The sequence below is a fragment of the Oryza brachyantha genome, chromosome 6 (assembly GCF_000231095.2).
Source record: "Oryza brachyantha chromosome 6, ObraRS2, whole genome shotgun sequence".
NCBI classification, from domain to species: domain Eukaryota; kingdom Viridiplantae; phylum Streptophyta; class Magnoliopsida; order Poales; family Poaceae; genus Oryza; species Oryza brachyantha.
In genome coordinates this window covers 13,177,958-13,249,458 of record NC_023168.2, presented here as the reverse complement: position 1 = coordinate 13,249,458, position 71,501 = coordinate 13,177,958, and the positions used below count along the sequence as shown (strand labels likewise).

The window sequence follows — 71,501 nt, the reverse complement described above, 5'->3', positions numbered from 1 at the left end:
AATATTACTGGTGCTCTCCATGGGGATGTACTCTCTCTGATATATCCCATAGTCTCCAACTCATCTAGTTGTTTTCTTAATTCCACCAATTCTTCTGGTCCCATCCGATAGGGTCTTAAGGCAATAGGTGATGTTCCGGGAATCAAGTCAATAGTGAACTCAATATCTCGGTCTGGTGGCATACCAGGTAATTCATCTGGAAAAACATCTAGGAATTCTTGTACTATTGGGATCTGATCTAAACTCTTAGCCTTCATAGAATTTAGCTTAAGTCCAACAGTTATTCCTTGTGACCTATCTCCCTTAAACAATATTCTTTCACCTTCATTGTTCCATTTCCATGACACTGTCTTATCCTCACAGTTTATATTGGCACCATATGTAGCTAACCAATCCATACCCAAGATGACATCTATTCCTTCTAATGGAATAATTAGGACATAAGCATAGAAGATTTTATCATCTATGAACAAAGGCACCATTGGTATATACTTATCTACTACAATTGACCCCCAAGAGTTTGGACGTGAAATGGAGGTGCTATTCGTGATTGATGAAATGGTGCTTTAGTTCTTATAAATTCTTGTGATATGAATGAATGAGTAGATCCAGAATCAAATAGAACTAAACCACTCTCAGCAGTGATAAGAATCATACCGGCCACAACATCTGTAGTAGCTCCAACTTGATCAGCACTAGCATAGTTGAGCCTTGCAGTCTGAAATCCCCGACCACGTCCCTGACTTCCACTTGCACCTCTTGCTTGTGGTTTCTGTTGTCGTGATCCGCCAGGAACATTTGATCCTTGTGGTTCATTTAAATTCTTCTTTGACTTTGGACACTGATTGCTATAATGTCCAACTTGCCCATAATTATAACAGTTCACTTGTGCTTTTAGACAATTCTTCTGAAAATGAGGTCCCCAACAATTGTAGCATTTCAGTTGCTGTTCTGAAGATGATTGTGGAGTTTTTGCAAGAAGCCTCTAAGTTTGCACAACTCTAGCTAGTACAGGAGCTCGCACAAAATTCTTTGGCTGAGGAAAACGCCGAGTTTCAATTTTTGCCCTTTTTCTCCTGTCTTCCTGAACTTCTCGATAATCACTTTCTAAAGCAATTGCCCCATCTACCATATCTTGAAACTGTTGATGTTTTACCACTCTCAACTGCATCTTCAGTAATGGATGTAGCCCTTCCAGGAACTTTTCCCTTTTCTTAACTTCAGTATTCACATCATCAGGTGCATACCGAGAAAGTCTATTAAACTCATGCACATAGCGAAGTACAGGCATATTCTCCTGAGTAAGAGCCCTAAACTCTTTTCTTTTCAATTCCACAATACTAACAGGCACATGTGTTTCGCGAAATTTCTTCTGAAACAACTCCCAAGTAATTGGTTCCTCAACAGGTTGCATTCTTTTAAAATTTAACCACCATGTGGCTACTGGTCCTTGCAGTTGGTGAGCTGCATATCTCACCTTCTCATCATCTGTACATCCCACAGTATCAAGCTTCCTTTCTGTATCCAACAACCAATCTTCAGCTTCCATTGGATCAACTGAAGTAGAGAAATTAAGAGGTTTGGTCTGCTGGAATTCTCCCAAATTTACTCCCCTAGCTGGTGCTGTTCCCTCTCGAGCTTGTGGATCCATACGATTTAGCATCTCCTGGAAAAATTTGTTCTGACTTTCTTGTGATTCTTTCCAAGACGCTTCCATCAACTGGAATATGTTGAGCAAGCTCCCCCAAACTGATTAATTTGCTCTTGAGATGCTTGTTGCCTAGTTCCACTACCATTTTCACCTTCTGTCATTTTGAACAATTTCTGTAATATGTGTGACAATCTCAGTGATATATTGTGCCTTTTTATACCTCAAGAAATGAACGATTTGGCTTACAGAAATAAAAGAGTAGTTACATTTGCACAGAGTATATATATATATAATTTCCGAAACGACCCAGGCAAATAAAATTCAGCACCCTCACATAAAAACCATGAAGAGGCAACACACAACAACTATATAAATATGCATAAAGATACATACTGGGTTTGTATAGTAACCCATAATTTACATTGAACAGAAGAACATAACCAACAGGGTACACAAACCCAATACACACTACCGTCTTTCTACCCTACGACCTAGTACCTATCTCTGGTACAGGCATCCAAAAGTACTACTATTTCCAACAGTCAGTCTACCTAACCCATTCACTATTTCACTACTTAGACATCCTGGCCTACAGTCGATCGCTACAACGAACTATCTCTAGTGCAGTATTCAAACCCCGCTCTCGACAAGAAGGAAGATAGTCCTCGTCAGAGGTGTCTCCTGAACTCCCCTCATCCATATCGTTGTCCACCATGGAGTCAACTATACTGCTCTCTAGAGATCCTTCAGATGTAGTATCGATCTCCATGTTGATCTCACTATCAGAACTTACTAGAATGGGATCAGTTGATCCACCAGCAGGCTCAACGGGTACTCCTCGAAACTAATGGTCGGCTCTGGAGAAGGAGGTCAAAAGTGCCCTGCATTATAGTGTGCCAACCTCTTCTCTCGGTCAAACCGAACAAATTCCAAGTTTTGATATGTCATCCTATAATCCACCAAATCAGACTGAAGACGACGAATGACCCCAAAAAGAGCCTCCGCCATCCCAACTGCACGTCGAACAAACTGAACTGTATGCTCACCACAACCCTCTAGCTGAGCTTGTTGCTCCACATTAATTTTATCCTTTTGCCTAGGAGGAAAGGCCAACAAGGTCGGGTCAGTGAATTGATGCCTACAGTCAATTCGCAGTGTAAACACTGCCTCCATGGCTGCCTCATCAACAGCCATCCATTCCTCTTCACGACTATTGCCATGGAACACCGTCTGTGAAAGCCCATGTGTAGGAGCTAAAGTGAGATGTGCCCTGTAGTACAACAAGTCAGGTCCCTCATAAGACTTGTTTATCTCCAACTGAGCTAGTTCAGACTGTCCAATTGAGCTCTGGATGTCTGCAAGATACTCCACCCAGGTACTATGGTAGTCACTAAGCTGACGACTATGGGTTTGCCATGTTCTTGGCAACTCAACATCCTCAACCTTCATCTTCCTATCCAGAATAATCAGTCAATACTTATAGTTAAGCAAGATTTTTTTTAAAAAAAAATACACGAACAAGGATAAGAGCATAAGAAGTTTTTTTTTCAACATAATTTCAGCAATCTGTTTTTGTTTTCTACAAAACAATCCCAACCAACCCTAGAGTTCTCAAATCAATAACTAACTAATGCCCTAAGGTCGATTAATGCTCTGATACCACCTGAAGCGACCCACGTATTCCACTTCCGAGGTAGAATACCAGTCTATGACACATTTCTCGATAAACTCCATTTATCAAGAAATATGTCCATCAGAGTAGCATAGCAGAAACATTATAATGGCTCTGATTATTACAATACTATAAATATAGCTCAAGACAAGCCTCGAGCGATAACAACAGGAATAAAAACACAACCACCAAAAGCTCGACCAAAACAACAGAACACAAACCAAACACAAGTACTGCTACAGATATAAACTACTACCCGATTTTTAACGCTACTGCTACTACTACAAATACTACACCTACCTTGCTACTACTATAACCACTATTGACACTAAAATAACCATGCATATTATACTCTAATTATCGTAGTCAACCTTAGCATCATCGTAGAGTCCTTCCTGGTTGTCATTCATGACTTGGGTTCCTTCACTTTCAACCATATAATCTTGTTTAATAGATTCTATCGATTCAACATCTATATACAAGAAATTACTAAGCCAGCTCGTCCTGTTCCAGGTCATGTGGTCGACACGATCGCTACGGCGCTTGCATACCTTATAGCAGTTGTTAGTTAACCTTATGATGTTAAACATATACAGCTGAACCACACAACCACAAAGTTCGGCTGCCAATTACTAAGATCACCAAAGAACTGATCCACCAATTCACGTACATAATATTAACATTCAAAAATAAATTTCTGGTTTTCTATGCAATGGTGAGCTATATAGGTTGCAAATATTTGAAATAACTAAACAATATGATCAAGAGATGAACTTGCATGGATAGAAAACACCACGAATACCCTCAAATTCAGTCAAAACAAATGATTCCTCAGGAACTCGAATTTCTGGAAAAAAAAGGAAGTCCGAATAAAGATGTATTCCGAACGCATAATTTACCGCATGCAATGCATATAAATGATGCATTTTAAATAGTGAATATAATGATCAGATACTAGTATGTAAATTTATTTTGCTCTATCCAGATTTTATTTTAACACTCAAATCCAGGATTTAGAAACAACAATTTATAAGATACATGTATTTGCTCACGTTCTAATCTAGCTAAAAACTGATTTTCTGGAACAGGTACGATCAGTACAGCCCAAGAATTAAGTGCAGCCCAAACAACCCAGTTCCTTTCTTCTCTTCTTCTTCTATCGTTCTCTCCTCCTCTCCCTCACGTTCTCTCCTGTGCCGCCATCCCCAGCCAACGCCGCCTACGCCGACCAGTGCCGCCTACGCCGACGCTCTCCCTCATCCCGGCTGCCGTGCCCCACTCCAGTGACCTCCCTAGCAGCTGCCCCCACAGTGATTGGATTCCCCCAGATCACCTGAGAAAATCTGCCATCGCTCGGCGATCTCCTGTTTCACCTCCATGCTCTAATACTACCTCTTCTCTCCCAGGAACCAGTGCATCACCTCCTCCATGGCTATTGGTAATCAACTTCTGGGTGCTCGCCGTGGAGATGGCCAATACTTGGCAACTCCGACGGCCACAACCCTCACCAGTAACTCAAGGTTTTATTTTTCCCCCTTCTACTTGTCTGCTCTATTCCTCATACTGTCACACAATAAAATATTGGTTGGATGTGTGCTACTGTAACATGCAGTGCAAATACTATGGTCTCTAGATTCTTGATCTGAAACTAATCTGATTTCTAGTTATGATTATATGCCATGGATGATGCTTGCATGAAAAAAAATCTGAAATTACTACTACATGTGACCAGGAAATATAATGCATACATTATTTACTCTCTCCTAAACTCTGATCTAATTTACCTTTTTGTTGATTGTTCACTGGTTCTGAAAATATATGCCTAAACTCTTATTTTGCTTCTACTGCAACTTCTATTGGTTGGTCTGAATCAGTTTCTCCTCCTTCTTGAGCCGGGGTACCTTGTCCTAGTGGAGCTAGAGCCCCTGCTCCACATGATGCTGGTTGATTTTGCCCACTTGTATTTTTTCTCTCCTCCCTATCTCTCTAGTTGCAGTGGTTCTTCTTGATAGCTGGTTTGGTTCTACAGAGAAAATGAGGCTCAGTTTCACTCTGAAATGGTTTTTATCCTAGGGATAGTGATAACTAGTGGTGACTCACCTGCTTATGTTTTGCTGGTGGTTTACCAGCTTGACACCTAAGCATGGTTTACTCGGTGGAGAGACAACAGAATTTTCTAGATTTGCAATTTAATTCAAATTTGATGAAAAATATAGATATTTGTAACTTTTGCACTATAGCACCACAAACTTTGGAAATAAGGAGATTACTTTGAGTTTAGGGACTGATTTCCAATTGCCCAAAAACTCAGAGTTTACTTGCAAAATAAATAGTTTTGTAAACTGTCAAGAGATGGCTAATGTCACCAGTTTTGTGCACCATAATGGTTTAGTTGTAAATATGTGACATTCAGCAACTCTAAATTTTCTCTTTTGCCTAAAACTTATCTAAAATCTCCTAAAGCAATTAGTTGCGGTTACAGATCACACCAACATTTTTATTTAATTTTTACCATTCTTATTTTTAGATGAATAATGTATGAGATGTAATTGATGTATGCATCAACATTCTGTGATGTATATGTGAATAAATAAAGAATTCACTGATGTGTTTCAATTGTGTTTTCTATTGTGATACATGCATATGAATCGATCCTCTAGCGTGAAAACCAAACCCACGCATGACACAACTAGTCGTTCAGCACAACACGGTGCTTAACTAGGTTGTCAACCGCGCGGCAAATCAAATTAAAATATTAGGGTCGTTACAGGATGACTCCATGAGCCTCGCATGTAGGATCATAAATTAAAGTTTTTAGTTTCTATAAGTATTGCTCGGTTCCATCATTAATTGTAATATCCGAGCATTTTTTTACTAAGAAAATAGTCACAGAAAATTGCCCCAAACTTTCTCTCGAGCGAATCTCAGTTTCTTCATGCTCTGTTTCGGTTTTCCCCTATTTTACCAGACAAGCTACTATACATAGCAAAGGTATTCGATTAGGGTTTTTTCTTTTCAAACAAGTAGTATTAGAGCAGCTACCATATCCGTCGTTCTGGTGACGGCGGCAAGGCGGGGAAGTATAGGGAGGTCATGTACCCTTATCTTACCTCAACCAAGTGAACCCAAAGGACAAGTGCTCCTCAGTCAAGCTGAGTATGAGGCATGCTTCAAGAAGGCGGGCAGCGAATCATCATCAGCTAGAAGACTTGAACCCCGACAAATGGTGGAGGCCACGACCAGGAAGGCCATGGTCACTGGAGAGGGCGTTCCAATGGAGGCCACGGCGGATCGCCGTACTAGCCTGGAGCAAGTGGCTCCAGTGGCGGTGGCTATGACAAAAGCCACATAAAATGGTTCAATTGTGAAGATTATGAGCATTACTCCACTCAGTGCCTACACCCAAAGAAGTAGAAGGGTGAAGCCCATCTCATGCAAACTAACCTCGCCGGACCTGCTCTGTTGTTCGTGGTGACTAATGGGAAGTTGAAGATAAAAGAAGACATGAGTGATCGCACATTCTAGCCTAGTCGTTCATGAAGATCAGGTCTGTCCAAAAATCCTTTTAGGCAACAATAGCTCTATAGCCGGTGACACTAAATACCTGGACAACGTTGCCAGTTTTCATTCGATAGACAATTGTTGGAAATTCCGTGGTCTTGATGAAACAATTACATGTAGTGTTAAATTTGGTGGTGCATGTAAACGGTCATGTAGTGTTACATGTAAAGGGTCAATTCTCTTGGCCTTGAAGAATGGCGATCAATGGCTACTACAGGGTGTATATTAAATCCAAAGCCTATGCTTGTCGGAGAGTGAATCTCCATTAGCGGGATGCCACGAGGCCTCCTTTGTTAGTTCGGCCGGGGGAGCGAGCAAGAGCGAGAATGCCATCTAGACGGGAGGGGTTGAGCCCCTCGAGGTGTGTGCTGACATGGCAATGTATGCAGGTTTAGGCCGTTGGCCAAGAACTTCTTTGGACACCATGTCAAGGCACTCTAGTTGGACCATAGTGGAGGTTTTTTGTCTGAAGAATTCATGCAATTTCACGAAGAAGCAAGGATCCAACGGTCACTTGATGACATCGTACACACCACAACAGAATGGTGTGGTGGTATGGTGTAATCGTTCAGTAATGGTGATGGCAAGATCATGTAGGATCGAAATACAAGAAGCAAGCCTACTAGTGTTAGTTGATTGGTAAAAAAACCAATCAACTAAATCTTTTCTGTGGGAATAAAAAGAAGCCTCTAACTTGACAAAGTCACCGTCATCGCCTCACCACCAAATACACAACCTAAATATACGGTAGATGTAGATCAACTTTATTGCATCATGTTGTGTTTTCAAAGTGCATACAAAGCACTCCTCTAAAACCCTAGTTTTCTCTCAAACAAAAGTTACACAGACGTGTTACCTAGGGCCTCAACCCCTCATCTATTTATACGTAAAAAGTCCATCACCAATTAGGCACATCCTCACCATATTAGTAGGAGATTTTACATCTCTGTTGTCCATGACTTCAGCGACAATGATGTCTCCAACAACACCATTGGTGCAAATGACACCCCATGTTAACGACAGCTTCAACACTAATGTTGGATCTATTTGATACAAGGACGTCAACAATATCATGCGCGAGATCCTGCGTGTGGACCTAGTGGATGAAGAAGATGGCGTGGCTCTGCTTTTTGAAATGGAGGAGCCATCCAACTACCTGGAAGCTACTTGTTAACTAACATGGGAGGAAACAATGGCTAAGAAACTAGAGGCTATCGAGCAGAATGAAACACATTTACTAACTACTCTGCCTCCCAATCATACAGCAATTGGTATCAAATTAGTGTATAAGCTCAAAAATAACACAATCCGGAGGTAATCAAATAGAAAGCTAGGCTTATGGCGGAAGCATATGCTCATGAACACAACATGGATTTTGATGAGGTGTTTTGCCTATGGCGAGAGTGGATTGCGTGAGCGTTTTGCTAGGCATTGCTATTGATCGTCGATGGCAGGTGCACCACCTCAACATCAAGTTAGTATTCCTCAATGGTGACCATGAGGAGGACGAATACGCGGTTTAGCTAGAGGCATACATCCACAATGGCAAAGAGAACTTGGTGCTTAAGTTGAGGAAAGCACTTTATGGGCACCATTGGACGCAGCGTGCTTGGAACACTCGCTTAGAGAAAAGTTTGAAATAAATCGGTTTCTCCCGTATGCAGGATCAAGTAGTTTATACCAGAGGAAAAGGGTAAGGTCACATGATCTCCCAGTGTTGATGATCCGATCATCACTCGAGAAGACCCCAAAATGATTGCAATGTTCAAACAACTTTCTCGAATGCGCAAAAGATTTGCACGTCAATATATTAGAAGGAAAGAGATTTGGTACATGACGCCTAGAAGCCTGACAGGCTTAAGGCACAGACCCGAGAGGTGAAAACAGGACGACCAAAAACTAGACAAGTGAAAAGGAAACAAAGCACAACACCAGGAGATGGGAGGGGGACAAGACCGCTCTACACTCCTAACAGATCTCCGAAGGTGGCGACACCGGCGACCGACCACAGCTGGCCTTCCGAGACTACTAGCTCCTTCACCGCAAGGACAGGGGACAGCGCCGAGTCGAAGATCCTGCGGTTTCTCTTTCCACAACTGCCAGGAGACGAGGAGGACTAAGGAGTCGAAACAGGTCCTCAGGTGGTGGGGAAGGTCGGCTCTAGATGAAGGCCACCAATCCTGGAGGCAAGAACCACTGTGGGAGGAGAGGGGCGTTCGACCCGATGGCAGCAGTACCTAGAGCTAGACCTGCCTGGCGAACACACAATCACGGAGAATGTGGTTCGCTGTCTCAGGATCCTGTCCGCACTGGGGGCAAACTAAGTGGCTAGCGATTCCACGCTTCTAGAGCAAGTCTGCCGTCCAGCAACGCCGCTGGAGAACGAACCAGAGGAAGAGCCTACACTTGGCGGGGCCCTTCGCACGCCAGAGCAGGTTGGCACACAGCAAGGACAGCTGGCCGACGAAGAAGGCTTTGTAGGCCGAGCGTGCTGAGTAACATTGGTCGCTTGTCCAGCGCCAACAAAGACGGTCTTGCACTCCAGGCGAGAGTTGGACCTGCCGCATCGCCTCCCAGATGAGAAGAAACTAACTGATGACCGGGACCGTAAGCGCCCCTTGGATATCAGAGATCCAGGCATCGTTGGCAAGGCCAGCAGCTACGGTGCGTCTGTTGCAGAGACGGTGAGGGACTACGAGGAACAGGAGTGGGGCTAGGGAGGCTGTCGACCGCCTGTCAATCCAACGGTCGGTCTAGAAAAGAGCAGACATCCCGTCGCCGGCAATGAAGAAGGAAGAGGCGGCGAACATGTCAGAGACAACGCGCTCGGGTTGGTCCTTGAGGCCTGCCTAGTAGGGGTGACCTGAGTGTTAAAGCCAAAGCCAGCGCAGTCGCAGTGTGAAACCAGCAGTCCTCAGGTTTGGGGTCCCCAGGCCCCCTAGAGCTTTTGGCCGGCAGACATTTGCCTAGGCCACTCTGCATTGACCTCCGTGGGCGGAGTCCGATCCCGTCCAAAGGAAAGCCTGATGCCTCTTGTCGATAGCTTTCACAATCCAACTCAGCAGCCCGACCGAGATGACCACATGGATCGAGATGGAGGAGAGTACCGACTGGACCAGCACCATGCGGCTGGCAAGTGAGAGGAGCTGACCCTTCTAGGGGGGCAGACGGCGGGATACCTTATCAACCAACAGTTGCAAGGCCGACCTTGGTAGCTTACGAACCGAGAGGGGGATCCCAAGGTAGGAGCAAGGAAAATCCGAGATAATGCAGGGAAAGATGGAATGGATCAGCTCAAGATCCTCCGCTAAGCAACGGATCGGAGTGATCGAGCATTTAGAGAAGTTTGTGCGGAGGCCAGAGGCCAGGCTAAAGACCGAGAGGATTCCTTGAACGAATTCAAGGTCCTGACGGATGGGGGAGAGAAAGAGGACTAGGTCGTCTGCATAGAGGGAGGCCCGATGACGAATAACCGGATCGCCTAATAGGAGAAACCCGCCCGAAGCTGCGGCTTTGTGAAGCAACGCATTGAGCACGTCCATGACTAGGATGAAAAGCATGGGGGAAAGGGGGTCTCCTTGGCGAAGGCCCCTCTAGTGCGAGAAGCGGGGTCCCGGCACTCAGTTGATTAGGACCCTGGTAGAGGAGGTACCCAAGATGATGGAGATCCAGTCGCGCCACCGTGGACTGAAGCCAAGGTGGGCAAGCACCTCCAACAGGAAAGGCCAGCTAACTGTGTCGAAGGCCTTAGCAATATCCACCTTGAGAAGGAGGCGAGGAGAGCGCTTGGCGTGCAGCACCTTTGCTACCAGCTAGACGAAGCGAAAGTTGTCGTGGATGGAGCGGCCTTTGATGAAGGCACTCTGGTTCACCTCAACCAAGGCATCCAAATGGGGGGACAGCCTGGAGGCGAGGATCTTGGAGAACAGCTTCCCAAAGCTGTGGATAAGGTTGATCAGCCGAAAGTCCCAACTGCGATAGCCTCCTCTTTCTTAGGTAGAAGAGCAATTAAGGCGTCGTTGAGGCCATCGAAGCCTTGGCCATTAGTCAAGAAGAGGCAATTGAGCGCCGCCAGAATCTCCCCCTTAACCACAGGCCAGCAAGCCTTGTAGAAGTGGGTCGTGAACCCATCTAGGCCAGGAGCCTTATCTGAGGGCATGGACTTGACCACCTCCCAGACCTCATCCTCCATGAAGGGATGGTCCAGTCCCTCGAGGGGGGTGGTCGGAAGGCCAAGGAAGTGGAGATCTAGGGCCAGCTCGCGATCAACGCGAGTCCCCATGATACTGCGGAGGCGGGAGATGAAGTTCTTCCTCCTTCGTGTTCTGGCATGCTGATGGAAGAGCTTGGTGTTGGCGTCACCCTCTTTAAGCCAGATCAGGCGTGAGCGCTGGCGCGCTATGGTGCGCTCCAGCGAGGCGACACATAGGCATTTAAGCTTTAAGTCTCTCCTCAGTCAGGCTTCGAGCGGGGAGAGGGGGCGGCTCTCCTGCGCCACCTCAAGGCGAAACACGATCTCCTTTGCCAACATGAACTGGGTGTGGACACTGCCAACGTGGTGGTCGCTCCAGCTTTGCAAGCGTTGTGCCGTGCGAGAGAGGCACCAGGCTAGCGCCGCGAGAGGGGTGAGGTTGGTAGGAGGGTGCCACGCATCCTCAACCACCTGGAGGAAAGCATCAAGGGAGGGCCAGAAAGCCTCGAAGCGAAACCGATGGGCTTTCGGCGAGCCAACACAGGTGTGGAGCAGCATACCACAGTGGTCTGAGGCAACTGAAGAGGCCGCTTGAAGAAGGCAAGAGGGGAAGAGCTCCTCCCACTCAGAGGAGAAGAAGACCCGGTCTAGCTTGACGAGGGTGGGAGAGGCACGCTCATTACTCCAGGTATAGCGGCGACCTCGTAGAGGGAGCTCATGAAGATCCAGCTAGCTCGTCGATCAGAGGACGGAAGCAGCCCATCATACGGCGGTTGATGTTCGAGTTGCTCTTGTCGCGGGCCTCAAGGATGAGATTAAAATCACCCGCCACGGCCCAGGGACCGCAACTCGTCGAGAAAGCACAGCTTATCAGGCTCCTCTTGGGGGCCATAGACGACCGTGAGCCACCAGGGGGCGGCCTCCACGGTGGCGCACCCTAGCGGAAAGAGAGAACTCCGCAAGCTGGGGGTCAGAAACAGACCAGGTAGAAGAGCGCCAAGCGAGAAGGATACCACCACTCCGGCAAGAAAGAAAAGTCGAAATCAGGGCCTAACATTTCCAGAATAGCACATGGGGGGATTACATCCATCTTAGTCTCAACGAGACAAAGGAGAGACACGCCCCTCACGAACCACATCGCGCACAGAGTAGCGATGGGCCCGGGAGTTCAACCCACGCACATTCCACACCAAAATGTTCTCGTTGCAAGATCCAATGGAGATGGATCTCCACCAGTGAAGCACGAGGGGAGGTCACTCGCAGACAGCAAGCTGCTCGGCCGCCTGGAGGAAAGGCGGGGAACTGGAGAAGAGCTTGGGGAGCGCGATGGTGCGGTCCGAAGGGGCTTCGTGAAAAGGGCGTCGAGGTCCGACAAGGCGCTTGGCGGGATCGGCCCTGCCTCCGGCGCCAGGCCAAGCTTACGCACAAGAACGCGCTGCGCTCGAGTGATCGCATCCCCGGGACCGGCGAGCGCAAGCTTGGCCGCAATCCGCTTGCTCCGCTTCGGAACCACCTTCGCAGCCTCGGCCGGCAGCGTCAAAGGCGGCGGCGGCGGGGCAGGAAGTAAAGCCGGGGGTAGGGGTCTGCAGCAGCTGGCGAGGAACACCCGGAGCGCGGCGCACTGCGCAACGGAGGGGAGAGAGCACGAAGACAGCCGCCCGTCGAGGACGACGGCAAGGACCGGCACGTCGATAAGGGCACCTCCGGCCAAGGTTGGCGAGGGCTCTGCTGTCGGGCCATCCTCCTGGGCCCCGGCCGCCTCCCCGTCCCCGGTCGCCAGGGCGTCGAGCTCGTCGAAGAACAACCCTGCGGAGGTGTCGGGGAGCCGTACCGTACTTGATGCGCCAGCTGACACCGCGAGCATTGGGCAGTGGCGTCTCAAGGGCGAAGCTGACACTGGGAGAAGCCAAGCCGCCGGCGAGCTCGACAGAGGCGAAGGAGCCCTCACCGACCCGCCGGAGCGTAACGCGCAGGACTTGCCGAGGGGGTCGAGGACCCGCCCCCCGGAGCTGGAGCACGGCGACACTAGAGCGCCCTGAACGTCGTCGGCCGGAGCGACCGCCGCCGAAGCGACTTGGCCGGCGGCCGGCGGAGGGGAGAAGCCAGCGCCACCCGAAGAAGTGGCTTGGCCAGCAGCTGGCTGGCCTACCGCAGCCGACCAGCCAACCGAGGGCAGCGAGGCGATAGCCGGTGGGGCAGAGGGGGCGCCGTCGGCCGGAGCGACAGACGGGGGAGCGTGGAAGGGGGCTTGCGGAGCTTCGCATGGCGGCGAAGGGGCCGGTGATTCTGGCGGCGCCGGCGAGACCGGTGGAGTCCCTACGGCGGGCGGCGAGGATGGGGCGCCGAGGACCGGCACGCCGAAAGCAGCAGCCACGGAAGCAACGGCCGGCGGAGAGGGACCGACGGCATCGGCCCGCGCCGGCAAGGGTGGGGAGGCGGCCGTCGGCGAGGCGTGAGGGCGCTGCTGAGCAGCGAGGCTTTCGGCGAGCCAGAGGGCCGAGAAGAGGCGGCCAACGGACCGTTCGCCGCCGAGGCGGTTTGGCCGGCGGCCGGGGGAGGGGGGAGGCTCGCGCCACCCGAAGAAGCGGCTTGGCCAGTAGCAGGCTGGCCTACCGCAGTCGACCGGTCCACCGAGGGCGGCGAGGCGACAGCCGGCGGGGCAGGGGGCGCGAAGACAGTCGACGGGGCAGAGGGCAGAGGGCGGCGCGAAGACGGGCACCGTTCGAGCCGTCCGGGGCGGCTCGCCGAGCTGCGAGGGCTGCTCACTGCATGGTGAAGGCGTGGGCCCACTGCATGGCACTGTGCAAGGCCCCCCGCCCGCACAAGAGCGCGCTGGCTCACTTGGCGGCGGCCCAACCGGCTCGCCGGCCTCGGAGGTCGGAGTTGGCCCAGTACAAGGCCCACTGCGTGGGCCGTCGCCGGCCCACTGCATGGTGCTGTGCATGGCGACAGCCCACTGTACGGCGCTGTGCACGGACTGGAGGGCGCGGGCGAGACCGAGGCCGACTCAGGGTCGAGCGGGGGCGAAGCAGGAGACGAAGTCGAAGCCGCAATCCTCCTGGGATCGCACACCGCCACTTCCACAGACGAGACAAAAGGTAAGTCTGAAAAAGCTGAAAAGGAGGGGGGCCTATCAGACCTGGCGGCGGCAGAGTGGCAGGGGGCAAAGCCGACAAGGCTGCCACCTGCGGGGGAGCAGCGTGTGACCCGGGGGTGGGCCCCGCAGGAGGGAGCAACGCCGATATGGCGGGTACGGACCGTACGGTCGGGCACGCCGTCGTGGCTGGCGCGCTACCAGGACGCGACGGAGAGCAGCGCCGTCGAGAGGAGCGGCGGTGAGCCACACGCTGGAAACGGCCGCCACTGGCACGGCCGGTGGCCGGGGCGCCGGTGGACGCGGACGAAGCGGGTCGCGACGACGGGGGAGAGTGCCACCCCTGCCCGGGGCAGCGCCAGCACCGAGGTCGGAGGAGCCACCGCGAGGGGGTGGCTCGCTGCCCGGAGGAAGAAGGGCTGCCGAGGCCGACACCCCGGACATCGCACGCACATGGATGGTGACCTGGTACTGCAGCAGCGAGGGGACGCCCGACGGCAGCGCCGGCTCCGGGATAAGGAGAAACTTCTCCCTCGGAATGAGTGTTAACTACTCGAGATCGTAGATAGGAAATGATAGTAGTAGCTAGATAGTATTTCAATCATGAACTGAATTGCTGATACAACTCGCCGATCCATCGAATCGTCGCTGCCGCCACCAACGCCACCAGCCAATTCCAAGCCACCTTCTATGGAATAGTTCATGTGTTCTTATACATCACACCCCGATAGCTACACGGCTAGCCAGCTGTTACATGATCATGCACGCACCCACTCCGGCCCGTGATAGCGCTTGTTGGGCCAACGTTCTTGACCAGCATGGCCCAGCTCTTGCGTAGTCTCCTGTAGCTTGTTCGGCACGCCGCTCTCGCTGGCTTCTTCTGCCGCCGCTTCGTACTCAGTATTAGCAGGCACCACACCTTCGTCAGTAGCATTAGTAGTAGTTGGTACCCTGACAATTCCCATCTCTTGAAAAACGGCTTGCCCCCAAGCCGGTGCATCTGGAAACCTTGTTTGGAGATCGGCCAAGTTCTCCTAGGTAGCATCTTCCACAGAACACCCAGACCAGTGAGTCAAAACTTGAACCTGAGTGGTATTACCTTGCATAGCAACCCGACAATCCAGAATTGCTATAGAAATCTACAAGTCACCCAATAGAGAAGGTAAACTTGCTTGAACTAGTCCCGAAAAACCATGAGACGATTTCAGTTGCGAAACATGAAACATCGGATGTACCTTGCTAGTAGCTGGTAGCTGTAATCGGTAGGCAACAACTCCAATACGTGTCAGTACTGGAAACGGTCCGAAGTACTTGAAACACAATTTGTGATTGGTTCTAGTTGCGACTGAAGTCTGTACATAGGGCTGAAGCTTCACATAAACCTAATCGCCGACTTGAAACTCCCTGAAACTTATCTTTTTATCAACATAAGCTTTGATTTGTTGTTGAGCACGGTGCATGTGTTGCCGGAGTAGTTGTTGGATCAGGTTACTTTCAGTTAACCATGATTGCACATCTAAATTCACACTGTCTTGTGTAGAAATGCCAAAGTAATTGGGGGTGTGACCATAAAGGACCTCAAAGGGCGTCTTGCCAAGTATTGTATGATAAGAGTTGTTATACCAGAACTCTGCTAGATATAGCCAAGCAGCCCATTTAGTTGGAGTAGCATGAACATAGCACCGCAAACAAATTTCTAAGCATTGGTTGGCTCGTTCGGTTTGGCCGTTAGTTTGAGGATGAAATGTTGTGCTCATGTGTAACTGAGATCCTGATTTGGTGAAGAGCTGATTCCAAAACTGACTAGTTAATATCTTGTCACGATCAGAAAGGATAACCTTAGGGAGGCCATGCAGTTTATAGATGTTTTTCATGAAGACATTAGCCACCATTGTAGCAGTAAACGGATGGTGCGAGGGTAAAAAATAGCCATACTTGGAAAATTTATCCACCACCATGAAAATGCAATTGTAATGTTTAGATTGGGGTAACCCTTCAATAAGGTTAAGAGATATCACCCGCCATGCTTCTTCTGGAATGGGTAAGGGCTGCAACAATCCTGGATACCGATCTCTGTCAGGTTTGGCTTGAATACAAGTTTGACAATCCTGTAATTGATGTTTGATCATGGTCTTCATGCTAGGCCAAGAGAACAATTGTTTAATACGTTGGTAAGTGATTGGAAATCCCGAATGACCTCCCACAGGATTAACATGCAGCTCAGTAATCAATTTGGTTTGCAAAGGCGCATTAGAACCCAGCCACACTCTATTCTTGTATTTGATAACACCATTATGCAAGGGAAAGGAAGGATGAGCATTGTGGTTCAGACTAAGTTCTGTAAGTAGCCGAGTAGCTTGAGTATCATCATTATATCCTTGCAATACCTCTTGCATCCACAAAGGAGTGGCTGACGAGATAGCCATTACCATGGTGCCTTCAGTGTCAGTTTGCTTTCTCGACAATGCAGCAGCAGCAGCATTAGCTATCCCCTTTCTGTATTGAATCTTGTACTGCAACCCAAGCAACTTGGTGACAAAAGAAACATCATCAAGTGTGTTATAGTAAGCAAGCATTTGATGCACAAGATTATCAAATTGTTCCACATATGACAACACATTAGTTGTCTACTGAATATGGATCCATTGCCTGATAGGAGCCTGATGCTTATCCTTAGCAAATTTTCCACAAACTTTGCTGCAAAATTCAGTCCAATTCAGCCTCTCTACAGCATGACGTGACTGTAACCTCCAAGTGTTCGACCTTTTGACTCAATGCATCAAACGCCACACTCAGATCCTCCACTTTCTTCTCCACCTCAGGTACCCTGACTTCCATAGCAAGCTTGAGGGCCACCAAGTCAGATCGGTTGCTTTCATCTGCCTCAACTCGCTTCTTGTCGTTCTCCTCAATGGTCTTCAGCAGAAGATCTAGCTTACTATCTTGAGCCATGGTCTGAGCAACCTGCTTGGTGATGTACCTTGTTTCCCCCAGGATCGCGCCCGATCAAACTCCGTAATTCTGATTCGCGAACCAACGGAAGGCAAGTTGTCTTTTCGCGGATAAAACTTCGAAAAGTGAATCCAATCCTTCCATCGGAAGTTTACCGCAAAATCACAGACGGAATTCAACCGAGACCTTGCTCTGATACCAAATTGTTAACTACTCGAGATCGTAGAGAGGAAATGATAGTAGTAGCTAGATAGTATTTCGATCATGAACTGGATTGCTGATACAACTCGCCGATCCACCGGATCGTCGCCGCCGCTGCCAACGCCACCAGCCAGTTCCAAGCCACCTTCTATGGAATAGTTCATGTGTTTTTATACACCACACCCCGACAGCTGCATGGCTAGCCAGCTGTTACATGATCATGCACGCACCCACTCCGGCCCATGATAGCGCTTGTTGGGCCAACGTTCTCGACCAGCATGGCCCAGCTCTTGCGTAGTCTCCTGTAGCTTGTTCGGCACGCCGCTCTCGTTGGCTTCTCCTTCTGTCGTCGCTTCGTCCTCAGTATTAGCAGGCGGCACACCTTCGTCAGTAGCATTAGTAGTAGTTGGTACCCTGACAGAGAGCTGGGTCAGGGGCGAGCGCCGAGACACCGAGACGTCAGTAGTCCTCTGGCCGGCCGGCCCCTGAGTCGAGGGAGATCAGCCGGCAGGGCGCGATGAGGGCCGCCGCTGTGGAGGGGTTCCAGGCGTGCACCGGGATGCCCTCAAGGTCGAGAGAAACCCTAAACGGCAAGGGGAAGGCGGTCGCCAAGGCCAGCCGCGTCCACGGACGCAGGATGAGCTGACGAGAGGCTGCCGGAATCGGGGAGCGCGCGAGTGCAAGATCTCGGTCGCCGGAGCTGGACAAGAAGAAGACAAAGTGGTCCGGCGGAGAGGGGTGCACCGTGAAACTACTGGCCGGGACGTGGAGCGCGGCCGACATGGCGGAAGCGGCGGCTGCCGGGGACACCGCCATGTCCGCGCCCGAGACGCGCGCGAAGAGGGCACGACGGAGCTGGCCCTCATCATCGTCGATCTGCTCCGAGCGCTCGATCACGCAGTAAGGTACCAGCGGAGGAGGAGAGGTTGCCGGCGTAGACGGCTGCGGGGCTGGAAGCCGCCACGGCAAAGCCCGCAGCACCGACGGCAGGGGGGAGGGGAGGGCGCAACCGCGGCCGCCGGCGAACCGTCAGGAGTAGAGGCGTCCAACGCCGAGGGAGTGACGTCCGAAGGCGCAAGACGCGGCGCAACCCGACGACGAGCGCCCAGCGTACCGGACGAGCCCGGGCTCCGCGGGCGCTTGCAGTCGCGGGCGACGTGGTGAAGCCCTCTGCAGCGACGGCAGCGGACGGGAAGGCGGCAGGAGGCAGCTCGGTGCGTCGAGGAGAGGCAGTTGAGGCAGCGGTCTTGGAGGTCTGGGTGGATCGGCGGCGGACTGCCCGCCGGCGCCCGCCAGGGTCGCAGACGACGACGTCGACGGCGACGCGCCGGAAGCCAGCCGTCGTCAGCTGCCACCAGCGGAGACGCAACGGCCACCACCGGTGCCGCCGGAGTCGCCGGGGACGCCCTCGAAGATGGCAGCCTGCGGACAGCGGGAGGAGGGGCGACGTCGGGGGGCCCGGCGACGGCGGCGCGGCGGCAGAAGCCACGGCGGCGGCAGGCGCCACGGCCGGCGCGCGGGGCGGGGAGGGAGGCCGCCGTGCAACCTCCAGGTAGGAGGGAGGCGGAGAGGAGGAGGAGGGAGAGAGGGAGAGAGAGACAGCTCGGAACATCGACGGTGACGACGAGAGGCTGTCATCGCCGAGCTCGCCGGGGGGCGCCGGAGGAACAACGACCACTGAGCGGATGGACATGGCGGCAGGAGGCTGGAGGGGCGGCGGAGGTGTGGCCGCCGGGGCCGGAGCGGCGCCCGGCGCGGAAGCGGCAGCCGCCGGAGCCAGCGCGGCACGAAGGGCCGTGCAGCGCTGCGCTGAATTAACCCTCTCGCCCTCACATTGCATTTGCATCGTTCAAACAACTGATGATGTGGGAGTTAGAGATGAGCGGTCTTGGGCTACTCGATCTCATACTATATATCTTGGGATCAAGGTATCACAAGTAGGGGCGTAAGTGGGTCGGCGCACGAGCCTACTTGGGTTACCTACTTAATTAACCAATAAACGGATTGGTGGGACTCTTAGTCATAAGAACAAGCTGGGATTACAGTTAAGCAAGCTGCTTATGGGAACAAACTTATGTGCCAATCTGGAATGATGGATTGCAATTCAACCTCAGCCCCAATCGAGTCAAAATGGCAGCATCACAGGGATGCAGATGGACAAGGCATCGATGCAATGGAATTTCGATGGATTATCGGGTGTCTTCGTTATCTTCTGCAGACAAAGCCGGACCTTTCCTATGCCACCGGGATTGTGAGTAGATACATGGAATGTCCCATCAGAATTCACCTCAAAGCAGTGAAGCGGATTCTCATGTACGTGAATGGGATAATCAATCATAGGCTCATGCACAACGGTGGGAATGGTGCAATTGAGATCACCGGCTACACTGATAGTGATTTGGCCGGTGACACTGATGACCGCCGAACCACCAGCGGGATGGTGCTCTGCCTCAACAATAGTTTAGTCACATAGGGCTCACAGAAAATGGTGGTATTATTATCATCATGGTGCGAAGCTGATCAGTTCATGGCGGCTACTACAGCAGCATGTCACGCACTTTGGCTGAAGGCGCTTGTCAGCGAGGTAATTGGTACTGGAGAAAAGGTAGTACAATTGTTTATCGACACTAAATCATCTATTGCATTAATGAAGAACCTAGCGTTCCATGGGAGAAGCAAGCAAATTGACAGTTTGACACACGCTATCATTTTGTTTGCGTGAAAGCTCGGCAAATCGACATTATTAACTTCATTCCCACTGATGAACAGAGAGCAAATGGTCTCACGAAGGGTTTGCCGGTGGCAAAGCTAGCAACGTCATGATATATTTAACAACAAATAAAATGATATAAAAATTATTAATAATTATGTAAACTTTTTGAATAAAATGAATAGTTAAACTTATATAAAAAAGTCAACGACGTTAAATATGTGTCCCAGACGTTGCGGGATGTAACAACCTGTAACCTGTGTAAACATCTTGTCTTGCAGCCTTGAGCCTTCGATGATTCGCCAGCCTGACAGAGGAGCACTTGCCCTTTGGCAATGAGACTGCCCTTTTTCTCGTGCGTTCACTTGGTTGAGGTAAGTTAAGGGTACAGGAATATGACCTCCCAGTACTTCCCTGCCCTGCCTCCGTCACTGGAACGATGAACATGGTAGCTACTCTGATACTACTGATTAGGAAAAAAAAACTTAATTGAACACCTTTGCTATGTATAGTAGCTCACCTGGTAAAATAGGGGAAAATCGAAACAGAGCATGAAGAAAGTGACATTCGCTCGAGAGAATGTTTAGGGTAATTTTTTGTGACTGTGATTACTTCCTTAGTAAAAAAAATGCTCGGATATTCAATTAACGATGGAACCGAGCAATACTTATAGAAACTAAAAACTTTTAAGATCCTACGCCCGAGGCCATAGAGTCATCCTGACCCAGTTTACTCGCTCCCTTGATCCGGTCAATACGCTAGAACGTTACGAAGGTCATTACATCCCGCAATGTTCAGCCGACACAACGAATATCCCTATTACTGACTCTTATCTCATTCACGCCAACAACAAACATCCATTTTATATAAGCAAGTTTACCATCTTTTAAGAAGGTATTAGGAGGTACTATTATTTTTTATGTAAAATTTGGTAACTCTTGATACGTTAGATATTAGAAGAGGCCAGCCTAATTTTCAATAGAAAACAGTAGTAGCTCATTTTACCTCCTCAAGGATAAAAAAATACTTATTTTATTATGATACTTAAAAAATACAGTCAGGTATGGTTTCTTCGTTAGTGTAATAAAACATTTTCAAGTTCTGATGAGTAAACTGTTGGTGAGAAGAGATGAGCCGCGCGTGCAGGAGACGCTGACCATTGAAAAACGTATCAATTTACTGGTGATATTTAATTAAAAACAACATTGTTAGAAATTAATGTACAGATTGGATGTAAAATACATAAAAACATCGAAAGAACAAATGAATACATTTACAACTTGCTGCGCAGAATTTTATCTTCAAAGGCAATTACACACGTTTCGAACATGTTTGTGTAGTACTCATCAACTCAAACAAAACGAGAGAGCACCTGAGCCTCAAAAATGGCCATTGGCCACCGAGCACTTGAACCTCACCTCCGCCGGAGTCCACTGCTCCGGGCGTATGTTCCCCATCTTCACCATCGCCGTCACGAAGTCGGCGAAGAACGCCTCCTGGTTGCGGGAGTAGGTGAGCACCAGCTCGCCGGCAAAACTTCCTTGGGCATACAGGGCCTGGTCGGTGGCGAGGAGCCCCCGCTTGGCGAGCAGGTCCTGGTAGTAGAGCGTGTCGAACTTCATCGGCGTCCGCTGGTCGAACGGCACGCCCGCCGCCTCGTCGCAGTTGGGCTCGCACGACCGCCGGAGCTGCGCCCCGTAGGAGGGGTCGATGTCGTCGTAGCCGTAGCCGTCGATGCGCTCCCTGAAGTTGTCGCAGCTGTGCGCCTTGCCGACGCTGTGCGCACCGGAGAGCGCGGTGAGGTCGCGTTCGTCGAGGCCGTGCTTGCCAAACATGTCGCGGAGCTGTTCGAGGTCGCCTTTCGGGTCTGGGAGCTCCTCCGTGGCGTTCTTGGCGACGTAGAGCGAGTCCTTGCGGCCGAGGAACACGCTCCAGTTGGGCCCGCCGAGCATGGCGACAGCGTCGCGGGATGCGAGCGCCAGGACGTCGGCGCAGGAGACGGTGGCCGGGCACTTCTTCTCGAGCTCCTCCTTGATCTTGTCAACCACATCGAAGCCGGCGAGGGAGGCGTTGGGCAGTTCGTCCTTCTCGCTCGGCATGGAATCCGTGCTGTTGAGGAGGACGGAGGCATCACAACCCTGCGTAACCGTGAGACATAAGCTAGCATTCGTGGAAGAAGAAGAAGAGGAGGCGAACGTAGGGAGTCGAGCTCGATCGATCGATCGGCGAGTGATATATATACTTACGTTGACGAAGCAGTCGTGGAAGAAGAGGCGGAGGATGGCCGGCGCCATCCTGGGGTTGGCGGCGACACTCCGCTCCATCACCGTGCGGACGATGTTCTGCGCGTCGGGGCACGTCGTGTCGTAGTAATTCTCTGTGAACTCGCCGTGGTAGCCCTCAGCGACAACCGCGAGGAGCAGAGCAGCAACCGACGCGACAACGACGGCCCTAGGGCTAAACGCCATGGCTGCCGGCCTTCCACTGCTTGATGGCTGATCGATCGAACTGATAGCAAGTGAGGACAAGCTTGATTAATTGATCGAGCTGCTGGGCTGCTTGTTGGAGATGTTTGATCGAGTTAGAGAAGCGTGCGTTATATATAGGTATCTAGCTAGCGCGTCTCCCCCTCTCCTGCGCGTGAAAAATACAAGCGCACGACGGGACGGGGTCCGAGAGCTCGTGCTCGCTTGGCGGCAACGAACGACGAGGTCGCGCGCGAGACTGATGGGGGAGAGAGAGAAAGAGTGGTGGGAAACAATCACTCTGGCCAGTAAGTGGTCACATCGATCGGAAACGACGCTTGCAGAATGCAACGATCGGTGAATTGATCGAATTCATTAAGGATATTGTATTGGCTACATTATTTCGATATGATTAGGTACATCGTCGGACCCGTCTACTGTAATACTTTTCGCAAGCACGGTGCTAATCATTTGGTGACTACCTAATTAAAAAGTACTCATATGAACATGTCATTATTCAAGAAAAGGAAAGTGGAAACATGGCCGAACTTACGCATTCCAAGTCTCCAACCTGCAGCCCTACAAGTTGATGGACAAGGACAGATTTCTCGTTCTCACCAAAAAAAATTTGATTTATTGAGTAAATAATATTTTTCTAATTACACACACATGCACATACACCTATTGATGCATAATAAGCGTGCCCTAACGCATCATCAAATTAAAGGGACGTAGACTAGCGGCTGCGGATGTAAGGTTTCTATGAATCCTTGTATATATATTAGGAAAAAATCTACTTTATCCTAAACTATCAAGCTGGGTCTACTTAACCCCTAATGTAGGAAACTAGATATTCCGGCTCCTGACGTATAAAAACTAGATCAAATAACCCCAAAACAGTTTTGTAGGTGGTTTTGTCATATAGATGCTGACGTGGTAGCGTGGCTTTGCTTGCATGCATGGCACAAAGATTGACCTATTAAACCCTAGTTGAACCAAATTTATTTCATTCATTGATCAGCAATCTTAAAAATTACATATTATCACTAATATTTATCATTCTCAAGTCAGTTCACTTGTGGAAAAAAAAGAATTGAACTGGCTAGGGCCCACTTGAGCTACATGGTAGTAGTAACATGTCCTATGTGATTGGATAACCCGTGAAGTAGGATGGCGAAACAAGCTATTGGATGGCTAACAGGAGATACTTTTGAATAAGACTTATTTCTTAGATGATGTACTACTCTCCTTTTCTGTATAGCAAATACCTTATTGTGTTCCACATAGCTTTTCTTAATGCAGAGATGTTAGCCTAACGAACATATGAAATGGAAAACAGCAATATGAGTTTGAGTGCAAGTCACAATCTATGACATCAGGGTGATCTCTAGATGCTCATGAAAAGGGCTGGAGTGTGACTTATATGCTCCGAACAGAGGGATTGCTTTAGGCAGCCTTTTATCAATGAAGAAATTTGTCGAAGCTTATTTGCACAAAACTAACAGTTCAAGGCACGATCCACTGATTCAGTTGTGAATGCGTGTTGCCGCTTTCTTAGGTGGATGTTTAAGTTAACCGTCTCCACCGAAAAACTAGTATAACAAACAGCAGCAAGACTGAGGGGATTTGATCCTTGAAATTTGATGGGATAATTAGATTTAATTGGCTAATTGATCCATTTAAATCAATTAAATCAAATAAATTCCTAGGCTTTCGATGCTAGGAGTTATGTGTATTTATATCTCATTTGTTCATGGGTTATTAAGTGGAAAGAAAATGGAGTTGGAATGGACCCTCAGTAATAACTAAATCATGGTTGGTTAATGATGGAGTAGTTCATGGTTGGTTACTACTAATCAGTTACTCTCTTCCGATCGACTTCATCTTTCATGAGACCATTCATTTCCATCATTATTTTATCCTACAAAAGGAGAATGGAGTTTATCTCCGATGTGCAAAATAGAGAATACCATTCACTCTAACATCCACACAAAGTTTTTGCTCCTATGCTACTATTTGTTGTTCCATGTTCTGATACTTGCGCACACAAGTACTCGAAACAAGCAGGCCTCTAAAACTCTGCTGGCTTGAGAACCTACAGGGGTAAAAGTGCGATCAAGTTTTTCGGAGCATTTCGTGCCACTACTCTTGCCTTCCTAATTGTCATGCACAACACTGCTTCTTGACACAACAATTATGATAGTTGTGTTTATATCAAGCAAGTTTCCAATGGATCTTCTGTCTATTTGTATCTTTAGGTCAGTGATATGCTCATTGTTTCTCATGAAAATTCATTGTTTGATCAATTGAAGGCTAAACAAAGTCTTGAATTTGATATGAAAGACCTTGGTCCCACAATTAAAATTCTTGACATGGAAAACCAGTGTGACCGTAAGGTTGGTAAACTTTTTCTATCTTAGAAAAGTAATATTGAGAAGGTACTTGAGATATATAATCTTTATAATTGCAAGCCTATTTTTGTCATGTGTTCCTTACACTAGGGTCGGTGGCAATGTTATGTATTGTCACGCCTAGAAATTTATACCAAATTTCTGAACAATAATAGCATGTATTATCTCGGTCCAGGAATCAGCCCGAGTACACACTATAACAAATTAATACACAGTTCCACGACTTAAAAACAAATAAAAATAATTATCTATCGAAATGCAGCGGAAAAGAAACAAACTAAAACTCAACTAATCTTCAGCTTCAGCTGGCGATGACGGTTCCACACCACAGGCATTCTCGACGGCGGATTGAACCTCACTTCAACCTTGGAAACAACCTTCTGACTGGAACTCTGACACTTGCTCTGGTGGGGAAAAATTAAGCAAGACTGAGTACAAACCACCGTACTCAACAAGTAACACCCAAGAGAGGAGAATAATGAATGCAATAGGGTATCAAGGATAGGCTAAGGTTAACTTGCACAAAACAACAGTAATTTAGCAAAACAGTAGATAAATAGACTGAATAAAAAGTAAAGTAAGCATTTGAAATTATCATCCACTGTCCAACGTTACACCACGTTACAACTGGCCCAAACCACTGTCCAGCGTTACACCACACTGCAACAGGGTCAACCCTCTGTCCAACGTTAAACCACGTTGCGACAAACTCAAACCACTGCCAATGTTACACCACATTGCACAGGGTCAAACCAGTTCCAAGATTAATCAAGTTATTTAAAAGGTTCACTAATCCCAGTGAATCTGTCAATTCGTCCAATAACCACGGGCACGACTATTCGAATAGTTTTACTCTGCAGAGGTGTACAACTTTATCCACAAGACATGGCTCCCAAGCATGTTACCATGCCCCAACGTATCACCATGATACCTCAGTACGAAAACCATGATAAGACCTTTCACCTAACCCTCCATAGACAATCGTCAGGTTTCACCCCCTCCTTTACACCAAGTCAGGCAGTCCCCTCTTGTGCCTTGGTGAATCCGGAAGCAGCAGAGGCTTTCGTTACACCACGATTGCCCGTCCATACTCAATCACGCTCACCCTTGCCTTGGTACGTCGAATAGGGACAAGCTAGATTACAAGTCTCACCGTTGCCCACTCTGGCTTGTGGTTAGTACGTGTAAGACTTTCAGGGTTTCCTGAGAACCAGTCCTTAATTGCCATGGGCACGACTCTCAAAACCATGCACCCATAGCCCACCATAAGCAATAATTTAGTTATATTAATCCACATCGGAAAATTAAATCATGATCACAACCATTAAAGGTCTATCAAGTCTAGCAGTTAATAAAATAATAACAGGTGAGCTAGTTGAACTAAGCATGGCTAAGCATTGCCTAAGCCTATTTCTAGTAAAATTAACCCTGGGATGACAATAATAATAAGGGGACATCAACGGGTATAAAGGTAATTGCCCAATAGATAAATAAAGTAAATACATTTGAATAAAATGCATGTTTGAACGTAAAGCTGGGGAATTTTATAATCACGGGATCAATATGATCAAAGAAGGGTGCCACTTGCCTTGTTTAGACCCACGAGGAACTTCGGCGACGACTTCGAGAATGAACGGCGCTGCAACGGGGTCAAAACCTATGACAAACAAGGCAAAACAAGCAAAAACAGACTATAAAACTACTGAAACAGAGAAAGAAACTATTTTTGATGGATTCTTGGTATTTTTCTGAATTTAATGAAACTTGAATGAACCTAAACGGAGACTAGATGAATTAGCTATGAATTTTAGAAGTTTTCTAGGTTTTTAAACTCAACAGAAAAACCTTAATGATTTATTGCGTAATTAATTGGAGGGATGACGTCAGCATCAGAGGAGAGAGGAAAGCTGACAGCCGGGATCCACTGGTCAGTGGCAAGGAGAATGACAAAGGGGGCCCATGGGGTGAGAGAGAGGGGCTAGCCGTGGGGCCCACGGGAAGAGAGGGGGTTCGGCTGACGGGATGGGCCCACAAGACCGAGAGGTGAGGGGGACTAACGGGCCGGGGCCCACAAGACAGAGAGAGAGGGACAGACAGGTGGGCCCGGCGAGGCAGTGGGAGAGAACAGAGGAGGGGGGATGGAGCGGCCGAGCGACACGTTAAGGGAAGGGAGTGGCCGGGCGGAGGCGGTCGGCGGCCAGCGGCGTGGAGGCATTGCGCCCAGCATCGGCGAAGACGACGGCGATGGCGACAGCCAAGAGGCGGCGGAGCACCGCCGTCAACAGTGATGGTGGCACAGGGCGGGCCCGAGACGGCGTCGGCTCGGGCAGACGGCGGCGGTGCATCACGGCGACGGGCGGCGACGACAATCGGCGACCGGCGGCGGCGAAGGAAAGCGGCGCACTGTGAAGGCCGGCGGTGGACCGAACGCGACGCGCGGAGCCGACGGCCAGGCGGCACGCGACGGAGGAAGAGGAGGGGGATGCAGCGGGACGGCGACGCGGGAAGGCGAGGGCGGCAAAATGACGGTGTCGCAGTGACGACGTCGGGCGGTGACCCAGCGGCGGTGGCGCGTGGCCCCTGGCGCGTGCCGAAGGCACGGGGAGCCCGGCGAAGAGGAAAGAAGATGGGGAGAAAGAATTGGGGGTGCTCACCGGCGACGACGAAGGCGTGGATGCGTCGGCGTGGCGGTGGAACGCGGGACGACGACCGGCAAGGAGGGGGAGCGACCAAGCCGAGCCGCGGCGGTCGTCTTCGTCCCGAGGTGGCGACGACGTCGGGAAGACGACGGCGGTGCGCGGTGGGCGGTTCGGAGAGGAGCGACGCCTGGTGGAGATCGGCGTCCGACGACGGACAACGACGTGGAGCGGCGGTGAGGGGCGAGCACAAGGGAGGCGAAGGAGGGCGGCAGCGGCTCAAGGGATCGAAGAGGGAGTGGCAGCGGCCTGGGAGGGATTTATCGGTGGCGGCCAGCACGTAGGGCGGGGAGGTGGTTAGGGCGGCAGCGCGTGGATTGCGGCTGGTGGTTGCGGGGCGGTGGTTAGCGGCGCGTGACGGCCGACGGCCGGGAAAAACGGCGCGGGCATTGGGCCGGTGCGGGCGAAGCGATGCGGACGCGGAACGACGGCGAGGCACGGCAGAGCGGCGGCGCAAGGGCGCTGGCATGGTGGCAAGGTGGCTCGGCGCACGCGAGGCGTAGGCGCAACTCGGTGGCCAAGGCGCGGCGCGGCAGAGTCGATGAGCGCGCAGGCGAGGAAGCGACGGGTGAAGCTTGGGTAGCGGCGATTGCGGGCGCGAGGCAGCTACGTGGCTCGGATGCGGCGCGATGTGTGCGGCGCGGGCACGAGCGCGAGCACCGCAAAGCGGGGCGCGACACTGCTAGAGGCGACGCTAGCATGGTGGTGTAAACGCAGGCGTGACAAGGTGGGCAGGCGCGCGGGCGCGAGGGCGCGGCTTGCGCGGGCGTGTGGCCAGAGGAAGACGACGGGGCTGACCGGTGGGGACCACCCGTCAGTGTCCCGGGAGGAGAGGGGAGGCAGCCTGGACCTTGGGGCGCCAGTGGGATGCCGCCTTGGCTGGGCCTCGGCGAGGTCGGCCCAACGCGGTTGGAGACAGGCCGAGCGAAGGGAGTGGGCTGGCTGACTGGGCTGGCGGTCTGCTGGCCGGGAGGAGAGGGAAAAGTAGTGGGCCGAGGGAGGCGATGGGGACTTAGAGCGCGGGTTGGGCCGTGGCTCGGGAATGGCGAACAGAACGCGTACTCGCAAAACAGAACTAAAACGTGGACGAATTAGAGATTTGCACGACGAATCAGATTCGAAACGCGAAACTGTGAACTGTTAGCCGAACAACGGAAGAAGTTAGAGACCCGTTAAATCGAGATCTAACGACTCGTTAAACTGGAAACTAAACGACTTTAACGTTAAACCAATCCACGTGTACGAAATTGAACTCCACACTATAGATCAATTTCACGCTAGCTAATTAGATTAGAAAATCTAAGTAATTAAACAGTAGATCAAAGATAGATTGATTCGCAAAAATAAAATATATGCGAACCTGAGATTCGGTGGAGAAAACCGACGAATGACTGCTACGAACAGGGATGCAGCATGGCTGGTAGCGACTTGCTGCTAGGAGAGGGGCGGTAGGAGGCGGCTCGATGAGCACAGGAGAGGGAGACGGGGAAAAGAGGCAAGGTTGTCGATGGTATTTATAGGGGGAGCTAGAGATAAATCTAGTTATTCATCCCCTATAAAAAAGGAATAGATAAAATTTCAAAGGGATAAAAATTGGAGTCCTAATTTATTGAAAATTTGGTTTTACCGTGAGAAGAGGAGGTGGTGGGGCTGTTCACGACAGGGGAGGAGGAGTTGGAGGGGGTTGCACAGAGAGGAGGTGGAGGTGGAGTACGGTTGTGGAGGGGGAGGAGATCGTACAGGGAGGAGGGCAGAGGGGGAGTTTGGCCCGGAGGGAAAAAAAGAAAAGAGAAAAAGGAAAGGAAAAAAAAAGGAGAAAGAAAGGATGGAGAAAAGAAAAGAAAAAGGAAGGAGGGAAAAAAGAAATTGCCTCCAATTTTGCCGATTTTTATAAAGTTTATTTGAGCAAATTTTATTTAATGTAATTCAAATATAAATCATGTTAATCATTTAAAATGTTTTCGGAACATTTTAGAACATTCCGAAAAGCTTCCATTTAATTAAATTAAATTTATACACGGGTTTTCTCCTGAACTTTAATTAAATAAATTATTTTTAATGTATTATTTAATTACTTGTTAGCTAGGGTAAAACTCTGGACGTGACATGTATGCTATAATTTGTACTCGACCAGATTTATACATAATCTTAGCAAAGAACAATGGAATACTATTCAATGGATTGTTTGTTATTTGAAAGATACTTCTAATTTTGGCTTGACGCTTGAGAAGAACAAAGCAAACACAGATAATGTTATTGAGTTTGTTGATTTTGATTATGCTAGAGATCTTGATAAAGGGCGTATTTTTAGATTTATCTTTTATTTATGTGGTTCATCCATTAGTTGAGATGTCTCACTTCGATCTGTTATTGCTCTTTGTACTACTGAAGCATAGAATATTTCAACTATTGAAGTTGTCAAAGAAGCTATTTGATTACGGCCGCGTTCGGCAGCCCTCCTTAGTTAACTTATCTCCCTCGTTTTCCGCACGCATGCTCCCTGAACTGTTAAACGGTGTATTTTTTACAAAAATTTTCTATAGGAAAGTTCTTTTAAAAAATCATATTAATCTATTTTATATTTTTTTAATATTAATAATTAATTAATCATCTACTAATCTATTACTATGTTTTCCGTGCCAGGGATAAGTTAACTTATACCCCCACACCGAACGTGGTCTACGAATTCTTATTTCTAAACTTGGTATTTAGCGGGATGTTAATACTCTTTACCGTGACAGCTAGAGTGCTCTTTGTTTGAGCAAGAATGACATGTTTCGTGTCAAAGATCAAACACATTAATATTAAGCACCATTTTATTCATGATATTGTTGCTTGAGGGCAAGTTACTTTAGGGGATACATGCGTACCGAAGATAATCCCGTATATATGTTTACCAAGTCACTCACAAATACTAAGTAAAGCATAATTTAGTACGTATTTGTGGTGCTTATTTGTCCTTCGTGGCTTTGGAAAAATTTTCTTCTATAATATATTTAATGGGATTTTAAGTCAATGGTAGGTATATTTGATAATAACTCAAATATATTTATATTATAGTTCCAGTCCAATAATATGTATATATGTTGGCCACCACTTTTCTACATTTAATGCTAAACTGTTGATCTTTGGATTTATCTCCCGTGGTTTTTTCCTCCCTACCATGGAAGGCTTTTTTCTATGTAAATTTCTCTCATGTCTTTTGCATCTATTATTCCTAACAATAAAAATAACTAATTAAACTCTTAATTAGTAGCATGTGTATATTAATAATTATGTTTATATTTTTATTATAACTTCTATGAGTTAAATTTGACGTTTTATGTCTCTAGAGTGATATATGACGTACCAGTTTCTGTCATTAATTTTATAAATGAGGGGAGTTTCCTCACGAGTTAAAAATAATTCCTACAAAAGCCCAATTACATCCACTTTGTGTCCTAAGTAATAACCTTTTTTCTGGTAACTATACCCAATATATATTCTTTTCATCGTCATCTTGTTTTCTAAAAGCGGTACTGGTCAGAATCACAAGACGATTGACGTAAGTATATATTTGCTTCCAAACTTGTTTTAGCCTCGATTAATAAGGTATTCCAAAGATAGTTTAAATAATGATAACACGCACTAGTCGGAGAAAATATTGGAATGCCGACTAGGTTCCGCACAATACACATGCACATATGGTATTCTCTCTGCCCCAAAACAAATCAACTTTTCAGTTTTTAAATATAATGTTTAACTCTTCGTCTTATTAAAAAAATTACGATTAATAATTTTATTTTTGTTAGATGATAAAACATAAATAGTACTTTATGTGAGACTAATTTTTTAAAAATTTCTTAAAAATTTTCAGATAAGATGAATGGTCAAATGCTCAACAAAAACAAAATATTTGGTTTTTTAACAGAGGGAGTATAAAATTAGATAAGCAATAATATATGAACGTTCAAATCATGCAACAAGCCAAAGTAACAAGTGTATGATGTGACCCCAGGTCCCCCAGATAGTGGCAAGTAGTGGTATCTATGAGGAACACGCCGATTCCATAGTATTTTAAGGGACAGTTTTATACATTTCAACTTCAAGTTTATCCACGCACTAATTCAGTATAAGTGACTATTTCAACCAGTTTCACATAAATTAAAATTCAAGTAAAATAACTTCTACTATCTCCATCCCATAATAAATATAGCCCTAATTTGTACTATATGCTGCACGTATTATGAGATGCAGTTTTATTTGTCTCTATCTACCTACCCTTTTCATAATGTAAAAAAATATATGAAATAATTATGCATGTCCCCAATTAATCTGTCTTCATTTCTTCTAGATTTCAAAGCAGCCACACTTATTTTAATATAAAAATTTTAATAAAATAATCACTCATTTTGGGTTACGTTTGGAGGAGCACATTGTCAACAACTCCTCTAGTTGATGACCATGTCAGAGTTTCCCGGGAAAGTGCACGAGCCATGGGTGTAGACCGGCGAACCCGTCGTGCAGTGCGCGCACACGCATGCCTTCCCACAAGCACGGTCGATCCCGCGTACCTGCCAAGGCTGCCATGCGCACGTACCCGCACGCGCTACGTACGAGGATGCATGGAGATCGAAACCTATATAAGGCACGGCCCCATCCATGATCTTCACACACTCATCGATCCACTGCAGTGCAGTCAACCTGACGGCCGGCCATCGCCGGTCACCGCACTCGCCATTGATCCCGGCGCCGTAGCTTCTTCTCCGAGAGCGCCGAGACTCGAGACAGAGGGTGAGGTCTAGAGAGAGAGGGTGTGTTTAGCCATGGCGTTCTCACTCTCCATGAGTTTCTTGGTCGGTTCGCTCGCTCTGCTGCTCCTCGCGTCCACCGGCGAGGGCAAACTCGTGCTCCTGCCGGCCAAGTTTTCGCCGAACTACTACAAGAAGACGTGCCCGGACGTGCAGAACGTCGTGCGCACGGTGATGGCGCGGAGGGTGGACATGGCACCGGCCATCCTCCGCCTCTTCTTCCACGACTGCTTCGTCAACGTAAGTGTACCGATCTCGAGTCGCACACGCCATGGGAGGGAAAACGAATGGTTAATTTTTGTCTCACAAAGCGTCGCCATGGATGCAGGGCTGTGATGCCTCGGTTCTTCTGGACCGGACGGACTCCATGGAGAGCGAGAAGGACGCCGAGCCCGCCAACAAATCCCTCGCCGGGTTCGACGTGGTGGACGAGATCAAGGCGGCGCTCGAGCACGAGTGCCCGGCCACCGTCTCCTGCGCCGACATCCTCGCGCTCGCCTCGCGCGACGCCGTCGCGCTCCTCGGCGGGCCGAGCTGGGGCGTGCCGCTCGGCCGCCTCGACTCGCGCCGCGCCAACAAAGAGGCCGCCGACGGCGACGCCCTCCCAAGCCCGCATGCCGGCCTCGGCGAGCTCCTCAAGGTGTTCGAGGAGCACGGCCTCGACGCCCGCGACCTCACCGCGCTCTCCGGCGCGCACACCGTCGGCAAGGCCCACAGCTGCGAGAACTACAGGGACCGCGTCTACGGCGGCGAGGGCGCCAACGACAACATCGACCCGTCCTTCGCCGCGCTCCGGCGGCACTCGTGCGAGCAGGGCAGCGGCGAGGCGCCGTTCGACGAGAAGACGCCGACGGTGTTCGACAACAGGTACTTCCAGGACCTGCTGGCGCGGCGCGGCCTGCTCACCTCCGACCAGGAGCTCCACACGGACGGTGGGCCGGTGAGCGACCTGGTGGAGCTGTACGCGACGAACCGCAAGGCGTTCTTCGCGGACTTCGCGGAGGCGATGGTGAAGATGGGGGACATGCGGCCGCCGATGCTGATGCCGGTGGAGGTGAGGCTCAACTGCCGGATGGTCAACTATTGATGGCTGCTACCCTTTCTCGGTTCCGCGGTCAAATCTATTTCCTCGTTCCTTCCAAAAAAAAGAAAGAGTTGGCTTTCGATCAAATCTAATTGTCCATATTGGTTTTTAGAATTAGCGTTTTTTTTCCTGGACAGATGGTCTTCCTGAGAATGAAAATTGTACAAAATGAAATGTAAGTATATTTCTTTTTCTGTTTATTAAGTTTAAAATTAAACTTTCGAGAAGTGTATTATATGTCTATATATATCTCAACTCTTTCGAGGGAATTGCTCCCTTCCTTTTAAACAATTGTCTCTGGTAAAACGTGGAGCGTGGCTATAATTGGCCATGTTTATCAACATTTAGAATTATTATAACATAGATTATTTAGCCAGATTACTGTAAGCCGGCTTATTGTAAGCTAAATTAAGTAATGGACGAAGGTAATTAATTAGTTTAAGTTACCGAAGGGTAGTGGCCAGTGTTTAGCCCCCTAATAATCTGAAAATAAAAAGCACATTTGAAGGAGATTATATTAATTTAGTCTCTAGATTATAATAATATGTCATAGTTTGTTTCGGATTATATTCAATAATCTTATGTTATAATAATTCTAAGTAGAACAAAAAGGCCTTAATTGAATGAATTTTTTATTTTGTGATTGTCATAATGTCTACTCTCTCCCACGGATCTAGGATTTCGACCGAGTGGGTTGAAAATGAACGAATGTTGCCAATTTCAGAGGAGCCAAGACAATCATATTAACTTTGGGCTCAACCCAACGTCGTAACAGGCCCCCAGAGAGATAATAAACGTGCAAACTTCTCTCTAGAAAACCATGACATTTCCTTCCTCTCCCTCTCCCCAGTTGAATCTTCCCGCGTTCGCCATCTCCCGTTGAGTCATGCATGAATCACGATCGATTTTCCTCCCCACGTGGCCACGCGTGGTGGCGGTTGAGTGATGCTGACCGTCGGATTAGGGACACTGCAGCCCCAGATGCATACATTGGTGCTGGTGATGCTACATATATACTTGTCGTTACCCAGCACATTGCTGTCGGACGTTAGCGAGTTCTGCTGTATAGTTACAAAATCATACTATGTAGATTGAAAATCATAAATCTTCATAAAAAAATAAATCCAAAAAGGATAGAAAGATTACTACGAACTGTTGGAGCATTATCTAGTACGGTTGTGCCTTCTTGTGATGGCTTATTGATAAAAATAAAAATAAAAATAATTATTGACCACGCAGTTACATCATAAATATTTTTCAACAGCGACAATACAGGCGACATATTATTTACAGTAGGTTGAGTTGGTTCCAAATGTGCATTGTTAAATAAGATTTTGTGCAAATTATTTACAGAATATATAGAAAAGAACCATATCATTAGGGATGGCAACGGGTCGGGTTCATGGCGGATAGAGCAATTACCCGCCCGCCAACTCAAAGGTTGCGGGTAGAAATCTCTATCCTTACCCGTACCCGCGGGTAAAATTTGATACCCGTACTCGTACTTTTTGAGTACCGGGTACCCGTTAGGTATGCCTTTTTCACATATCAAAAGCATATCCAAAATAATCATTTCAACAAATACAACAAACTAAATATAGTTCTCATAATACAATATTCCATCACACATGAAAAGTTCAGCAAATACAACATATTGCTCATAATAAATTGTCTAATCAAAGTTTTTAGCTAAAGTACACCATAAATATTATTACATGAAGACAGCTCTTAGCAATACAGCTCCTAGCAGCAGCATAACTTGAAGCAATATACTTGTAGCAATACACTTGAAGTCAGCTTGTAGTAATACACTTGAAGACAACTCCTAGTAGCAGCATAACTTTCCATTTGATAGCCCATAAGATGCGAATAGAAGACTTGAAGTTGAAGTCTTGATTTGTCAACCGGTTTTCATTTTCAAACAATAACAGTTGATTCAGAATCATCCTACCAAAGTAGCAACAGTAAGTGTGAAAGTAGATATTAATGCAAAAACAACAATGAATAGCTATTATGCCACAATTAGAAATAGTGGGATAGTGGTTATTACCATTTCTTCCTCTTCATCCTCCATACAAAGTCATTAGTGCATTGATAAAACAAGATTGATCACCTCACATGTTAGCTCGAGACCAAGCTTGCATGCACATCAATCCTTCAGTTGTTTTTAGGCCTGGACGGAAAACTTGAAGCTCGGTAGCTCGCTCGACTCGCGACCAGCTCGGCTCGGCTCGACTCAGCTCGTTAGCATAACAAGCTGAGCCGAGCCAGTATTTTAGCTCGTTAGCGTTATCGAGCCAGCTCGAGCTGGCTCACAAGCCAAACGAGCTTGCAAAAAATAGCCCACATGAGACAGCCCATAGGCAATGTTCACGGCCCAAACAGCCCAAACAAAGCCTAACTCCCGCACACACATCGCACACAACAGCCACCGCACACGTGCACACACAAACAAGCCCACTCCGCCGCCGCCCTCGTCGCCCCCCTCCTCGCCGCCGCTGCCCGATAGCTCGCCATCGTCGTCGCCCCGGCAGGAGGCCGCCGCCATCGCCGCGGCGCCTCGACAGCAAGTTGTCTCCATCCTCGTTGCAGCACGCCGTCGTCGCCGCGGTAGGATGATGCTGCCTCAGCCTGGAAGGGCGCTGCCACCATCGCCCCAGCAGCAATTTGTCTCCGTCGTCGTTGCAACACACCGCCGTCATCGCCCCATCAGCAGGCCAGTTCCATCGTCGTGCCAGCCTGCAGCACGTCGCCACCGTTGCCCCACCCTCACGCCACAGTCGCACGCTGCTGCACGTCGTCGTATTCTTTCTCCTGTTGTTTCCTCTACACGTTGCACGACACAGTCAACTCATGAGCCAAACGAGCTGGCTCGAGCTTTTAACGAGCCGAGCCGAGCCAGTGCTTTAGCTCGTTACTCATAACAAGCCAGCTCGTTATCCTACCGAGCTATAACGAGCCGAGTCAAGCCGAGCCGAGCCAGCTTGTTATCTAGGCCTAGTTGTTTTTGGAGAAAGTTTACTTCTATGTGGGCTAATAATTCTTCCTCCAGTGCTAAAGACAGACTCAGAGGCCACTGCTGTAATAGGAATTGCCATAATATCTCGTGCAATCTTTCTTAAAGTTGGATATTTGATACCTGCATATTCCCACCAATGAATGATGTCGAGCTCTTGAGTTCTTGGGAGCGTTGACTCCTCCAAATACAAATCCAGCTCAGTTCTAACATAACTTGAACTCTCATCTGATTCCTCAGACAAATATTTATCAAATAAGCCAAAGACAAGATCATCTCCTTCATTCTGGACTACACTTTTGGCTGCTGCACCTAACCCATCAGTTGCTATACCCTCCATAGAACCTTGGTATTCCACCACAAGATCATACAACAAACTTCTAACTCTAGCCACTTCACTCTCTGTAACTACACTATCTTCACCATACATTATGCTATAGAAAGCTTTCATGAATTTCAGTTCGTACCTAGGATCTAAAACAGTAGCCAGTTTCATGAGACCATGCACATCTGTCCAATACTTATTAAATTTGGTTTTCATCTTTACTGACATTTCTTCTACCCTAGGATCATTACTAGTCCTCCATTTCTCAATAGCCAAATAAATACCACAGATTTTGGGAAAAACAAATTTGCAGTAACATAATTAGTGCCTCATAATAGCTCAGTTGCATCAAAGAACAATTTTAACCTACCACAAAGTTCTCTAGCAAAAATCCCAATCCTCTTGAGTTGGCTTAAAAACAGCACAAAGTCTTTCTTGACGAGCAAGGCGATCAAATATTGTTTGATACTCTAGAGTAGTGGTAAGCATTAAGTAAGTTGAATTCCATCTAGTCTTACAATCTAGAGCAATTCTAGTGTTATACTTAAGATGCATCTGTGCTACTGTACGTTCAAAGCGTTCATGTCTTTTTATGGTGGCACACCAAAAACCAACACTATCACGGACCCTTGCAATGCCTTCTTCCATAACTGACATTCCATCTTTAACAATCAAATTGATAATATGGGCAGCACAACGCATATATATTAATTTACCTTTCAACATGAGAGAGGGAAGGGGCATCTTGTCCATCAAGCTGTCATTGGTAGTGCAATTATCAAGAGTCACCATAGACACCTTGCTCTCAATATGCCAATCTTGTAATGCATCATACAAGACATTAGTAATAACATCACTGGTATGTGAAGCTGGTACCTATATAAACCTACACACATGTGCAAAGAAAAAGGAGTGGCCTGCCATTGAGAAATGTACAACAATCAAAATAAAGAGGAAAAACAATGAAACATTCATTTTTACCTTAAAAGAAAACTTTTTAGCTTCCAATCATCATCAAGGAAATGTACTGTCACAACCATATAACATTTCATTTGATGATTTGCTGTCCACATAGCCGTAGTTACATAAATTCGGGATTGGGATTTTTGTAAACGAGCCACCAAAGTAGATTTGTAGGCCTCATACATATCCAATATGTCCTTCTTGATGGTGTTTCTAGGCACATGTTTGAAAAGAGGTTGCAATGCAGAACAAAACCTCCTAAAGCCAACATGGTCAACCATAGACAGCGGGTACTCATGAACACATATCGTCAGTGCAAGTTCTTTCTTAGCCACAAGCTGATAAAAACATATTTCTCCACTACTACAGCCCCATTCTCATCTTTTCCTAATTTTAGTGTTGCTTGTTTCAAACCTTTTCTAGCCTGACGAGATGCACAAGAATTAATGTGACTCCGCAAATGATTTGTTCCATCTCTACTACTTCCAGCTAGCAGTTTTTTACACCACTTGCATTTAGCTATTTGTTTGCCACCTACTGTAATATCTTCAAACTCTAACCAAACATCAGATTTTCTCTTTCTCTTGCCCCCCACAGCAGGAACATTATCATCATCAGTTACAACTACAACAGGTGTACCATCAGCACTTGGAGTTGAAGTAGTACCAGCAACATATGATGGAGATGGAGCAGCAGCACTTGATGATGGTGTAGCAGTACTGGTAGTAGCACCAGCAATGGCATCACTTGGGGACATGTTAAGGGTAGCAGTAGTGGGCTTCCTTGTCCTCGTTGATGACGGTGTAGAAGACCTAGGTAGTGGAGGAGCCCTTGAGCCGGATCCGCCTCCACCCGTCGTCATGTTGTCCTTGGTGTAGAAGATAGGCAGCCTCAGCCGGGGGCGACAACCTCAGTAGGCGTGGGGGCGGCGGCCTCCTGGCCCTCCTCAGCCGGCGAGGCGCGGGTGCGCCCTCAGCCCAACGGAGGTAGTGCGGCGCCCGGCAAGATCTGGAGGGGCACGGCGCCGTTGGCGTGGGATGCGGCTTGAGGGCGGGCTAGGTGGCGCGGGGATGCAACGCAGGGTGGCGTTGGCCGGCAGGAGCAGACTGGCGACCTAGCAGGGTTGGCGGTGCCCAGAGAGATCTAAAGGGCGTGGTGCCGCCGGCGCGGGGTCGTAGCTCGGGGGCGGGGTGGGTGGCGTGGGGGCGCGGTGCAGGTGTGGTGTCACTGCGTCGGCCGGCGGGAGCAACCTGGCGAGGTGGCGGCGTCGTGCGCCGGTGAGGTGGCGAGATCTGGAGGGGTGGCTGCGACACTGTGTGGAGACGGGAGACAGAGAGAACGTGGCTCGCTGGCTGCTGGGACGCGGTGGGGACTGGAGGATTGGTGGAAATTAGGGTTACTAGTTTAATGGACTGGGCCAAATTTAGCAGGTCAGTTATATGCGGGTACCCGCCAGCTTACCTGCGGGTGGGCAAAAATACCCGTGCCCGTACCCGTTTCAATTTAGGTCAGGTACGGGTACTACCAGCGGGTAAATAACCGTACCCATACCCGTCCCTGTCGGGTCGGGTACCTGGTACCCGTACCCATTAGAGATGCATTCTTGTAAAGATTATTCCTTGCATAATTAAAGATCTGAAAATATATATGTTTTCCTCCCAAAGCTCAGTTAACCAAACATAACACACAGTTAACTAAAAACAAATCGAGGTAAGTTTACATGGAGAACCGTTCCTAACTATATATATGATGTTGTGGGCATCTCTGTTGTCTAGATGACTAAATTAATTCGCAAGCAGTGAAGTACATGCAAGAAGAGTAACAAACAAAACATGTCAGCGGGAAATATATATGTGTGAAGCGGGAGCTAAAATAACAATGTACTTAATTAAACAAAACTTACGTTTCTTCAAAGTTACAAACTTAAAATCACATGGAAGTTCAAACAATACTGGAGTTGAGTTGGAGGCAATCACACGACAGAAAAAAAAGGAAATAGTAGTGTTAACATATGGGAATAGTGCATTTGTAAAGAACATGGGGGGACAGTGGAATGCACATTCTGCCTGCTGAAATAAGATTTAGCCATTACAGATCATCGAAACAAAACAATGCAACTTGTTGGTTACTGATTAACATAATCAACTTGTCAGAATTTCAAAGGATACAATCATGTGGGAAATAGAACCTTGTTTTGTCAGAATTTTTGGAGTATGAATTAACAAATAAAAGGATAGTTCACTGCATTGGGGAACTTGCCTTCGATTTGTAGTCAGGATTCACTGATTCAGGACTTACTACTGAGGAGGGACGAACCTACACATTGACCAAAGACATACATGACAGCATTTAGATTCATGAATTGGCCAAGATGGAGATTAGGAGCCGGATGCAGTTACCATATTTGGAGCAATCAACCTTGCAGTGCATCGTCAAAGGACCTATTAATTTTGGATTCTGCCAATCAACCATCAGCGAAGAAAGTTGGCTCCAGCAGTTGAATTGCACGACGATGCCGTGGCCGATGACTGCGGTTGGTGCTATCGCTAGGGCAGTGCGAAAGGAGGGATCTGGTGGGGCGACGGAAGGAAAGCGAGGAGGTCCAGAGGGCCGGCTGTCGGCGCAAGAGAGGTGAGGGGGGTTGGCGTTCCGACAGCGCCTCAGCTGTGCACAGACGACATGGCTGGCGGCTAGCACATGCGCTAGGGCGGCGCGTCGTGAGTGGTGGGAGGAACGACCAGCGGCGGGGAGTGGATTGGTGCGCTAGTGTGACGGAGGGGTCCGGTATGCCGGCGACGTCTTAGCTCAGGGCGGACGGCGTGGCCGGTGGCAGGCGCAGGCACCAGGAGGCAGGCAGGAGGATCGACGGGGCTGCGGGAAGAGAAGCGCTTCCTTTCGTGCGTGTAGCGGCGGATACGGTGTGGTGAGGGCACGAAGGAGGGCTAGTGTGCCGTAGGCCTGTATTGCTAAATGGGCTGACATAGCTAAAAGACTGAGCTTCCTCCTGCTGGTACACGTGGTGATAGATCACGTGCTGACCTATTTGATCGAACGGCTAAAATTAAGCAATGACGTGGCCTCTTAGAATTCCTGTTTTGTGGGTGAACTATATAGGAAGAGAGGATTTGACCCGAGGAGCTAGGGTCGGAGCTACAGTCATTCGTCGGGATGAGCCGACCCCGATGACTTTTGACGAAATTCATCGTTAAATTCTCTATGCAGCTAAGTTGATACTAAGAATTAAGCAGAATTAGTGTATTCTGACCCGATGACTCTAATGAACTAATTTTCTAGCTTCACATCTGCGAGGAGCTACGATTTTATAGTCACCACAAGCGTGTGACAGTAAAAATAATAGTGTCTCATCACTACCAAAGAACCGGAACGGGATCCTCTGACTTAAGTCAGAGGAACATGGGTCCCTGACATGTGGGCCTCACCGCACATGGACCCACGTGTTAGGGACCCACGTCCCTCTGACTTAAGTCAGAGGAACCGTGTCCCAAAGAACCACGCAAGGTCAGGGCGCTCGACACGATTGCGTGAACGGTCGCATACTGGACCAAAGTCAATATAATGAACAACGTTTACACGCCCCCGTTAACTCATGCAAATATCTCGGGGTGCCTAGAAATTTAGTACAGCTAATTTTATACTTTATGTCGGTATTTTATTTTTATACATAGAAACCTTTTATGTAGAAAATTGAAAAAAGTCCATTTTACTACCTAAACTAATTGATTAGACCACTCAACTCCTTAAACTATTTGTTGACTTATTTTACCACCTAAACTATTAGAAATATGGACTTTTTTATCATCCTTGAAAAGTATCTTAACCAAGAATTTTAGTACAAATTTTTGGTACCTTAAGATATCATATTTTACACTAAAAATGATGGCACCTTGAGATACTTTTTCAAGGATGGTAAAAAAGCTCTAAAAATATAGTTCACTTCGCTGCTTAATAATATTTCTCTCATTGCTATTGTCAATACAAGATGTATTTTAAGCTAAATTTTTAGAGCCATAGATGATATATTATCAAAATTTGAAAATGTTTTTAATTTTCTTGACTATTTGCTTGAATCTTAAAAATTTGTTGTTTAAAACAACGTAAGCCACTTCCAACCATATCAACAATTTGAAAATTTTTAAAAGATCGATGAGACGTATGTTGTAATGCGTGTATCATCCTAATAAAAGTATGTATATATAGAAAGAAACATAAAAGTAGCGTTAGAGAGTAAAGTTGTCATTTTTATCAGTTCACGGTGTAAAATAAGCCCAAATATAGTTTATGGAGCTAAGCGTTCAAATGAAATAGTTTAGGGCAGTAAAATAGACTTTTCTCTAGAAAATTTATATATAAAGACAAATTTAACAGTATATCATAGAAAAAATATGTACATTGATCTATGAAGGTTGTGCACTAAAAATATGTGTGTGTACATATATATTCATACATAGAAAAATTGTACATATGTAGTGTTCGCGTGGGTTAATGAGCTCATGAGCATTATCCGTAGCCTTTTCTACTACACCTCTGCCTTCATCCCAGTCACTCCTCCCATGAGTCCGAGGGGCAATCGATTGGCTTCTTGATTAAAAGAAAGTGAATCGTCATGTCTGTGAATAAAAAATAATTTATAAATATCCGGTGAAAAAAATATCAAAATAGACTCTAAATTTAAGATAAAAAGATTAAATTTTGGCCTACACGTAAACAAAAGCCGAAAGATAGGTGTGCTAAACCATATATAAACCAACGATTTAGCTACTAACTAAGTTGGGATTAAATTATATTCGATAAATCAACTCACTTGGTAACATTTAGCAAGCAGAGACTAGCTAGGAGAACAGAGTAGAGTAGACTATTCGAGAGGTACTCAATCCATTCCCCGCACGATCAAGCGCCCTGCAGCAATTAACAGATGAAGCAAACTTAGACGGAACGGCGCCACGCATGCGGTCCAACGAGGCCGGCTTCATCCATCCATTATCTTCAACAAAAAAATCATTTCTTTTCTTCCTTTGTTACTACTGTACTATCTAATGATCTCTAATGCAACCAATGTTTAATGCGAACTTATAAATACTGACACAAACATACGAAATCAAATCAAATACACATCGATCTCTCTTCCATCCTGCACTGCAGCTCGATCGGCCTCGATCACAATGGCCATCGCTGCCACGACCACCACCGATGGCAGAGCCGGCGTCTGCCTCCGTCCCTCCGACACCACAGCCCTCCCCACCCACGCGTGCGTCTCCATGGCGCCAGCCGACGAGGGAAGCCAGTGACGTCGGCGGCGGTGCCGCGTCATCTGCCTCGCCGCGCCAGTCGCCACGGTGGTGCTCCTCGGCGCCGCCGTCCTCGTCCTCTCCCTCACCGTGTTCCCCGTCCGCGACCCGGCCACCCGCCTCGTCTCGGTGCGCGTCGTTGGCGTCTCCCCGGACCTGTCGCCGCCGTCGCCGCAGCTCAACGTGACGCTGCTGCTGACGGTGGCCATGCACAACCCCAACCGGGCGTCCTTCTCCTACGCGTCGGGCCACGCCGACCTCCTGTACCGCGGCGCCCGCGTCGGGGACGCCATCGTCGAGCCCGGCCGCATCCCCAGCAGGGGCGACGGCACCGTCGAGATGGAGATGACGCTGCTGTCGAGCAGCTTCACGGGGGACGTCATGGCGGAGCTGATCGTGGACATCGAGGCCGGCGCCGTGCCGTTCGACGCGAGCGCGAGGATCCCCGGGAAGGTGGCCGTGATCGGGGCGCTGAAGCTGCGGGCGTTGGCGTACTCCGACTGCCACGTCGTCTTCGGCGTCCCGGAGATGGGGATACGCAGCCAGGAGTGCCATGATCATGCCAAGCTCTGAAGAGCCAGATGGCCGACCGCCGGCGTCCTTACGCATACAAGTATGTTGATGGTTACCTTGCGTAGTTGCGTATACGTATTAGGATTGTGTGAAATGCATAAATATGTGGATATTTAGGGCATATTTGGTTCTTCGTGACTTTATTTAAGTCTCTGTCACATCAAATGTTTAGACACTAATTAGAAGTATTAAATATAGACTATTAATAAAACTCACCTCATACTCTAGACTATTTCGCAAGACGAATCTATTGAGTCTAATTAGTCCATGATTAGCGAATGTGAGGCTACCGTAAACATTTGCTAATCATGGCTTAATTAGACTTAAAAAATTTATCTAATAAAATAACATTTATTTATGTAATTAGTTTTGTTATAAATCTATATTTAATACCCCTAATTAACGTCCAAACATCCGATATGACAAGTGACTAAAAAAATTCCATGTATCCAAACAACCACTTAATCATTTATCACTCTTCCTTTAGGCAATTCGACTCTGTACACAGAGGACAACAAATTGCTAAATGGCATACTGTAGTAGTGGCAAATAACTAAATGCTCCGTAAGTATATGTGTTGTTGCCTCTCGTTTATACTGTTCCATATACTCCTTCCGTCTCATACCGTCACATGATTTCATTCTTTTTACGCGAAACATTTTTTTTAAGATTATCATATTTATCAAAAATCTATATTTTTAATAAATTTAATGAAACATAATTAATATTTCACTACAACAAAAATGATTTTTTATGAATGATCACTCTCCAAATTCCAGGCATACCATGTGATGTGCTCAGTCACGAGGGAACCACCTAGAAAAATGATGTGTTATGTTAGTAGAAGGGCCAGTTAATGGCCCGTTGGCAAAAATAAAATTTCAAAATAATTAATATATATACCTAATTTTTTTATATGAAACTGGATAAAGATAAATTTTATATCAAAATTGTAGGACTTGACAAGATCTAAAATTTTAGTTGATAAATTTTTTTATTTAAAGTTGTCTACATGCGCAAATATTAACCGTAACATCTTACACTTATTTTTACAAAATATGAGATCTGTGTACTAAACAACCTCCACTGAAGATATGTTTTATATCAAAGTTATGTAGCTCGACCAGGTGTACAACATGATAATTGAATACCTTTTCATTTAACACCATTTATAGGCATTACAAGTTTATTAGGAGTGAAGTCAAAAGAATAGCATATTGGTCTCAAACAACATGTGTTTGATAGCGGTGGTAAGGATGTGTGCAATGAATTTTTGAGATCCTAGGTTTTAATCTTACTAACACAACATGTACAAACGTCGGTGAAAATAATAGTGCGGCTTGTAATATTCATTTTCCGGCCGGTGAGCCTAATATGGGGACGTGTTTACACATTTTAGGATGCTTTTTTTTTCTTATGATCAGTTTGTATAATTTTATTGATATACATTTATAAAATATACCCGTGCGTTGTACTAGGTAAGTTAATTTGTAAATTAAAATAAATATTGAAAAATATTTTGAAAATAAATTACGTATCGAGTCAGAAATTGATTGGAAAATCACACGTTCCGATGCTCTAACTTGTGGGTACGTTAATTTGCTTTCTTTGTGAACCATGGACAACTAGCAATATACACATTCTAACAGTATGGTACCATAATATTTATTTGTTATATGCATAATTTAATATCATGTTAGTTAATTTACTTTTTAAAAAATAGGTCCAATTGTAATTTAATCTAATTCAAATCATATATCAAACATACATGTGGTAATGAATGGTGATATTTGATAATAAAAATCAATTAATTGAAATAAAATTTAAATTTCACATTGCATAATTTTATCTATCATAGTAATATTGAACCGAAAAAATTTCATTACCATATACGTATTATCCACGACATGTATATATTAAAGATGGGCTAAATAGAAATTTTTTCGAAGGCATACGTGTGACTCTTTAATACAATGCAATTAGGAATATTCGCGTATATACTTGGTCATACTAGTGGCATTGTTCAATTGCGTACCGTTTTTACAAATTGCTTTCCAACTGTATCCCAGCATTTTGCCTCATGTTTGGTACTCACTCCGTTTCATAATATAAAATATTTGACTTTTTTTGCTTATAATGTTTGACCATTTGTCTTATTCAAAAAATTATGAAAATATCATTTATTTTTCTTGTGCCTTACATTGTTATCAAAAAAACTTTAAGTACGACTAGTTATTTTTTATATTTGTACTAAATTTTTAAATGAAACGAATGATCCAACGTTGAAAAAAAGTCAAACATCTTACATTATGAAACTAAACGGATGTAGTATCTTTTTACCCAATCTTCCATCATATTGATCATTACATTTTATCTCATCTCCTGAATAACCTTGTGTGAATCAAGACAAAAATTTAGAGGCATATATTTAGTTAAGCAACTCATGGACATTGAAGGAATTGGCTGCAATTTTAGAGGCATAGAACGAATTTTCTCATAATAAATGTTCAATACATGGTTGATAAATGAAAATAACAAAAGAACACAATTACACAATTTTCATGTACTACCTAAGCAACTCTGTTTGGTGGAACATGATTGACAATAATAATAAAAAAAAAAGCATCCCTCAGTTGTTGACCCTCCTGCAGCTGAGCCTCACCTCCACCGGCATCCTCTTCGGCGGCCGCATGTTCCCCATCTTCACCATCGCCTTCGCGAAGTCCTTGAAGAACGCCTTGCGGTTCGTCGCGTACAGCTCCACCAGGTCGCTCACCGGCCCGCCGTGTGTGTAGAGCTCCTGGTCGGAGGTGAGGAGGCCGCGCCGCGCGAGCAGGTCCTGGAAGTACCTGTTGTCGAACACCGTCGGCGTCTCCTCGTCGAACGGCGCCTCGCCGCTGCCCTGCTCGCACGACTGCCGCCGGAGCGCGGCGAAGGACGGGTCGATGTTGGCGCCCTCGTCGCCGTAGACGCGGTCCCTGTAGTTATCGCAGCTGTGGGCCTTGCCGACGGTGTGCGCGCCGGAGAGGGCGGTGAGGTCGCGGGCGTCGAGGCCGCGCTCCTCAAACGCCCTGAGGAGATCGCCGAGGCCGGCGACCGGGCTCGGGAGGCCTTCCTCGGCGGCGTCCCTGCTGGCGCGGCGCGAGTCCAGCCGGCCGAGCGGCACGGTCCAGGTCGGCCCGCCGACCACGGCGACGGCGTCGCGGGAGGCGAGGGCGAGGACGTCGGCGCAGGAGACGGTGGCGGGGCAGTCCTGCTCGAGCACCGACTTGATCTCGTCGACCACCTCGAACCCGGCGAGGGATTTGTTGGCGGGGTCGGCATCCTTCTCGCTCTCCATGGAGTCCGTGCGGTCGAGAAGAACGGAGGCATCACAGCCCTGCATCAATTTCGTCGATCAATCATCGTGAGACTAAAAAACAATTCGTTTTCCAGCTCGCCATTGGATCGAGAATGACAGACGATGACACTAGCTTACGTTGACGAAGCAGTCGTGGAAGAAGAGGCGGAGCACGGCGGGCGCCATGTCCAGCCTCCGCGCCATCACCGCGCGCACGGCGTCCTGCACGCCGGGGCACGTCTTCTCGTAGTAGTTCGGCGAGAGCTGCTCCGGCGGTCTGCCCTCGGCGGCGGACGCAACAGCCGCGAGCAGCAGCGCAACGACGACGAAATCCATGGAGAACACCATGGCTGGCTGAAAGCCTCAGCTCGATCGGAGATCAGGTAGACCAGCTCGCCGCGATTGATGGCTAGTGATCAATGAGTTTGGTTGTAGCTAGGATGATGAGTGTGAAGCTCATGGAACGGATGCTTGCATTATATAGTTTCCGGTCGATCTCACGGTGATTGATGCCTGCATCTGCATGCATGAACGGGGTCGCCGGTCTGCGCACGTGCACGCACGCATTGCGTGGGGTAGTTGGGTGGCGCCGCGCCGGAAACTCTGACGTTGGCGGCTTCCTGTGCCATAAGTCTAATCGCCACGAGTAAAACCAAAAAAAAATCTATTGGTGGTTGTAAACTTAAAAAAGATTAATATGTTTTTTAAATATTTTTTTAAAAAATAAGTCGTTTAACCAGAAGCGTGTGGTTGGAAAAAAAATTACTCCCTCTGTTTCGTAATGCAAGTCTTTTTAGCATTGTCTAGATTTATATGGATGCCAATAAATTTAGACACATATATAAATTATATACATTTATCAATAAATAAATATAGACAAGATTAGAAAGATTTACAATATAAAATGGAGGTAGTAGCTCATATGCCACCTGAGAAGCGCCCAATACGGATGGATAAAGACAACGCGAAAGAATGAACCGAGATCTGAGATTGACAAAATCTTAATTTTAATTTATTTTGAGTAACATCTTAATTTTAAATTTGACATCGCATCGTCCACTTCCATGCTTTTGAGAATATATGCATGGTTTCAACGTGGGAAATGTACATACGCATGGCTGCTAGAGAGTGATTATTTTAGTATTAGTATTAATTAGGGACATGCACGGGGTCCTGATCGTTTGGACCATTCCGAAGTATCCGACACCGCTTTTTCCCATAGTTATTTATTTTATCCTGGGGCCAGATTGGAAACCAGCCACAAAAAATTTGTTGTCGCCATAGGAGTGGATTAGTGTTTTGGTTAATTCGCCAAATTTTCGGTGCAAACTGATCAAAACTCGCAACTGATTTCTTTTATTTTTTATTCTTTCTTTTCCTCCGTGAGACAATTGATTTATTTATTATCTATAATCGTGTTTTTTTTTGTTGAATTTCTATTTTTACATGGATGGTAGAAGGGTCCCCGTTCCTTCTTGCCCAATGCCACACATCTCATTTAGTACATGCATACCTTTCTTATTGCTTCCGATAGGGAAAAGTGCATTTCTCTTCCTAAACTTTAAAACAAGATATGAATGACCTCTTAACTATCAAAACCGGCTCAGCCTTGACTGCCTGAGTTGTTTTGGAAATGAATTAAAACCGACTCAGCCTTGACTGCCTGAGTTGTTTTGGAAATGAATTAATTGGACCTAACGTTGTGCTTGCGTAGTATCCATTTAAGTAGTTTTATCTAACGTGGTATGTTGACTTAATCCACCTACGTAGACATGACACTTTCATGGTAAATCTACAAGAGAAAAATATTGGGGCACATTCATAACGCAAGACACTGCCCTTTATGTCATAAAGAAACTAGTAGTATTAGACACTACTCTTACAATACAAACGCTATTAATTCACATATAAATTTAATATTACGTATCTCTTATTATGTCTTATGCAAGACATGATTTTCTTCTCTTCATTTAATTAATTGTCACATCATCTTTTATTTTACGTGATAACTTATTTAATTATATGAATATCATCCTAGTCATTATAAGGGAACCAAAATCCATCAACTGATCTATAAAAATTTCACGAAACCCTCTACTGTTGTACTGTTCATTCTATTCTTGACCGTTCGATCCATCTTTGGATTTTGTTTCTTATTGTTACACTAGAGTACGCAAGATGTTTCGCTCAATGTTGCTTCGTTCGGTGCTTTTTTCTGATATATTTTCTTTCAAAGTCAATGAGTAAACTTTTTCCCACAGTATATAACTTGATTATTTGCAAACAGGCAATTGAATATTTTGGAACAGATCGAAATTACGCCCTCTCTATATATAAATTAAAATTACAAAAAATGTCTGAAACAATCTTTTTGAAACATGTTGCCAATGTGCATGGATGCACCGAATGATAACTAATCTGGTGACCGTGTGAGCTTACGTCATCATCTTTTCATTTATCCTTATGCTTATAAGTTAATATTTAAACTTTTATCTTAATTTTAGAGTTATTTTTATTGGCCTTTAATCATAAAAGCATGTATATAAAAAATTATTTATAAAATACTTTTCATTAACAAATATATCGTTTCCTTTTTTATTTCAAAAAGCCAAACGATGCCCTTGCAGATCCCCTACTTTGTAATGGTATTCTTTCTTCTCTCATGAAGCCACATTGTTTTTAGTCTTAGGATGATACATCAAGGGCGTAAATTAAGTCACATCATCTCAATTATTTTTAGCCTTAGGATGATATATGAAGGGTGTAAATTGTATCTCTTCATACCACCTCAATTTTTTTAGCCTTTGGATGATTCATCGAGAGCGTAAATTTCATATCTTTTCTCAAAAGGCACACCATACAACTGAACCATTTATAACTTACGGATAATTGATAAAGACATAAAAATATACATGAAAAAAAATCGTATAGTAAATAAGAATTGTTTTTAATTTATATCTACTATATTATCACACAGTTCTCCTGCAGCAACGTGCGGGGTATCCATCTAGTTTAATACTTCTCAACGGATTTGGCCGAATATGACAGGGAAGAGGAGTCCATCGCCGAGATGAGAGAGAGAGCTGGAGTTTGAAGAAGGGATACGAAGCAGACTTTTTCCTTAGTCTTGGATGGGCCGCAGCTACTAGACAGGCCAAAGCGGAGGGGCATAAATAGGGGTGTAAATGGGCCAGCCCATGAACCCGCTTATAGGTCAATTAAGTGGATAACTCGGCGGGCTACCCGTTTAATTGGCCTATAAACGGGTTAGCGGGACGGCCCACTTGTATCCTTAGGCGGAAAGCAGGCACAAGGATAGCGAGAGGATGGCGGAGGGATGCTAAACAGACTTATGCTGCTGCAAGGATAGGGAGGAAAACCAGACTACCAGTACTTGGGCAGGCTGGAAAAAAGAAAGAGAGTGGGCCAGATTTAGCCCGAAGTTTAAGAGTGGACTAGAAAGTTTGCACGCCTATTGATGTGCCACCTATATATCCTGTACACACCTTTTAGCGGCTTTTTAGTTTTATTTTTGCAAATATTTAAGGTACATATAAAAAGAAGTAACCAAACGACGATTTCAATACGGGGGCTGCTACCGGACGGGATACCGTTCAACCAACGGGATAAAAATCCTGATTTTGATAGTGAACCAAGACGCAACGTCCTCCGCGACAGCAAACCAAGACATGATGTCTTCTGCGGCGCTAACCATGCTCCTCGCCGCCGCGGTGCCGACCGTGCTCCTCGCTGCCGATGCCATCGTCGTCACGACGTAAATTCCGAGCGTCGTGTGCTCCTCGCTCCAATTCCATGTCGTCGCGACGTCAATTCCAGCCGCCGCGCGCTCCTCGCCGCCGATGCCACCGTCGTCATCGTTGTCGCCAATTCCTGATTCCTGGTGAGGGAGAGGGGAGGGAAGCAGAGGCTATGGGTGAGAGGAGGAGGAGTGTGAAGAGTTGCTGCATGCAGTTGGGAGGAGGAGGTGTGTGAAGCTTTGGTTGTTTGGTCAGTTAGACACCGTTCAAAGTATCATAGATGGTATATGTGAGGTACTATGTTACATGAAAGTTACTATTTTACCTAGCAATATAACTGTTACCTCAAGGTATCATATATGATACGTGTGAGCTACCATGTTACTATAGAGATAACATTCTTGTTACCTTGAGATACCATACATGGTACATATGAGATGTCATATTACCTCGGGGTATCATGTTACTTTGTCATGTTACCAAGCCTGGTACTCTTCAGGTAACAACCATGTACTTGGTCATGTTACCAAGTCTGATACCCTTTAAGTAACACCTATGTTATCTGGGAGGTAACATGTTATCTGAAAAGTAGTATAAATGGTACATGTGAGATACCATGTTATCTGGTTATGGTACCATATCTGATACATTGAGATATCATATACAATACATGTGAGTTAACATAAAATAACATGTTACTTGGTCATAGTACCAAGTTGATACCATTCAGGTATCACCCATATTACCCATTAGGTTAGCTATGTGATTTTTATGAGTATCAACTGGTTTCAAAACAATGTAACAAAAAGCAAAAAATAATGTCATAGTAGTAATATCCACATGCTATAAGAAGGTCTACCGTTAATACAATGGGACAAACCCAATTCCAGCAACGAATTGATATGCTCCTCGGTGCCAACTCTCTATGGCTCACTCCTCGGCTTGGCGCCAACTCCCTGCCCTTGTACTCCTTGCCATTATGAATCCTATTGTCCTCATGCTCCTTGCCGCTGATTCCTGCCATCCGCGCGTCGCTCATCGTCGATTCTTATTTGGTCTCAAGCGTCGCTCGCCGTCGATTCCTATTTAGTCTCACGCGCCTCCACGCACTCAACCTCACTTAACAACACTGGTGAGGAGTGTGTGCGCTGTGAGTAGTCGCACGAGCGAGAGCTTCCAGTATCACCTATTTTTTTTTGCTCTAATACTAGGTTAGTTCCATGGTACCATGTTACCTCTCAGGTAACATGGTATATATCAGGTACCATGTATGATACCTGACAGATAACAGTCATGGTAACATGAGTAACATGGTACCTCCCATATATCATGTGTAATATCTTAAAGGTAATAGACATGGTACCATGTTACCTCTCAGGTAACATGGTATCTCCCAGGTACCATGTATGATACCTGACATGTACCAGTCATTATAACATGAGTAACATAGTATATGTGATGTACCATGTGTGATACCTTAAGGGTACCAGCCATATATGGTATCTCTCAGATAGACATGGTACATGTCAGTTACCATGTATGATACCTGACAGGTACTAGTCATGGTAATATGAGTAACATGGTGGCTTCCATGTACCATGTTTAATATCTCTAAGGTATCAGACATGTTACCAGTGATGGTACCCATGTTACCTCTATGTTAACATGGCACAAGGCATGGTTCAAAAGTGTCAGATTGCATGGTACCTCTGAGGTAAACATGTTCCTAACATGTACCATGTGTAGGACCTCACATGTACCAGCCATAGTATTTCACATGTACCAGCATGCTAAAAAAAAAAATCACATATTCATCACATGTAAAAAAGTAAAAAAGATAGCCTATATATACCCGACCTCTCCCGCTGTTATTCTCATCCCAAAATCACCAAGCTCGATCGCTCGCTCGCTAGCTTCTCTTTGTTCTCTGCAGCATCTCCAGATCAATAGCATGTGAGCAAGTGCGTATACCCCAAAGCTAGCTAGCGATTGAGATGGCGGCCAACCCTCAAGCTCAGGATCCTCGCCGCGGCTACTGGCATTGCCGTCGTGGCCTCGTCCTTGGTCGGCGTGGCCACCGCAGCCGAGGCGCTGGCTCCTGGCCTGTCCGGAGCAGCAGCATCCTCTGGAGCCGCTGCCATGGCCGCACGAGACGTCGCCGTTTGAACGCTGGCCACAGCCACCGTTGGGTGCTCCATCGTTGGGATGGAGTGCGCCGCCGCGGTCGTCCACGTCGTCGTCGCCGTCGCCGCCGCCGGCCCCACGGTCGTCAACGTTGTCTCCGGCGTCGTTGCCGCTGCCGCCGCCGCCACGGTCGTCAACGTCGTCGTCGCCGTCGCCTGCTTTGTTTCGTGCTTGTGCCTATGAGTATTGTTCGATCCAATATGGCTGTCTGAGTGAGCGAGCTGTTATTACTGACCGCATCCCGTCGCTCTCCCTCCGAATGGGCTACCGTTCGGTAGTCTTTCTGTTTCAATATATGTTTGTTTCTAGTTGATTTGATTAGTAAAATTGCCCTCAATTATTTTATACATTTAATTAATTGTGTTAAAAACCTGCTATATTATGGACAAAGTTGGGAATTATTTTGTGTCTTTCGTATTTTCTCTCTTATCTTCCTTTTTAGTTCATCATGATTATAACTTTTCCTCAAAAACAAACCTATTATTTCCTTTTGCATTTTTTTTAAATTTTTGAATATTATCTCCATTGTTTTGATGGTTGAAAACAAATACATATAAAAACACTCTCACCAACGATAAAATACCATAGAGCACATGCTTCAATTACATCACATCCTATGATATTTCAGTGTTTCATGAGCTTGTGGAATTGTGGTTTGACTAAAAACACATACATACGGCAGAAAAGGTTGGTTGCACATCCTCTGCAGCACTGTCCCTGCAATACTGAAGACTGACAGGTGGGCCCCATAGGCCGTAGGGCCCACCTGTCAGATCTCAGTTCAAAAAGGTTAGTGTGCATTCTCTCTGTGACTGAATTTGTTATAGGTAGTATTCAAATGCAGCTGGCGCAGTACAGGTCGTCAGTAAAGGCGCCCTTGTCAGTTGTCACTCACATGATACTATCAAGGAACTTCCTGATAACCTTGTTCTTCCTGGCATTTCTATTGGGAGCAAATATGAAAGATACACGGTTTAGGATAGTGACCAACAAAATATCAGTTATTTAAGATGATCTAAGAAGATGAAAGTTGTGCAGAACATAGCAGTGGATATGATGACGATATCAACATCAATTGGTAATAATCGTATAGGAGTAGAATCCCCTAGCTAACTGAAGTTGGTTGTGCAGATAAATTTTTGACAAGCCGTTGCAATATGTGATCATACTTCAAAGAAATGTCTGTCGGCAAATAGTGGTATATATTTTCTATTTTCAACAAGAAAGCATGAGATGCAATAAATATTTGAGATATATAGCATTTGATCACACAAAATAATTAATTTACTACTTTTGTAACATATGCCTACCTTCAAGTACCAAATCGAATGGAAGCTTGACACACGTGTATCTCAACCAGATTAAAATATCAAGAACAGTCCTGGAATGAACAGATCAGGGTTGTACTCTGTTGTGGAGAACATTACCGCGTTGGCAAACGCCGGTACTAATCTATTTTTTCCTTTTTTCCATGCGCACGTTTTCTAAATTATTAAACAGTGTTTTTTATGAAAAAATATATGTAAGTTTAAGAAAAACTTAGATTAATCCATTTTAAATTTTGCAATAAATAATACTTAATTAATCATATATTAATGACTTTTTTCATTTTACATGCGCTGATTATCTAATGCGGATTGGCTTTTGCAAACGGGACCTACGGCGGGACACAAACGCTTTCACCCTATCTTTGGGTTAAAATTTTAAACATAAAGTTGAAGTTGATTTAAGGTTTATTCATCGTAGTTTATTTTTCAATCTTGGGTTTTAGGCCCTATTTGTTTTATTTAGGATTATTGTAAGCTGGATTATTAAGCTAGATTACTGTAAGTTGGATTACAATAAGCTATAATTTGTTTGTTTATCAGATTATTGGATAGGTTAGATTACTGGGTTCGTATGGCTAAAATCTGTAATGCCCTTAACTATTTAGGGTAAGTGGTGGCAAGGTGCGTAATTATTTCAAAATGTTAAAGAGCGGTGGGTTTTTACCAACCAATAATCCAAAAAAACATCTATGAAGGTGCTTATCAAATTATAGATTATAATAAGTTATCATAATAATCCATCTGTTTGTTTTAGATTATTCCTAATGATAGAGATTATAATAATCTCAAGTGTATATATGTTTTACTTACAAATTATTTTTTTTTCGTAACTATGTTGTTTGTTTTTTTCCAGGAAAACGAGATGAACCCCTTTGTCGTGATTTGTTGACGGAGTGATTTGTCATTGGTATTAGCCCTTGCTCTTAAACCGCATACTCGTGATTTGTCGATGGAGTTAGTCAGGGGTGATTTACTGGTGGATCAGATCGATAGCTCTTGTATTGAGATTTGAGAGTGATGGTGGATTTGTCGATAAATAGAAAATATGTGATTTATTTAGGAAAGAGAAGAAACTTCTTTTTGTGACAAAAAGAAGAGGAGAAGACGCAGCAGAGCGAGGAAGTTCTTGCATTGAGAGCGACGGTGGATTCACAGATGAATAGAAAGTATGCGGGTTTTTTAGGATGGAGGAGAAACTCCGCCTTTTTTTCTGAGAAAAAGAAGAGGAGAAGCCGCGACCGACTGAGGAACAGAGCTCGCGACTCGACTTAAAAAAATTATACTACCTTTACAAAAACATGCTAATATTTCATATTTACAACTAGGTTCATTGCGAGAGTCCATGTCGTTGATCTACGATCGGACAATCACAAGCAAGGAGAAATGTCTAACTAACGGTCCCGCCACATGGACACGCTATCCGGCTGAAGTGATTTTTGTATTATTAAAACACAATAATGGCTGAAGTGATTTTTGTATTATTAAAATTATTCTCTTGATCTGGAAAATACAAAACAATTCCAGAGTGTATAATTAAACATGGATAATTTAATGAAAATATCTTCAAGCCATATTGTATTAAGGATGCCCTCATAAAAATGGAAGATATATTGATGATAGTCTTCATCAGTAACCCGGTTATCCATTTGATTAGCTGTCATGTCAGATAAGTTGCGACCTTAATTGGTGTGTGCTGAATGACTACCCGGCTAAGTTAAATGTACCTTTAAAATCGATTCCAGATACAATGCATGAAGATTTTTGCCAGTAATTAAAAAAACAACAGATGAACTCAATGTCATCTTGGAAGCTAGGTTTTTTTTTATCTTTTCGGGTCTTAATTGCTCTCTAAGCCAAGAATATATATGTTGCAAAGCTTGGGGTAGCTCTAAAACCAACTCTCTTCTCCCCGTCCTTTCTGCCTGCTGTTCTCTAGCAACAAATTTTGTCATGAGCTCTTCAACTAGGGTTAAAAACGGTACGAAAAATCCTGACCGTACCAGCTACCGTTTTCGTTTTGTTCCGACCGTTTTAGCCGGTAACACTATTGCCGGAAATGGAAACGGAAATTATCCGGAAATGGTAGCGGAAACGGCAATGTAATTTTTCTGACCGTTTTGTCGGCATTCCGTATTCGGCTGGAAATTTCCAAAAGCCCAACTAGCCATGTCCCAACTCCTTGGTTCACATGAAAATTCCGTATTGGGCCGGCCCATTAACTCTAACCCTAACACGCAGCACGCTGCAGCACGCTAGCACGCACGCACGCACAACACAATCGCACACCGCACACGGTCTCGCGAGCCAGCCAGGAGACGCCGAGACGCCGCCGCCGCTGCACACCGCACGGCCGTACGGGCGCGGGGCGCACCGCCGCTGCGCCGCCGCCAGACGTGTCGACGCCGCGCCATCACCGCTGGCCTCCGCCGCGCCTTAAGCCGTCTAGCCGTCGCGCCATCCACCGCTCCACGTGGCTGCGCCGTCGGTCGCCGCAACAGCGCTGCTCGAAGCCGTCGCCGGTCGCCCATCACTGCTCCTGCTGGACCTGTGACCGGCAGTCCAGCCCCATTGTTCATGGTTCAATGGTTGTCTTCTAATCGTTTTATCTATTCCCTGTAACTGAAGAATGCTAATTGTGGTGTCATCTTATGATGTTATCGTATTCGTGTACTTATGTGATGTCGACTTTTGTATTGTCTCATGGAGTTATGGTTTCTTTATGTTGTTATAGACTTATCGTGGTCATCGACTCTCCATATCCTTAGTATGATATTAATTAATCTAATGTGAGTATGAAATGAACAATTGGTACTATCAACCTGTCGTGCGGTTATTCTTAATGATATATTGTTCTTTTTGACATGATTTCCGCATCGACTGCTATCGATATATTTCCGTTCTGGTGGTACCGTTTCCGGAATTTCGATGATACCGATACCGTTTCCGTATGTACCGTTCCGTTTCCATTTCCGAACAAAAAATATGGAAATGGAAATAGGATAGATAGTTTTCCGACCGTTTCCAGCCGTTTTTAACCCTATCTACAACAAAATAGACTCGGCCGTTTTCAACCCTATCTGTGACAAAATAGACTTGCTTGCCATGGGCTCGGAACGATGCAAGTGTGAGCAGAGGAGGCTACCAGTCTACGACAAACTAACAACCACACATGTTTATCGAGCTGCACTACTAGTGCTGACTGGCAAAACATGTCTCCCATACTATCTTTCTACATATCATCTCGTCGTTGTTGTTCATTGGAAAGTGACAAGTTGAACGATCGCAGGCCCTGTTGTTGCTCATTGGAGTGTCTTGTGGCAGGTACTTCGGCAATAAGTTCCATCCTGGTCACAACAGCTAAACCAGCAAACTTAGGCATGACTAGTGTGTCTCTCTCTGGGCAGCTGTGCCGTGCTAAAGCAGCAGGTCCTGAAACAACTCACTTGAGTGATGGCTCTTTGCTTCCTGTTGCCTCTAATTCCTCCAAAACTTTTGTTCATTGGTTTGGTGTTCTTACTGCTCCCTTCTTCATTGATGGTAGCTACCATACTAGCTGCTAAGACAGTAGAAAATAAGATGATAGGTACACCTATATGTTGTCTGGCAGTATGAGTATGAGGGAATGCACTGTGCGTGAGTATGTAAGTGATTCAGTGATGACGTTTTTTGTTTGGGTGTAGCCTTTTATTTTATTTTTTTCATGGTTCGTTAGGCATGGGTACAATATAAACATAGAATTGAATAAGGTGTACCGTTCCCTCTAGAGAAAGAATTAAATTGGTATTTCTTGTTCTATGCTCCCTCCAGTTCCATAATTCCTATTGTTTTGAATAAGGGCGGGCTCAAACTTTTAAAACTTTGAGTATTAATAACTTTTAAAGTTTTTAGTTTGTAAACACTAGGACAACACGTATAAATGACTTATAAAGAGTAGTCTAATAAAAGTAAACATTTATTTAATTTTTATATATTTTAATAAGAATCATAGTTAAAGATATATGTAGAGCATGTACATTAGTGAGACAATGGTCGTCTATATTTATCCAAGTCATATTAGTCATCATACGTCACATCATTAACTCAATAAAAACTTAGTTGATGTCTCTTCATTCATCTACTACTTGGGCACATGCTCCCAGGCTACATGCAACATATTTTACAGAAAAACTTTATGCATTAGTTACATGCAACAGATACAAAACATAAAAAATATTATATTAAATATGGTACAAATAATGAAATAGACACGCCATTGTATAACTTATTTGTTTGCTATCCACGTATATCTAATCTATGATATAATGCACCAACTTGTTTTACTCGTCATCATCATCATCATGTGACACGTCAGACATCTTAAATTCATCTATATCGAACGAGCGGTGCAGATGCATTTCCCTCCCACCTCTCATCCTATCACCGATCTCTTCTATCGCTCGGTCGTCTTTAGATCTGGTCATCTTTAGATCTGCTGTAGTGTAGCCTGGCGTCTGGTGTTGCCGCTCGAGGTACGAGCGAGTTGTGCCACCGCCACCACAGGAAGCTCCTACGTGTGTGCCGCGTCACCCATAGGAGTCCCAAAGGCAAAGCATTGCTTGTAAGGCGACATGGGCAGTGATCAATGGCGTTGTGATCCTAACTCCTCCCTCCCTCTCTTCTCACCACCGTACGTACATAGAAAGCCACTAGAAATCGGGCGATTGTAGGGATGGCCGTGGTGAGACCTTGTCCACCTCAAGCTTAGGTGGTGGCGTGTTTCTGGCAATGGCTCAGCCAAATCCAAGGGCAACTCCAATAGCGGCGATAGCCAGGTAGATCAGGGATAGCAGAGACGGTGGCTGGCGATTATAGACTGGAAGTGTCAGGGGCGCGCAGCTGTAGCGGTAGAGTGTTAGAGATCCTCGCCTTTTTTTAACCTACCTTTTCTTCCCCATTAAAATCGATTTTGTGGTGCAAAGTATGAACCTTTTTGCCAGTAATTAAAAAAATAACAGATGAACTCAATGTCATCTAGGAAGCTAGGTTTTTTATCTTTTGGGGTCTTAATTGCTCTCTAAGCAAAGAATTTATATGTTCCAAAGCATGGGGGTAGCACTAAAACCACTCTCTTCTCCCATACTGCTCTACTAGTGCTGGTGAAAATATCTTTCTCCCATATTAGCTTCCTAGGCATGATCTTGTCGTCGTTGTTCATTAGAGAGTGATGAGCTGAAGTATCGCATGACACAGCAGTGCTTATTTTCTGCAAGGTGATTTGGCAATAAGTTCCATCCTGTTTACAACAGCTAAACCACCAAACTTAGGCATGACTAGTGTGTGTCTCTGGGCAGTCATGGCATGCTAAACTACCACCAAACAGAGGTCTTGCAACGGCTCACTTCACTCTGCTTCCTGTTGCCTCTAATTCCCCCGAAACTTTTGTTTCATTGCTTTGGTGTCCTGCTAGTGCTCTTCTTCGTGGCTCTACCTACCACACTAGCCACTGAGACAGTACAAAACAAGATGATGGCTAGACCTATACGTGCTCTGGCAATACGAGTATAATTGAATGCATTGTGCGTGAGTATGTAAGTGATGTTGTGATGGGGATTCTTGTTTGGGCGTAGTTTTCTTATTTTATGTTTGCGAGGTTCTTTTGGCACAGGTACATTATATACATATAGAATTGAATAAGGTGTACTCTTCGCTTTATAGTTGTGCACAATAATTAAGAATATGTTAAATTGGTATGGCTTGCTATATGCTCCCTCTAGTTCCGTAATTCTTGTTGTTTTGTATAAGGTCAAAACTTTAACTATTAGTAACTTTTAAAATATTTAGTTTATAAACACTAGGACAACCTGTATAATTGAGTCGTAAAGAGTAGTTCAATAAAAGTAAACATTTGTTTACTTTTATATATTTTAATATAAAATTAAAGTTAGATATAGATTTATAGCATGCACTATAGTGAGACAATGGTCGTCCATATGTATATACGTCAGATTAATCATCCTACGTGGTATCATTAACTCAATAAAACTTGGTCGTCATCTCTTCGTTCATCTGCTATTTGGTCACGTGTTCCTATGTTGCATGCAACATGTTTTATATAAATACTTAATGCATTGATTGTATGCAACAAGTAGAAAACATAAAAGTAATATATTATTGATATTCAATAGATAACTCATTATATAACATGTATGTTTAGATATTTGTTTATGTCAAATACATGTTGGATGACCAATTGACCATGTCGTCGTCCAAGATGATAAGAATTATCATACTGGACAGAGCAACTATTATATATTTGAAATGCTAACTACGCTAGGATACATGAGAAGACGCATTCAATTTGTATGGCATGCAAGGAAAAAATATGGGGAGAAAGCCTTGAAGTATTGTAGCAATTAACATGTTATAATTAAATTTACAGAAAGAATGGAGAACTCTCAAATGTTATAACTAAATTTACAATACAAAACATATTAGGGACCACAGTCAGACACCATCAAAAAAACATAGATAGTGATTACTTTTTAGAAGTATAAACGCAAACGGTGAAAAAACACGCACATTATTACTTTGAACGCAAACCCCTATAAGCACCTCAAAATATTGGATTAGTCCTATCTTAAAATTGAGGAAGTGGAGTATGTTGAGACTGACGAAGTCGATCACCATTGCGCCTCGCTATCAACATATACTTTTCCTACCGTTGAAACAATAACTAGCTATAAATGCACACACCAGTGCCAAATCTGTCTGGGTAGTAACCTAATCATATGAGATAAGCCTATTTAGCAAGATAGATCCTGAATATCGTAGTGACAATACTGGCTTAATAGACTGTCATGAACAGTGCAATTCAAGATTCATATGTTCGACTTGGTATTTGATGCAAACTTGCTTTTTTTTTAGGGTTCGCGTTGGTACCCTCCTATCACCTACTTCACAAGAAGTCTTTGTAACCCCTTAGCTTTCAATGCAGATCATTATGTGATCGATGCACTGTTGCAACACAAATGAAAAGTCCACAGTTCGTACAACCAATCGCCACAACTCATTTAGACACATAACAGCAAAATTAAGTAGCATAAGACCGTACATCACGTTTAAATAATAATCTCCTGATCAGCAGGAACACCCAAACTAGACTTGGCCCTTATTCCTGCTTCACTTTGCACATCCTTTTCAGCCACCCAAGCCTTACCCGAGGAGTAGTGAGGGTAAGAAATATTTCCCTATATTCAGGTTTAACAAATAACATTGTAGCAATGAAATGCTCGTCGCTGCCTTCATTAGCTCCAGCATCAACAACCATCTCCATGATCTCAGAAATGCCAAATCCTACTGAACCCATCCTCACTGAAGCTTCTGAATTGGTCAATTTGCCGTTCTCATTCTGAACGAGATGACTGTACTCTGCATCGGCAAAACATTTCTGACGATCCATCGAATTATCTGGGACTTCACTAGATTGTCTCCCTAATGTAGTAGCTTCTTCATTTCGCATGTCGACATCCTTGTCGATGATCGTGAGATCATTTGCTGCAAGGGAACACTTCTTGGTGCCAATGATAGCATTGACACCCGTATTAGCTTGATTTACTGCAGGAACTGAACCCATCCTACCCTCGAAAATTACATTTAACAAATCAACACTTTGGAGAGGGTCAAACTGAAATTTTTCACAATCCATTACGGCCTGAAAAATAATTGGAAGAATAACATGGTTGAGTTAATAAAAGAGAGACAAAACTAAGCTGTAAATGGAAAAATAAATTACGCCTAATCGTCTGTAATAGATCATAGTTGTGGATTATATATATACGTATATTTGAATTTGAAAAGGAATGTTTCAGAAATATTGAATTTGTAATGTTTTATGTAATAACTAGAATAAACTATATTATCAAGAAAAGATGAAAATAAAACTACACAATGTAGTAATTTATACATATCAATTATAAATTCTGAAACTAATAAATAAAGAAAATGTAAAATAAAGGGATAACAGTATTAAGATCCATTCCATACCAGACCTAGAATTGAAGCAATAAATAAATGAGTTGTTTTATCATATACAAACTTAACAATGATGGTTGTCAATGTAGAGAGCTATAAAACAGAAGTGCAAGAATCTGATCTGACACATTGAGATAGTATTTGACATCATGCAAGTTCTCTAGAAAACCCAGCTTGTGTTTGCATACGTTATTCAATTTGCGCATTTAAAACGTAAAGTTTTTTTTGTCAAATAACATGTATAGTTATATTAAATTATCAAGGAACTATGCATATAGGGATTATAAGTTTTTATGGTTATTTATATCTCGTATGATGTCATATTATTTGGACTTGAATGGTATGAAATATATGCGTGATATTGCTAGCCTCTAAGTTAGAACAAGTATTATCCATGAAAAAAACTCCCTCCGGTTTTTTATATTTGACGCCGATGATTTTTGAATAATGTCTAACAAAAAATTGGAGGGAGTACTAGCCTTCATTAACAGTGAAAACTCTAGTAATGGAGGGTCTCTGTCAATTGCATGAATACCTGAACAATGTGATGTACTATCTTATCTGCGACCATATTTTGCTTGAGCAGATCACGCAAAACACAAATGCTCCCTAGTGTTTGAAGTTTCACTAGCCTTTCTTTATTCCGTCTCTCCATCTCTTGGTCTGGTCTTGTCAATTTGAAGATCTCATTCCGTATATTGCAAGAAATTCCAAATGCTTCTTCACATATATTAGACAGTTCTTGTTTGAACGTAATTTGCTCACCATCAGCATCAGCTGTGAGGTGTTCATTCAGAAAAGAGCAAAGTTGCGCAAACATTGGACAGAAGGTTGGCTCAGCAACAGCCTTTTCTAACATAAGATTTACCACATCCTGAGTAAAAAGGAAGAAACAAGTCAACAACAGTCAAATGCAGTGCTGCTAGAGAAAAAAAAATACTTGGCATAAACCAAACCTTTAAAACATCTGGTCCAGTGATTCCAGCTGCTAGTAACTGTCCCTTCAGTAGATCAAACTTCTCGGGTGTCAATGTGTTCAGTATACTGTTCAATGAACAAGAACGAAAAATAAGCAAAAAAAAATTTACTATGCAAATTTTAATTCCTGAGTATGACATTAAAGGGAGCAACAGAAAGTTCATATTTCCAAATCAAGGAGTACCCTTTCACTGCTTTCAGGACACCATCTTTGTCAGAGAGATTGCTTCTCCTGATTGACCAACGGACTTCAGTCGTAGGACGTGCTGAGGTGGTAGCAACCTGATGTTTACAATAAAACCAGAATGTTACAATAATCATTTGCGTGTCACAGTTAAATGGCCGTAAAATGTTTTTTCAGAGATAGCTCTGCACATCAAAATTTTTATCCTGGACTTGGGGTGTTGTGTAGGAAAAAATTTTAGGCGATAATTTTTGCTATACAAAATTCAGTCACAGAATTTGAAAGGACATCTGAATGATCAGTGATACCACGTGCAATCAGGTAAATGACAATTTCTATACCTCATAAGCATGAAAAGCAACATGAACATGCAAATGTAACAAGTTCAGGTGCAGATTTATGTTTTTCTACAACAAAAGTAACTCACGGATTATCCACCAAATGTAAAAGAGGATAACTATTTCACTATTAACACGGCTGAATTTAAAACTGGTAAATGAAGTCTTGCATCAAACTAGTACTACAAAATTGAAGTACTATCCAGGAATATGAATAATATAGAGGTTATGTAGCACAAATACTACCACACTTGTATTTCCAAAGTACCTGAACTTTAGGAACATACTGGAAGCTTGATTGGTGATACTTGTTTTGCTCTTTTTTTTTCCACCCTAACTCATAGGATTCTTTTGTTTCATGGATGTTGTCCCAAGATTTCCCTTCCCCAGCAACCACCTGAGTTTCTGCAGACCTTGAATGCCAGTCACGGCTGTCCTTATCAAAGCGTTTGTACCATGGAATTTGTACCTAAATAGACAATAGTTATCGAAAAGATATATATCTATAATACTATAAAAGAAGGTAGTGCTAGCGATGAGTCTGTCACAATCATTATCACTGTCATGTGGACCATTGTATTAGCAGAGCACACTTATGTAGTTGCATGACTCAAATTTCTAAGTGTGGTATTTTTTTTTGTTTTTTAAGATAAAAGATTTTCTTGTGTATTTTCTAAAGACAGTATAACACACATGTAATCTTGTTTCAGCCAATTAAACATATTTTCTCAACAAGGCATATTACAACACATAGTCATTTAGGGAAAGGAAAACGACATCAGGGTGCTCTGACTGTCACATGGGGGGGAGTTCTCACATAATTTGGTTCATTGCGAACCGACATTTGATCACCAACAAGGAGTTCCTTCATATCTTCCATAAGGTCGAAGATGTCCTTAGGTGGATCGATAATCTGCATAGACTTAAAATTCAGACACTTGAATGATGTGAAAGGATGTCACACGTTCAGGTAGAGGACTCAAACACGAATAATTTTTGTATAAGAGTCATTTCTTAACTATGGAAAGTTACGACAGATGTTCTACAACGACGTATTTATGCTTCTTTGTAATGAATTGAAGAACGTTGTGTTCGACCTAACAATATATGTAGTTTTGGCACAATGAATAAAATATAGTAGTCACCTGATGCAGTTGAAGAAGTTGATCCCTTGTGTAACAGATTCCTTTAGAAGGTTGAAAGAGTGAATTCCCAGGCTTCAGCAGATTACTACAAAAGTCAGCACAGCAAAAGGTACTGACCATAAAAATATCTCTTCTTGCAAACGGAATCACTGTTGTCCGACAATATTCCGATTGACTTTAACTCTTGCTATGCACCAAAGTCCATGCATGATAGGCAGTGACTAATGCTAGCTTGTTACTCAAAACATGCATGTTTCATTCTTGTATCAAACTACAAAACTGTTGAATTGGATGGGAATTTCCTAGTTGGAGAAATAGGGCTGTTTTGGCTGACTGTCCTACCAAACTGAACCTTAGTCAAGTATTGGCACAACTTTTTTTAGTAGGGTGGGGATTATAACAATCGTATTGACTACGAAAATATTGGATTAACCCAAACGTTTAGCAAGCACTCTTTAAGCCACAAATACTTTGTATGGTTCGTTTTTGCATCACAACGAAAGCAGCCCCAAAATTTCGAAATAGAACTTACTTGATCGACATCTTGAGATGGATTAGCCTGCTCATTCGATTCTCCGTGATCAAGCACCGAGTAAATGTTCTTTTGAGAGGATGCTTGATTGGCATGGCCTGAAGCAACCCACTTCTCCTGGTCTGAGCCTCGATCTGGGTGGTGAAACCTGCAGGTTGTCCCAAATTTGCAGGTTCCCCTATTCATATAGTATGAACACAATCCTGCCCCCTGCAAAACAGAAATTTATGAAGTAAATATTGGAGTTAATAGTATTGGTTATGATGAATGGAAAACACAAAATAAAATCTTTGCTAAAATCGATGGGCCTAGCTATCCTAACACTTCATGGTGATGGAAACAAACACCACATGGAAAGAAGTATGCAGACTTACTGGACGAAGTGGAAGCCCAACAAGGTTTAGGTTTACTTGCTCAACTTCTGTTTTGCCTCCATTATGTTGGTAGTTGCATGCTTTCGCAAGAAAGTACTGAAAATCACTTTCAGTAAGAAAAATGTTACTTCTCACGATATAATGCATCAATATTTTAAACTTTGATCATTAGTAAAAATGTCAAAAGGATGTTACTAGATTTATCATTAAAAACTATGAAAATAAACAACTCTTTTTTTATTTAAAAAGAACATATTTATATAAATATTATTGATCAAAAATAACATCTGAAACACCATGTCAAGATCCAGAAAGTAGCTAGCTATATTTTGCAATAGTAGTAGTAATTTACAATCTTTTATTCCCTTGCATACTCATCAACTGTTTTTTTCTTGTCAAATTTTGAGTATATCTTTTAGAGCCTACCATAAATTTACACTCTCATCTTTTCGCTTTTGATTATGCTTATAATTCAAAATTTTAATTTTTAAACTTAAAATTAGAGTTGATTTTAAAGTTTTTCATCGAGGTATATGTGTGTGTATATATATATATATATATATATGCCCTATGATACATTCATACGTACCATTGGCATCTGCTGCGTGATGCGTCCAGGCGGATGGTTGAGCTTGCAGTCCATCCCGTACTTGCATGTCACGAACCGCAGGTAGTGGAGGCAGTCCGGCTGCCCGGGCCGCCGCGGGTGCTTCATCTCCACCTTCTCGCCGGCGCCTGCTTCGGAGCTCTGCTGCCCCCCGGGGTGGTTGTACACGCACCTCATCCCGAACTTGCAGCTCCCGAACTTGACGTAGTAGCTGCAGTCGTGCTGCCCGGGCCGCCGCGGGTGCTCCTCCGCCGCCGGCTTCGCCTCGCCGGCGCCGGCCGCAGCAGCTGGCCGGTCGTCATCCCGAGGCGGCGGCATCGAGACGGCGAAATTATCGTCGTCGGCGGAGGAGCTCCGGCTCGGAGGAGGATGCATTATTGATCGGGGACGATCGATCAGCAATCTAACCGTAAATTGGGGGCCGGTCTTGTATTGTATTCGGTCGAAGTGCTGTTTAAAACTTGATTATAGGGAAGCGACGATGGATTAATGAGTGGGTTAGTTGGGAATGTAACCACGCGGGGGACGGGGGCACAAGCAGCGAGGTAATCGCGCAGGTGTTTGTTTGGGGGGAGGGAGACGTGGAGTCGATCGAGGGGGGAGACGAAGCGGCTTCACCTGCGGGCGGCGGCGACGCTTCATTCGCTAGTTGTGCCGCCGCATCGCTTTATTACTGCTGCACGTATCTTCGTATTGGTGTATACGCGAAAAAAAAAGAGGGGTAGGAACCAAATAAACCTATCGATATTTACTCGCAAGGACACACCGGGCTGGCGGAGCATATATCTAGGGCTCTATTTATACCCCTAATATGACACGAATCAGAAATCTTGAATTTTCGTATCTCCATTAATCTTTCCGAAATCGGATTCCCTTCCTAACTTGACTCGTATTTATTTCCTTATCCCTATCGATCTCCTTTCAATCCAGACATCTTTCCAAATTCGACACCTCTGGCCTTGTTTCCGAATAGAATTTTAACATACCAAATTAAATTCCATCTGCGATCGTGTCGAACTCTGCATATACGGTCTCAAATTCCAACCGAGCTACGCAGCTCCAACGTGCTGCGTGTACGTATGCATATGTACTTGCTACAGTACGCTGTAGTAGTCGATCTCAACCGTTTTCTTTTTTTTCTTCACAATTCTCTCCATAATTTTCACTTGATTTTGCCAACCTTTACACATGTCTTGCGAAGTCTATTAGAACATGTTCAAAGATAGAGCCTATTATCGACTCTTATCTGATTCACGTTAGCAAAAAGAACGTATTTTATATTGATACGTATAGAGGTAGAGTCATGTATGATTTCTTTACTAATGCAATAAAATATTTTTTATTACGCTACTTCCTTTTTATCTACCCTCATGCAAGAAAGTTTATTTTAATAAATGCTAAGAGTCGACTCTCAGTTGTTACCATGCAATACAATAGTTTTAATAAATGCTAAGTTTCTTTTAATAATGCTAAGATGTACTGCAGCAGTCCATCTCAACCGCTTTTTTTCTCTCCATAATCTTCACTTGATTTTACCGGCTTTTACACAAATGTCTTAAAAGAAGTCTATTATGAATCCATTCTCACACGGTATCTCTCTGTGTCATCTTTTATTCAATATCGTCACTCGACATTCTCGATCATCTGGACGTCAGCTTCTTCCTGAGTCTAGTCACGATCCTACCGTTGACCGATGTTGACCTCAAAGTCACATGCACACATAAAGATAAACCAACCGTTTTTAGGCACAGATATCCCAACCTGGCCAACGTTAGTCATACACACTCACATCAACGTCTTAAATATTTTCAAATCAAAATCTATTAATAAATCAATTTACAATCCAATTTTTTATCCCAAAATATTAATTATGACTATAATCTTAATTAACTACAAGAGGGACTACTACCCAAAGGTATACGGTTCTCATATACTAATGATGTGCTCCTTCTTATTTTTTATTTGATGTCATTGATTTTCAAATCTACATTTAACAGTTCGTCTTATTTAAAATATTTATCCAAATATATAAAATGATTAGTTTAAAGTTCCTATAGTATGATAACAAAATGATTAATAGTTATACAAATTTTTTAAATAAGATGAATCATTAAACGTAGATCTAGAAGTTAACGACATTATAAAACAAAGAGGGAGCAGTGTATGTTTATGTGCCATTATTATGGATGCTTGCTCTATTTTTGAAGCTAAGGGCAACTCCAACGCTAAGTGCTTAGACAGGTGTTTAAAAATCTTTATCTTTACTACTTAAAAAATATATAAATTTCTGCCTTGGTACGTACGTCGTTTACATCATTGTGCCATCGTATGTACGCCGTTCACACCCTTAGGTCGTCGTACTCGGTTTAGGCCGCGTTCGGCGCCACCCGTTATTTAAGTAAGCCCCCTCGTTTTTCGCGCGCACGTTCTGGAACCGCTAAACAGTGTATTTTTTTCAAAAATATTTTTATATGAAAGTTATTTTAAAAATCATATTAATCTATTTTATATTTTTTTAATAATTAATAATTAATTAATTATATATTAGCCAGGGTAACTTATGCCCCGATACCGAACACGGCCAAACTCAGTGTCTCGGTTTGTATATAGATTCTGTTTACATCGTATCACACCGTAGCCCAATCGATGCCAGCAAATTTGGCCCACTGTAGCCCAATCTATCTGTTTCTGCTTTTTGTTCCTGTTCGTATTCGTATTTTTTCCAATCCCAGGTAGCGTACGCGGAAGTACATAAGAGTCCGAGTTGTTTCACCTAGAAAAATCAAAGGAATCTCTTGAGGAATTCAGGTCTCCTAATCAAATCTAGGAAACCATCACATATATTCAGGTGCACACCCACACCCAAAATCCAATTTTCAAAATAATCTCCAAAGGAAATACAAGAAGCCACGCCACCAAAGAGCTCTTTGCTGGACCTCAGGGACCCTTTTTTCCTTCTGTTTTAGGGGAAGGCCTAGCAGCCCAGCCCCACCTTTTTTCCTTCTTCTGTTTTATTTTCTTTTTTTTTCGATCGATTTAGTCAATATGTCAAAATTTGCATTATTCTGATGCATTTCAGTGCACTTCCAAGAATCAATAGTTACGGTCCCTAATTGCCATCCGTATACAAACACATATTGTCCAATCACAAGTTCTTTATCAATATTTATTAAAGTAAAATATCAATTCTTTTAACTTAAATATGCATAACCTTAAAAATATCAGTGTGTTTATTGTTCTTGTCAATTTAAAAAAACTTTGCTCACAGTATAGCAATAAAAATTAAATACTACTTATAAGAATTTATTTGTTCATATTTCCATGGCAACGCATGTGCTTCTTAAAAACTTCTTATTTTAGAGATTTTCTTAGAAATTATTTATTCTATGGGCTAAGGCCCACACTACAATTCCTATACTAGTACCTCTTATGTACATAACAAGACATCTCACTGAAAGCATACAAATGTGGATTTAAAATTCTACATCTTATAAACATGGGCTGTTTTAAGGTGCTCCTTCTTACCTATAGGGGTAAGAGCAAACAACAAATCCTAGCCATGAATTTTATTTGCTTTCTCAGAAAAAAATATAATTTTGTTTCAAATCAATAAATTACAACATAAAAGGAAATTATCAATTGCCATAATTACTCTTTCTAATTTAAGCATGCATGCATGCAAGAAAGTTAAAGCCACCATACAATCCATTTGGATTGAAAATCTCAAATTCTAAACATGCAAGAGAAATAAAGTACTTTCAGCTTTCAAAATATTTTATTTATTTTTATAATCACTTGAACTTTTACATATTCTAAATATTCATGCCATATGTTATCAAATTTCCTATGGGTTTTGATGATAAAAGTTAAATTTCTCATATTTACGTATTCAAAGTTTAGATTTAAAATTAAGTACTTTTGTGTATTATATAATTCAAATTTAAAAATGTAGAAACTGTGATTATTAAATCACTTACTTACCACATTGTACACAATACTTTATATAGTAGCTTGACATAATTGTCTCTTTCCTTTTTAATGTTCTATTACCTCCAATGAGGTAATGCTAATACTATCCATTGGATTAACATGTAATGGATGGTCTAAACAAGTTTGGAGCATTGTAACAAAATCCTATAAACACACCAAATTAATAAAATTAAGTAGCATTACACTCTACATCATGTTTAAATGGTCCAATGAGTAAGCACACCGTTTTTATATATTAGACAATATAGCTAAGGCACTTGAACTAAGATACAATACTTATTCCATCGCTTGCAACACATCCTTTTTAGCCAACCAAGTCTTCCTTGAGGGGTACTGGGGATAAGAAAATTCCCCTATATTCAGGTTTAATAAATAATAGGGTAGCAATGAAATGCTCATCACTGATCCCTTCCTGAGCCCCAGCATCTAACAACTAATTCCATGATCTCAGAAATACCGCATCCTACTGGATTGAATCTCACAGATGTTTCTGAGTTTGTCGACTTATCATTTTCATTTCCAAGATGACTGATTCTCACAGATGTTTCTGAGTTATTCGGTTTATTATTTTCATTTCCAAGATGACTGCATACTGCATGGGCGAAATCCATCGAGTTTTCTGCGATTTCATTAGAAGATTTTCGTAATGTTGCCTCCTCATTTGGCCTATCGATGCCCTTATCAGTGATCTCGACATCATTTGCAATAATGGAGCATTTCTTGCTAGTAACAATAGCATTGACAGCAATATCAGCTTCAGTTCCTGCTGAAACTGAACCCAGAATGCCTTCGAAGATTATATACAGTAAATCAATATTCTCAATTGGTTCAAAGACAAATTTTCCAGAATCCATCACTGCCTGAAAAAAGAAGTCAAAGGATAACATGAATGGTTGAGTAAAAACAGATAAAAATACAGCTAGATGGAAAAAAAAAGTTATGACTAGTTTTTCTATAATACCTGGAAGAAATATTCCTAGCTGTGTTGAATTGTATTTCATAAATTCTTAACTGAATTTTCTATAATACCTGGAGGAAATATTCCTAGCTGTTTTTTTAATACAAGTACAT

General features: G+C 44.5%; 6 protein-coding genes and 1 pseudogene across 6 annotated transcripts in view; 3 read left to right on the top strand and 4 right to left on the bottom strand.

Moving 5' to 3' along the window:
- The first annotated feature begins 19,415 nt into the window (after positions 1-19,415).
- Positions 19,416-19,796, top strand: LOC107304355 (uncharacterized mitochondrial protein AtMg00810-like). Its single transcript, XM_015838113.1, has one exon. The coding sequence runs from the start codon at positions 19,416-19,418 to the stop codon at positions 19,794-19,796; it is 381 nt and encodes a 126-aa protein (XP_015693599.1).
- Positions 19,797-21,221: 1,425 nt separating this feature from the next.
- On the bottom strand, positions 21,222-22,501 carry LOC102705081 (peroxidase P7-like). The gene is made up of 2 exons (XM_040525506.1): positions 22,280-22,501; positions 21,222-22,171 (listed from the first exon to the last, which is right to left on the bottom strand). Exons 1-2 carry the CDS (start codon positions 22,499-22,501, stop codon positions 21,413-21,415), a joined length of 981 nt encoding a protein of 326 aa, XP_040381440.1. The 3' UTR covers positions 21,222-21,412.
- A 9,909-nt stretch (positions 22,502-32,410) lies between these two features.
- Positions 32,411-33,482, top strand: LOC102720998 (peroxidase P7-like). The gene is made up of 2 exons (XM_040525164.1): positions 32,411-32,635; positions 32,724-33,482. The coding sequence occupies exons 1-2, from the start codon at positions 32,411-32,413 to the stop codon at positions 33,480-33,482; spliced, it is 984 nt and encodes a 327-aa protein (XP_040381098.1).
- A 9,481-nt stretch (positions 33,483-42,963) lies between these two features.
- On the top strand, positions 42,964-43,662 carry LOC102720718 (annotated as a pseudogene).
- Positions 43,663-46,291: 2,629 nt separating this feature from the next.
- LOC102720438 (peroxidase 4-like) lies at positions 46,292-47,223 on the bottom strand. The gene is made up of 2 exons (XM_040525522.1): positions 47,141-47,223; positions 46,292-47,041 (listed from the first exon to the last, which is right to left on the bottom strand). Exons 1-2 carry the CDS (start codon positions 47,204-47,206, stop codon positions 46,292-46,294), a joined length of 816 nt encoding a protein of 271 aa, XP_040381456.1. The 5' UTR covers positions 47,207-47,223.
- A 13,866-nt stretch (positions 47,224-61,089) lies between these two features.
- Positions 61,090-66,758, bottom strand: LOC102720157 (zinc finger CCCH domain-containing protein 43-like). Its single transcript, XM_015838112.2, has 10 exons — positions 66,423-66,758; positions 65,834-65,929; positions 65,460-65,669; positions 64,928-64,999; positions 64,600-64,695; positions 64,051-64,251; positions 63,445-63,542; positions 63,239-63,326; positions 62,818-63,156; positions 61,090-61,962 (listed from the first exon to the last, which is right to left on the bottom strand). The coding sequence occupies exons 1-10, from the start codon at positions 66,756-66,758 to the stop codon at positions 61,420-61,422; spliced, it is 2,079 nt and encodes a 692-aa protein (XP_015693598.2). The 3' UTR covers positions 61,090-61,419.
- A 3,698-nt stretch (positions 66,759-70,456) lies between these two features.
- Positions 70,457-71,501, bottom strand: part of LOC102719876 (zinc finger CCCH domain-containing protein 43-like) — a 7,864-nt gene continuing 6,819 nt past the window's right edge. The window contains 3 exon segments of the mRNA XM_015838335.2: positions 70,457-70,767; positions 70,770-70,857; positions 70,859-71,290. Of these exon segments, the coding sequence (XP_015693821.1) occupies positions 70,679-70,767; positions 70,770-70,857; positions 70,859-71,290 (609 nt within the window). The 3' untranslated portion in view covers positions 70,457-70,678.

Excerpts from the sequence above, each read along its gene's own strand:
- LOC102720998 (XM_040525164.1), top strand. The coding sequence starts at position 32,411 with ATGGCGTTCTCACTCTCCATGAGTTTCTTGGTCGGTTCGCTCGCTCTG. Across the intron at positions 32,636-32,723 it reads TCCACGACTGCTTCGTCAAC|GGCTGTGATGCCTCGGTTCT; the intron begins GTAAGTGTACCG and ends CCATGGATGCAG.
- LOC102720157 (XM_015838112.2), bottom strand. The coding sequence starts at position 66,758 with ATGCCGCCGCCTCGGGATGACGACCGGCCAGCTGCTGCGGCCGGCGCC. Across the intron at positions 64,252-64,599 it reads TTCGCAATGAACCAAATTAT|GTACAAATTCCATGGTACAA; the intron begins GTGAGAACTCCC and ends TTGTCTATTTAG. Across the intron at positions 63,157-63,238 it reads CTGGACCAGATGTTTTAAAG|GATGTGGTAAATCTTATGTT; the intron begins GTTTGGTTTATG and ends CTTTTTACTCAG.
- LOC102705081 (XM_040525506.1), bottom strand. The coding sequence starts at position 22,501 with ATGGCGTTTAGCCCTAGGGCCGTCGTTGTCGCGTCGGTTGCTGCTCTG. Across the intron at positions 22,172-22,279 it reads TCCACGACTGCTTCGTCAAC|GGTTGTGATGCCTCCGTCCT; the intron begins GTAAGTATATAT and ends ACGGTTACGCAG.
- LOC102720438 (XM_040525522.1), bottom strand. The coding sequence starts at position 47,206 with ATGGCGCGGAGGCTGGACATGGCGCCCGCCGTGCTCCGCCTCTTCTTC. Across the intron at positions 47,042-47,140 it reads TCCACGACTGCTTCGTCAAC|GGCTGTGATGCCTCCGTTCT; the intron begins GTAAGCTAGTGT and ends AAATTGATGCAG.
- LOC107304355 (XM_015838113.1), top strand. The coding sequence starts at position 19,416 with ATGGATTGCAATTCAACCTCAGCCCCAATCGAGTCAAAATGGCAGCAT.